Below are 72,089 nucleotides of genomic sequence, written 5' to 3' on the forward strand. Positions count from 1 at the left end.
GCGGAGCCTCACACCGCCACCACTATCAGTTCGCCTGAATCAGGACAAACCGGTAGACTTCGTGACACTTCTGTTGGAGATGTTGGTAGGGGTGCTTTCTTTGGAAAAATAGGTGGACCATAATTGGCTACTTGTCAGTAAGTAGCTTCAATAACAGGTCTTTAAGGATGATACCAGAGGTGGGTTCCTACCAGTTCAGATGAGTAAGTAGTAACTCAGCCTGCCATGCCCCCGAATCAGTTCTATTGGCGGGGCTGCCATCTTGATTTTCAGTTAGGCGCATTACTACCAGTTCAGGGCACAAAAAATGTATGCGTGCACGCCGAACTGGCAGTAATGCCGGCAGCAACTCACCCCTGGACTGTATATATGTATAAAGTAAAGCATATAGAATAGAATTATGTCTGTTCACACCAATTACCTCCATGTATGGCATAACTGTCAACACATATTGGGGTGAAATCAAGGAGTATGATGCATTTCTCTGAATACTAAACCTACAATGAGAGCTAATAATTGCTACCTGTAGTTAGTTTAAACTAAAGAAATGCCTCAAAGAAGTATTCTCAACCCCTTCTCATGCTTATTGTTCGTAACATATCTATTTGCTTCTAGTATTCTGTTTTGTCTATAGACAATATGTTAACAAAGCAAACCCTTTCAACCAAAAGAAATCCTTCACTGACTATGGAACTTCTCACCAATTTGGCAAGTAAAAGAGAATGCAACTCTTTTCAAACTTTGTGCGGCTGACGTGATGGGAAGAAGAACCATCCCATGGAACTTGGCTTCTAAATCCTTTTAGAGCTATCTAAGAAGAGCTTCAATCTTTACTATACTAGTTCCTTGAAAGAGTTGAATTTAATACAGTATAGGTTCATTTTCTGGTTGCATTCATGCATATGTTTGTGAACTCAATGCATTCTGATACATGCATGCATGACACACTGATCTATGTTTGCATTGTATATAATTTATCAAACTCTGGGATGTAATCTGAAGAAATGCACAATAGTTTTCTTTTTTTTAAATTCTGAAATCAAAGCTGTTTTTTTGCGGTATTGCTTAGGAATAATAGTGCAAGCTCTGAAATAAAGACTATAATAAAGAGCAGCTGGCAACTTTAATAGGAGAAGCTGGAGAACCCTGGCATTCACAAAAAGAAAAGCATAAAAAGAGTTGTTTTCAGCGTGGAAGTAGAAAGGGGCAAAACAGCCAAATACTCTTCTGTTACTCTGTAAACCAAAAGTCCTGAAACAGGCGCTTGACAAGGTGCTGAGGGTGTTCATATAAAGGATTAAATTGTCATAGCAGCAGAAATAATATGGATTACACTTGGGTTTTGAAGCTGCCAAGATCACAGAGCGATGGGAACAGGTTTCTGCCAATCATTCTGAGGTCAGATTTTTCAGAGTGCAATTCAGCATGCAGACTCCCTGTCTGTCTTCTTGCCTCCCCAATCTTTAACTGAAAGGTAGCACAGAACTTCAGATCTGTTATTTGTTAAGTCAGCATGGAATGTCTGGCTTGCTATGATTATTTAATTGGTGACAGTGCTTTTCTCTTTGACATCCTCACACTGGCATTGACACTTGCTCACATCTTCTCAGAGATATCCGGGTTTCCCATTCTGTACTGGGATGGGCCACACAACTTTAGTTCTACAAAAGCTGTGAATTCTTCCCCGAGTCCCTATCAATTCAGTATTGGCAATATTCAATATCAATTCAGTCTTCCCGTGCTAATATTTATCACTGTAATTTGAAATTTCTAACTCTCTACCTGAGGTTCTGCCTTAGACCTAGTACTCTTCAATATCTTCATAAACTATTCAGATGAGGGAAAAGAAGGGGAGCTCATCAAATTTGTAGATGACTCCAAGCTGGTAAAAATAGTAATCACTCAGAAGATTCACTCAAGATTCAGAAGGATCTTAACAGACTTGAACACCGGGCCCTATCTAACAAAATGAAATTGAAGAGAATTCAAGAGAAAAACCAAATGTACTGGTACAGAACAGGTGAAACATGGCTCAATAGAAATAACTGAGAGAGAGAGAGAGAGAACTTTGTGTCCATGTAGACAATCACTTAAATATGAGCAAGCAGGATGCTGCAGCCACCAAAAAAGCCAATGCAATCCTAGGCTGCATTATGAGATAGACTCAAGATCATGTGAAGTGTTAGCGTCACTTTATAATGCCTTGGTAAAACACACTTGGAATATTGCATCCAGTTTTGGTGGCCACAATATAAAAAAGATGTTGACACTCTGTAAAGAGTGCAGCGAGGAGCAACAAAGATGATTAGTGGGCTGAAGGCTAAAATATATGCAGAATGGTCACAGGAATTGGGTATGTCTAATCTAGTGTGTGTGGGGGGGAAAGAACTGGGGTGAAATGATAGTAGTATTCCAATATGTGAAGGACTGCCACAAAGAAGAGGGGGTCAACCTATTTACCAAACTACCAGAAGGTAGGACAAGAAGAAAAGGATGGAAATTAAACAAGGAGAGAAGAAGCAGCCTAGAAATAAGGGGAAATTTCCTGACAATGAGAACAATTAATCTGTAGAACAGCTTCCCTTCAGAAGTTGTGGTACTCCATCACTGGAAGTTTTTAAGAAGATATTAGACAGCCATTTGTCCAGAATGGTATAGGGTCTCCAGCTTGTGCAGGAGATTGGACTAGAAGATCTTCAAGGTCTCTTCCAATTCTGTTAAGACATTATTCTACTGCTTTTGACTGCCTTCAAAGTTATTTATTCAATATCTAGAAATGTACAGAGAAAAAGAATCCTAGAATCATCCAGGTTATATCCACTTGAATTTTAAAATAAATAATATGAAGGGGTCAGACAACCAGTTCTTACCACCCAGAAATCTTACAATGTAGACTGAGATTACACTATCAAAATAAACCAATAAATATAATTAAATATTCTCAGATGTTCATAATAAAGAGATGTAAAAATGTGGCAGGCCATAGGAATCGATTTAGACCAGCGTTTTTAAAAGTGTGGTCCTAGGAACCCTGGAGATCCCCCATGACACCCTCAGGGGTCCAGGAAATAAAAACCATTTGCCATTTTATGATAAAACATGATACAATATTAAAATCCCATCAAGTAATTGTGAGAAGCGGTAGCGACAGAAAACACATCAATTTTAATTTTTAATATAATATATATATTGATAAGTGTTATCCCTCTGAACAAAAGCTTTTTTGGAATCCACTATAAGTTTTAAAAATTGGAAAGGAACCCTGAGAATTAAAATGTTAAGAAATTCAGATCTAGACAATTAAAACCATTTTGATATTTACTTATTTAAAATTAATATCCTTTTTTTACAACTCAAGGTACTTGTACTCGTTTTGACTAATTTTTTTGTATTCTGCTATTTGTAAACTGATTTCTTCTTGTGAGCTGCCCACAGTCGGTTTTTGATTTCCTGTATTTTAACCAGTAGTGGGTTTCAAAAATTATTCGAACCTACTCTGTGGGTGTGGCCTCCTTTGTGGGAGTGGCTTACCGCCCATGTGACCGGATATGAAGATGCTGATGACACTTGTCAGAACCACCTTAAATTACCTCACACACAACACTGGCATGCATAAGAATATGATGTAAACTTGTTTTTTAAAAGGCATCTTTGGCTTGCGTTAAAACAACTTCAACACACGCAATGTTCTGATTGCACCACAAACACAGTAGTCATCCTTACCTTTCACAGAGGCACTGAGTTTTATAAATATGAGCATGACAGTGTAGAATAATCATATCCAAGGACCAGTGGTGGGTTTCAAATATTTTTGGAACCTCTTCTGTAGGTGTGGCCTCCTTTCCGGGTCCACTGGTGGAACCTCTTCTAACCGGTTTGGTAGATTTGACGAACTGGTTCTACTGAATAGGTGCGAACTGGTAGGAACCCACCTCTGATTTTAACCTACAATCCTCAAAGTTCACAGTGACTTCCCATCCAAGTTCCAGTCTGGTCTGCCCCTGTTACTTTCCACTGAGAAAAATGCCAACCTGATTGCGTATTCTTTGAAAACTGAATGGAAATTGTCTTTCAGATTTTGCATGAGCACATGTTTACAAAGGCTTTTCCATTCATTAAAAGAACCTAATTTGAAAAAGGAAATACACCAGCTCTAAGAATGACTTTACTTTTAATATAGGAATTCTTTTAAGTAGTGGCAGCATCTCTTCCCCCACCCCCCACCCCCAGATCATAGATGGAAATCTAAAAAATGTCTGAGAGTGAGTTTGGTGCAGTGGTTAAACCATTTAGCTAGAAATCAGGGGACAGTGAGTTCTAGTCCCGCCTTAGCCACAAAGCTAGCTAGGTGACCTTGGGCCAGTCACTCTCTCAAACCAAGAAAGCAGGTAAGGGCAAATCATTGCTGAAAAGCTTTGCCAGGAAAATTGCAGGATTAGTTCAGACAATTGCCAGAAGTCAACAATGACTTAAAGTTTCTCTCTCTCCCCTCTCCCTCCCTACCCCCCGTCTCTCTCACACACGCCCAAGATGGCAGTTTCAAAAATGTTGGTTTACTTTAATGATCAGCAAAGGGGTGCTGAGCTTATTACATTCACCTAAGATCTGAAGAAAATCTGAAATGTGCATAGCAGTGGTGGTATTGAGCTGGTTCGAACCGGTAGTGGTGACCTATAGGTGGGCCTGGGGGGGGAGGCGCCTTGCCCACCTGCTCCCACCCGCCCCATCACTATGCTGTCCTATTTAGCCATGTTTTCGAAACCGTGCACATTTGTGCAAGCTGCATACGTGAGCAAAATGTATGCGTGGAAGGCGCCTAGTCACAAAGCGAGCGCGTGGTGAACCAGTGGTAAACTTTTGTGGAACCCACCTCTGCAGTATAGCTCCCGTAAACTACATTAAAAAAAACAGTTGAATATAATATAAAGATGTATTACTATTGGGTGGATTTAGGATGATGTAATAAAATACCATAATATAAATTAACCCAGAATTTAGAATATCTCGCATAAAATGGTGTAATAATAGTTATGGTCTAATGAATGATTAACAATGATAATAATGTATACATATATACTAAAATGATAGTATGAGATTTGATATAAATTGTAAGTGAGGACTATGGAGAGGATGCACAAAAGTTTTGTAACCAACCAAAACACTGTACGTAACTAGAAGATGGTTTTATGTTTTATGTTTTTTTTGTGCTTATTTGTTTAAAAATAAAAATTTTCTTTAAAAAAAAAACAGTTGACTGCTCCGATATCATAATGAAAAATTTCCATCAAATTGATACAAAAGTGCTGACTCTGTTATGGGAGTGGTAATTATGACTAACAATTATGACCAACAACAATTATGATAGCACTTATGATAGCACTTTGCATACGTTTCTAGTTATCAAATAATCAGAGTCTGAATCACACAATGATTGCATAAATTAATCTTATACCAAAGAATAAAAGAATACAAGAGAGAAGTTGTAATTCTCAGTTGATCCTGTAGTCTTCTTGATTAGACCTAATATGACAGGCCGTTTAATGTAATGTTAAGTGAACACTGTCTCAGGCTAAAGCTCCTTTCTAGGACAGTCTGAGCAGTTTGAAAGGATTCTGGTAGATTTACAGTATGCACAGTGGCGGATTAAGGCTCACTGGTGCCCTAAACACTGACAAATCTTGGTGCCCCTTTCCTTTGCACATACTGTACAAATCTTCATTGGGTTTTTTTTTCTTTCTCAACTTTGTGGTTCTCCCTTGGGCCTGGTGCTCTAAGAACATGCTTAGTCTTCTTAATGGTTAATGCAGCACTGAGTATGTAGGTGGATCATCCCAGTTTCAACCATCTTGAACTTCATTCACTACTGCCTACATAAACACGAAAGCTTTAACCCCATGAAAGCAACAGGTGAACAAGTGAATCACTGCAGTTGTTCAGTTAGTAACATGGTTGTTAAGTGAATTTGGCTTCCTCATTGACTTTGCTTGTTATAAGGTCACAAAAGGTGATCACATGACCCCAGGACACTGCAACCGTCATAAATATGAGTTACTTGCCAAGTATCTGAAATCTGATCAGGTGTCCACTGGGTCATAAGTGTTAAAAATAGTCATAAAATCCCTTTTTTCAGTGTCGTCGTAATTTTGAACTAAATAAACTCATGCAAGTCAAAGACTACCTATATATGTCAATACAGGTAGTCCTCAACTTACAACCACAATTGAGCCCACAATTTATATTGTTAAGTGAGAAATTTGTTAAGTGAGTTTTCTTTCCACATTTGTCAAGTGAATCCCCACAGTTGTTAAATTAGTAACGGTTGTTAAGTGAATCTGGTTTCCCCATTGACTTTGTTTGTCAGAAGGTCACAAAAGGCTCTGGGACACGGCAACTGTCATAAATGTGAGTCAGTGGTTGAGCATCTGAATGTAAACCACATGACCACGGGGATGCTACAACAGGGTGAAAAACAGTCATAACTCACTTTTTTCAGTGGTATTGTAACTTTGAAAAGTCACTAAATGAACTGTTGTAAGTCGAGGACTACCTGCATGACCTTTGGTTGATTTTAAGGTGGTGTAAAGACTCCTGTATAAGGAGTTGAATTTTTCTAATTTATTTCTCCCTGCTCTATTGAGTATTAGTCCTTACTGAAGCATGATGACTGTAACCTGTTTAGACTGCAGATGTGAGGTTTAAATAATTGAATGTTCTTCCCTACACCATTATCATCAACCATATACCTGCACAGAGATAATCAGATTTTGGGGAGGAAGGAGAGGCTGAGTGAGGAGGGAGATGCAAGAGAATTATTCAGGCAGATCAGCAGCAGTCTGGAGTGAAAACAACAACAGGTTCCAACCTCAGTGATTGATAATAAATTAGGGAGTCATCCATATTCAATTCTCCCATCTAAATGAATGATTATGATATTTTAGATAAGCTAATTGTTAGCAGAATATAAAGTCAGAGGCCTCCAAATATTTCATTGCAAAGCTAAATCCAAGTTATTCCAGGGTTTTAAGAACTGGTATTTTCTTAATTCAGAGATTATGAAGGTGGGGCAGGCTAGGAAACTGGATTATTTCTCTGGCCATGTTCAGGCTTACCATACATATTGTCCACACTTTTCATGTAAAATGTATCTGTATAAATTATACAATTATTTCTTTTCACATTTGTTTTCTCCTTGGAATTGAACAATAGAATACATAAAGGTGCAAAACCAATTAATAGAACTGGAAGGTCCAAGGTGCCATTTGTAAGATTATATATCTGAAAATGAATATTCTTCCAAATTAAAAATATTATGTGAATCACTGTATCTTGCAATTGTATTCTTTCAATTAGATGCTTTGTGAAGTGATTTCGGCACCGTTTCAAACCCACTGCCTTCAGATGTCGAAGTGTTCTCTACTTTTGAAGATTAGGTGTGGTGACTTCAAAGACCTTCCTCATTGTCTGAACATTCATGTACATGCACAATACTCAAAAGACAGATTTTTGCCTTAACTGTTGCTGATGACACAATGGTTCTCAATGTTCCTCCCCCCTTTACAATTTTTGCTTGTGTATGTGCACATTCGCAGCAATATAGAAGTTGAATTCTGAGCAAAAGTCCTTCCTACATCATCATGAGGCCACTGAATTTCTAGTAACCACTTGACTTTCTCTTTATGCAAATTTCACTGCTCATTTCCCATCCAATCAGTCATTTGTATCTGACTTAATTTATATTGCAAGCAGTAGCATGCCTAGGCTACTCTTTAAACTTAAACTATTCTTTAAACTCTGGACCAGAGTAATCAAGAAACCTGTACCCCTTCAATTGAGGACAATAAAGGCAACTGTATTGTCTATTACCAACTAGTTGCATTGCTGTTGCCTAAAATTCTGTTCAGAGCTTTGTCGGGATAAAGTGATTCCGTTGCTTTTAAGGTGGAGTTGTGATGTAGAAAATGAATTGGAGGCAGCATTGGATGAGGGCAAATGGCCAAGGTGGCAATTGCTACTTACCAAAGATTTTATCCCCTGTATACATGCAACATTTCATGCAAAGTCAAAGCGGTAAGTAGTTGATCATGGGGTCACCACTGCCATCTTGGCCTTCCCCATGAACATATCTGATAGGACAGGCCATTATTTCTAAGAAGGCAACAAAAATTATATATGTAATGTCTCCTTGATATTACAACAAGATCCCATTTCCTTTTAAAACTTCGCTTTGGTTTTGCTCATTCCAGAGTTCTTCAAATATTTCTAACCATTGAGAACTTTAGCAGAGAAACGCACCTGGTTAAAAGCCACCTTTAATATGAAATGCTTGATAAGAAAAGTCAACAAACAGACACGGTTTGACATATTGTTCCCTGACACCTCCATATGTGTTGCGCCTATGTGTCAAGAACAGTGAGAGAGAATAGCTGAAAGGTAAGGAGAAGAGAGTCTTTTGGGTCAATTTAGTTTTCCACTTGTCGCAGTTCTAATGGACAAAATACCAAGCCAGTTCTCCTAGCCAGTTTATTTAATTAAGGGGATTCGTGAGTTTTCTGAACATTCCACACAGGGATGGTGAGTTGGTGGTGTTTTTTTCTTTCTTTCTATGAGCCTGCCAGCTGGAGGATGGGAAGCAAGAAACGGGATGGGAGATGAATGCTTTAGCAAACCATAGCAAAGTGCGACTATTCAAAGCTGCCGCGTCACAGGCCAAATACGAGGGACCAACTGTGAGAACTTTGCACTGCCATCTGCAGTGAATACCTCTAGAAGAATGGGTCTGAGGCGTTAGTACAGCAGACAGAAGCAGAGGGAAGCAAAATCATACAGCAGAGGCTGGAATATGCAAGATAGAGCTACATATTTTTTTATGACTGTAAGTGGGAAGGAAAAAAAGAATGTGGAGAGACGTGTGTCCTACTTTTCACATATGTGAAATGTGAAAACTAGAAAGGAGAGGGGAGGGGTAGAGAGGAAGAAGTAGAGAGGAAAAAAAGAGGAGAGACTACTAAAGAAGTGAATCTCTCCCCCCCCCCCCCAGACTGCCTGACGCCAGATGGCTTCTTCTAATAAATATTCAACCTTAACTCAGTTCCCATGTAACTTTATTGTAAAGCTGCCAGCACACCCACACAGATCTGGGCCAGCAAAACGATTACAGTAGTACAAACAAAATAGTGCAATAGAGGAAACAGGCAGACAGGATCCTGCATATAGAGCTACAAAAAAAAAAAGAAAGAAAGAAAGAAAGAAAAGGGAAAAGGAAAAAAAAAGATGCAAGTTGACAAACCTCTGAGATACATGCAAACTTCAAAAACTAAACAATGCAGCTCATACAAAAGGCGAAAGCTCATCAGCCGAAGTCACAGATGGAGGCAGGCACCAAAAGGACAACTTTTTAAACATGCCCTTGCATTTTAAGTTTGATCGCTGGGACTCCTTTCTGAGAAAAGCACACTAGGAATTGACTATTCAAATTGTCTGTTTATGGAAATTATTAAGATTCACTGAAGAAGATCAGAAAACTGTTTATTGTGTTTCTTTTGTGACCACCTGGAGCTGCTTTGCAGTAAACAATCACCCCTTATGACATCGACTATGTTAATTGCGGGAAGGAGACAACGTATTTTGCGTACAGTGCTGGCTTTCAAACCTTCTAATTTTCACTTCTTGGTCTCCCTCCCTCCCACCCCCACCCCCCACTTTCTAGAGCTGAAGTATTGAACTTTGGACACACTGGACTGGAAACATCAGGGATGATAATAGGATCTTGACTAAATTCAACAGAACGTATTCATGTTCACCTGGAGAGAAATGGACATAAATTCCTAGCACACGTATTTGTGGAGAGTCTGGAGCAAGAAAATGAAGCTATCTTGGCCTCACGGGGATGGGGGGGAGGAGGAAAGAGAGTAATAGAAGTACATCATGTTCATGCCTTGGTCTTATTTCCAGAGACCATTGCTGAATTGCTCTTAATCAGATGTTGGAAAATGTGAGCAATCTACTGCAAACTTCTACCTACAGCTAAGGCAGATTTATTTTTAAAGAAAAAAACAAGGATACCTGTGCCATTGCTGTATCAGGTAGCTGCAATCATTCAGTAAAATGACTTGGGGAGAACTGTAAGCAGCATTGGCTGATTTCTCCAAATCTAATCTGGGAAGCCAGTCAGCTACACAACTCTCCTGGCAGGAAACCGGCTGATGTGAAAAAAAGATAAAGGCGCAACAACTGAAATGCAGAACTGCAAATCAGGAAGTATTTCCTGATGAAGAAATTAATTCCCAAGAACTCAGACCGGAGAAGGTAACTTATATGGGGCATCCAGCAGTTCTTTGGGGAAAAGAGAATTCTTTCCTGGGACAAGTTGCATACAATGGAAACATGATGACAGGATCTTCTCTTGTGCAAGCGCAATTGGAAATTGGAAAGCATGAGAACTGAGCAAGAGGTTAAATTATATTACAATCTCTTCAGCTTTTTTTTTTTTTTTTTGCAAGGAGCTGGAAGAAAGCCTGGAGCCGCTCTGAGACTCTCTGTTTTGCCACATTCACTGTACGCTCAATGCTGCAATCCCCGGTTTATCGCTTTTCCTTTCAATCTGCTCAGAAGCTGCTGCCTTCTAGTTTCTAGCAGAATTTCATTGCTCAGACATTCATAACTCATGTCTAGCAATGTATATTCTTCTCATGAGATATTCTTCACCATACTTTGGTGCTGGACTTGGAGAAGACTCTGTAATAAATGTGGAATAGTGTTAGGAATATAGTTGGCAAGGCAGAAAACTGCAGTTTGGGAGAAATCTTCGCTTCCTATATCTCAGGAGCTTTGAGGAGACCAACAAAGCAAATTGGCTTGACTTAAAACTCTGCACCACAGACCAAATTGAGTCCAACATTTCAGTTGCTAAGTGAGACATTTATTAAGTGAGTTTTGCCCCATTTTATGACCTTTCTTGCCACCCAGTTGATAAGTGAATCACTGCAGTTGTAAAGTTAGTAACATGGTTGTTAAGTGAATCTGGCTTCCCCATTGATTTTGCTTGTCAGAAGATCACAAAAGGGGATCACATGACCCCAGGATACTGCAACCGTCATAAATATGAGCCAGTTTCCTAGTGTCTGAATTTTAATCACTTGACCATGGGGATGCTGTAAGTATATAAAAAAAGTCACGAGTCACTTTTTTCAGCGATTCACTAAATGAACCGTTGTAAGTCAAGGACTACCTGTAGTGTACACACAACTACTGTACCCAACAAAAAGTCAGGTCATTATGTTCACAGCATAGTAATTCCTAGGAAAGTCTGTCTCTAGTAAATAGCAAGTAGGGCCTTATATGGCAATTATCTGAGATCCAAAAGTCAATAGGGCTTCAGAAGATGTAAACATTCACAATTCTGTCCTGATGTGCTGATCACATACAAGGATCCTACAACGTGGGTCACAGAATTGCAACATAGGCATTTTTTTTCTCAAATACGTTTTTGGCACAGCCCAATAAACCTGAGGTGGAGACTGTAAATTACACAGTGCACAGAAATAATGTCTTGGAGTTCACATTGGATTCAATGGGTATACCATTTTCTCTTGCTTATTTCTTCAGTTTTTGACTGAGTTCACATGCATGATGCTAAGCTGTACTGTGGCTCATTTAGTTTTAGGAGAGCAGATGCATTGAGCCCAGCCATTGTTTTATGATTTAGAGAGCTATTTGCATGTAGCCAACTGTGAACGTTTCAACTAATGTGGGTTAATACAAACCACGATGCAGAGATATTCTGCAAGACCATCTTTGTGTTAAGTAAGACTACGTAGCATCTTTACCAGCCCAGTTTGAAAGTATAGATGTTGTAATGTCACATAGGACATATTTCATGGAGGATGTACCAGAATAATTCCTTACTTCAAATTCATTTGCCTGGAACTGATGTAAGATAGTTCTTATTTTCTTTCCTTTTTCACCCTGTGCTTGGAAACAGAAAACAGATACCGTATATACTCGAGTATAGGCTGACCCGAATATAAGCCGAGGCACCTAATTTTACCACAAAAAACTGGAAAAGTTATTGACTCAAGTATAAGCCTAGGGTGGGAAATGCAGCAGCTACCGATAAATTTCAAAAATAAAAATAGATACCAATAATGCCATTGCCCATTGAATAACATATACAGCCTGCCTGTGCCCATTAAATATACAGTAGCCATTGTAAAAATTTGCTCTGCATAACAAATTATTATCACACAATACCGGTGTATTCAATGAAATACTTCACTCACCTCATGATGCTGATGTCCCGCTGTGATGATGATGTCCCGCCTCCTATGACACACGGCACAGTGATTCCTATCATTGGATCACTGTACCAGAGAAGGTGGGACATCGCTATGTGGCTGCTTGCCATAACAAGGAGGAGGTGGGACATCGTTGCAGAGCGGCAGGAGGGGGAGGAAGGGGAATCGTAAGATAGCCCTGCATTACATTAGAACGTGAGGAGGGGGGATGGTGCGGTGCACGCTGCGCGGCAAACTGACACAGAGGGAGGGGAAACTCAGGGGCGCTGGGCCATTCACGAGCGTCACCCAGCGGCATGGCCCCGCCCCTTTTTCTCCTCCATTTCGGGCAAATTTTTCACTGACTCGAGTATAAGCCGAGGCGGCTTTTTTCAGCTCAAAAAGTGGGCTGAAAAACTAGGCTTATACTTGAGTATATACAGTACTGCAATTATTAAGGAGAATGCCCCAATTCAATGCCTTAGATCAAAAGTTGCCATACTGAACATGTTTTTTTCCCTCTCTCATGGGGTTCAGTGATGATCCCAGAGATTTTTCATACTTCTCTGTATCTTGAGACACAGCTCAGCTGCATTGACCAGCCACTTGGGATTTGATCATGGTGGATAACATACTGTATCCCACTACTTCTACTTCTTTTCCTTACAGCCTCTTGTTATTATTTTTGAACAGTTTTCTAGAAGGTGATGTCTTCAAATTATGGAACTAAAACTGGACTAGAAGCCTTTATGAAATCTATAATCCCTCTCTCTGTAAGCCAAAGGCCTTTCTAACTATCCCTTAAATTGAACAGTGGAGATAGAAATTCTGGGGTGGAGTATATTCAACTCAGAGACAGAAGAATAAGACATTTTATTACATATGGGTTTGTATATTTGTCCATATAAGGATGATGTCCATATGAGAAAATCAGACAGTTCCAACCTGAATTAGACACCGTGCATCCTCTCATAGTTCTGTTTAGTAAGAATTATAATAAAGGAGATGAAGAAGAATTAATGACAAACTTCCAGCAAGTTCTCTACTTCTTGCCACCTTTCCCACTGACTTTGCTTGGCAGAAATCAGCAAGAAAGATGGCAAATAGCAGCCACATGACACATCAAGACACTGCATCAGCCCAAATTCCAAGGACCATTTGTAAACTTACTCAACATTGTCACAAGTGTGAACAGTTCCCAAATAAGAATACAAATGAGAAACCTGAATGCAGGCAAATTACAGAGATAAAATACTGGTTCTTTGTCTCATCCTCTTCTGAGGTAAAGGAGAAAAGGCTTGTTTCTTTTATGATGAGAAGCAGAGTACACATGTTTATTACTTTAGAAATGGCTACTAGACTGATCAGCCCAAGAACCAGCTATCAAAAAGAACATAAAGAGAAGGTTGTGAATAAGGCAATGCACAAGGCATGATGATGATGATGATGATGATGATGATGATGATGATGATGATAATCTTTGGTGAGATTCACAGTCTTTGGGGCTGGTTGGTAGCTCAGCAGCTCAAGTCCTAACCATTTCTTTTTCCACAGTCGCTCAACTTCAATTTGCAAGTCCCGGTACTTTGTAATTTTTTCTTGCTGTTTATCTTCAATTTGTGCATCACCAGGTAGTGCAATGTCAACGAACCATACTTTTTTCTTTTCAACTATTATTAGGCCAGGTGTGTTGTAGGCCAAGTGCCTGTCAGTCTGAATTCTGAAGTCCCACAAGATCTTGACTTTCTCATTTTCTAAAACCTTCTCAAGCTGATGGTCCCAGTGGTTTTTGCTGTACTCAAATCCAGACTTTTGGCACAATTTCCAGTTAATAATCTTAGCAATGTGGTCATGGCGTTGTAGGTAGTCAGTTTGTGAAAAATTGTTGCACCCACTGCTGTTGGTAGTAACATATTGAATTTTTGCCTTCATGCAGTTTATGGCTAAGGCTTGTCTTGAGCTGCCAAAATAAAGCCTTCTGCTCCTGATCTTAACCAGTTCCAAGTTAGTTTTTGGTCAGCTTTGCCTTCAATACCTTTCAAATATTGGCCATGCATAGCTTTGCTTTTCCAATTTTCAGCTCGCTTCTCAATTACTTATTTCTTATATTCAGCTTTTGACTTAGTTGTCTTTGAAAGGCCTCCTTTATTTACTTCCTTAATCATTGGTTCTTCACTTTCCTGGATGTAATCATTCAAGCTGTGTCTTTCTTCTTCCACAGTCTGCTTTACTTGTAGGAGTCCTCGACCACCCTCTGTTCTTGGTAGATATAATCGGTCAACATCCCTTTTAGGGTGCAAAGCATGATTCATTGTCATAAGCTTCCTTGTTTTTCTGTCCAAATTGTCCAACTCCATCTGGGTCCAGTCAATTATTCCTGCAGAGCATTGAATCACAGGTATAGCGCAGGTATTTGTGGCTTTTATGATGTTTCCTCCACTCAGTTTGGACTTTAATATCTTGCGAATTTGTTGAATGTACTTGGCTGAAGTTGATTCCTTGACTTTTTTATGCATTAAGTCATAGGCCTCTAAATCCCCAAGTACTTGTAGCCTTCTTCTGGTTTTACTGCCTTTATCATTTCTTCATTCTCAAGTTCTATTCCATCATCTTCTATGACCTTGCCTGCTTTGGTTGCCATTGTTGCACATTTGTCAATTCCAAACTGCATACCAATGTCTTGGCTAAATTATTTTGTGCTTTCAATTGATAAATTCAGTTAGCTTTTGTTTTACCAAACAGCTTCAAATCATCATCATCATCATCATCATCATCATCATCATCATCATCATCATCATCATCATCATCATCATCATCTGTCACGTCAGCCAGATCTTGATTATTTCAGTTTTCCCTAGTTTTCCATTATTGATGTGGGGAATAGCCCCTTTGTCCAGTCCAAACTCTTGACTGCCTATATGGACAATGTTGAGCAACATTTCTATGGTATTTTTCCATATCAGATTGTCCATGTATAGGAGGTAGGATAGCCTAGCAGATGTTTGATACCCATGGCCTGAGTATTGTTCACAGAAGAATTCATGCAATGACAAACAATAGTGGAGAGTCTCCTTGACAGCTCCTTTCTTGATATTAACCTCTCCCAGTTGATCACCATTGACTAGCAACCATGTTTTCCATTGTATCATTTATCTTTACAGAAACCTTCTGATGTTTCTACTGATTCCTGTTGTTTCTCTGCACTTGATTATTCAATTGTGTGACAGGGAGTGGAAAGCCTTCTGGTAATCAATCCAAGCTACATTCAGTTGGTTTTCCTTCTCTTGCAATTTTCCAAAATAAGTTGATATTTTGTTCCTCTGCCATTTAGGCAGCTTCCTTTCTGCTTAGGATGGAAAGAACTTGTTTTCAACTAGATGCTGTTGGACTGGAAACCTATAAGCAATTTGAAAATTGTTGGTAAGCAGGTAATTTAGGTCTTTAGTTGTTTGGTGTCATCACTTTTGCTGGATTTTTCATTATCAGATAGGTTTTGCAAGATATTAACCAAAATTTCAATTTCCTCTCTTTGCAATATGTTGTTAAACTGCTTGGCAACAAGTGGGTGCCAGATGCTTCAACCTAAAACCATGCAGCTCATTTTCACCTGGTGATGACCAGTCCTTTATCTTCCTTGCTCTTTTCTCCACTATTTCTGCTGTTTTTAGAAGTTCTTTCATTTCAGCCTCTTTTTTTTATTCTTATCTACCTCTTTATCTACACTGCTTTCTTGTTTTGGCTTTTTTAGGTGGGGTGGGTTGTCCTATAGCAGCATCCAGAATTGTACTGTCAGATGTTCCATGTATTAAAAAAATGGGGGGGGGGAGCCAGGAAAATAGCCATCTTTACTATGTTCAAGATTACTCAGCAAGCAAAAAAAAATCTACTTTTTCTGAAACTTGAAGATGAAAAAAGGGAAGAGACTATCCTTGGGAACATTTAATATAAATTTACTGGACAGAAACAATGTACAACTTTTAGCCAATTAATTAATCGCTAAATAAAATAATCATTAAAAGATGATACTGTAAAACTTCTTTAACAGATTGACAGGCCAAGTCCCAATTATGAGAGTTATTGCCACAGATTTTGATAAAGATCAAATCTTAATGTAAGATTAACTTAGCTGTTAATGCAAGATGTTACATATTCTGAGCAACAAGAAATTGAGGCGGGGTGGAGAGCATTAAAATAGAATATAACTGAGGAGTACATTTTTCTTCATTTTTGAAGGCTAGTCCATTATAACAGCTCTTTTTGTGGGTTTTGTTAGAAAGACTTTCTGTAGAGCAAAAGAGAGAAAAAACACACACAGTGTAGAAGCCAGGCTGCTAGATGTGATGAGAGCCTTTAATGATTTATTAATAACCACTTTCTGCAACATTTCTAACTACTGAAGAGATATCAGAACACTAAATATATTAAGATCTTCCCTTTAGAGAGAAAGAAATCTGTGGCAAATGTGTTGGAATATCATCAAATGTACAAGAAAAATGTATGTTTCCTTTTATCTAAGGTTTATTTGGTGAGTTATGTCTCCTTCCTTCTTAGGAATGAAAATTAAGGCCTAGCTCTTCTGTTTCTATAAATATGCTGTACAGAATTCCTGTTTAATGAATAAACTTAGAAGTCTTTTGAAATATGATTTCTCTATTTCAGTCACAAAAAAAAATGTTTGCTCCACTGCCAGCTGATGAAATCAAAAAGACAACTAAATCTACAAGGATTCTGTTACACAAAATGGGACAAATGGAACCTGCAAATGTAACGAGAACAGAGGTCCTGCTGTTCTAGGCAATCACTTGAACGTCTCTAATGCTCAGTTCTATAGCTCCATTTTTTTCCCATTGTCCCAGCTCACTCCGCCAGATCTAGTAGAGAGGGCGTGGTCCAGATGCCCTTAGTAAAACACACATGTTCTGATTGCATTCAGGAGATGTGCCTTCTCTGTGGCAGCCTTGGCATTCCTTGTGGAACACATATCTTCAGAGATCCAGATAGCCTCATCCTTATAGGGTTCTAAAGATCCGTCTATTTTTATTGGACATTCAGACCAGGACATACAATGGAATGTGTGGATGGCCTTGGGGATAAGAGAAAAAGATGATACCTAAGAAACAATCATAGAAGTCAGGTAGGAAACCCCAGTGTCTACGGAGATTCTTAGTTATCTAGATCATGGTTGTCCCAAAGGTGCTTTTTTTCAAAAGGCAACTGGACTTTCTTTGTTTTGCTTGAAGAAGTTTCACTTCTCATCCAAGAAGCCTCTTCAGTTTATTTCTCATCCAAGAAGCTTCTTCAGTTCTGAAGGTTCTTGGATGAGAAGTGAAACATCTTCCTGCAAAATAAAGTCCAGTTGTCTTTTCAGGGGGGAAAGTTCTCACCTTTGGGAGAACCCTCAGTGGCTTAAGAAAGAAATTTAAAAGTGGCAGTGGGGAGTTTGTACTTTTAGACTTGCAGGATTGACGTTAGCCCTCTTAGGTAAATCAGACAGAAAACACAACTAGATAAACCAATTCCACTTTAGCATAAAAGCCAGGTAGGTGATTTTGGCCCAGTCACTCTGTCTCAACACAATTCATCCCATAGGGTTGCTGTTGTGGGGGAAATAGAAAGAAGAAGCAGTATTGTGTATGTTTGCCACCTTGAGTTATTTACTGTATTTTTCGGCATATAAGACACACCTTTTTCCTCCAAAAAGGAGGATAAAAATCTGCATATATCTTATACACTGAATACAGCAGTTTTAGCCTACCGAAACTTCACCCCCTTTGCAAAAATGGACATGCAGAGGGTTTGGGGGGCTTGCAAAGTGCTCCTGAAAGCTGGGGATGGCTGTTTTGCTCATTTTTAGGCCCCCCAGCCCCCAGGAGGACTCTAAGATCCTCCCAAAGCTCTGCATGCCCCCCCTTTTTTTTTTGCAAAAAAACGGCCTGTTTTTTGTGAAAAATGGCCCTTTGTTTTCTCGTTTCCCTGCTCCCAGTCCCCAGGGCACACTACAAGCCTCCCAAAGCTCTGCATGCCTTTTTTTTTTTTTTTTACAAAAAATGAGGCATGCAGAGGGTTTGCGAGGCCAAAAACGGTTTTTTTTTTTTTAATTACCTCTTCAAAATCATGGTGCCTCTTATACTCAGTTGCGTCTTATAGTCCAAAAAAAAAACAAAAAAAACCCCGGTATTTAAAAAAATAAAGGTGGAGTGTTAATACAATAAAATAAAATTATTAGATTACATTAACAGAATCTCAGGGACAGAGACTCTTAGTATTTCAATCAGACAGGCAGAGTCATGTTTGGTAAGGTGATCCCTAATATATCCTAGTGCTATGTTATGCATGGCTGATCTTAAGGAGGATCTTAATTCCTCAGCCAACATAGCTGCTGAGGAATTCTGGGTGTTGAAGTCCACAAGTGTTAAAGTTGCCAAGTTTGGAGAGCCCTGCTCTAGGAGCAATCACTAGTACTGATGTTATAGGATGTTAGTGACCATATAGGTAACTAATTGATAGGGTTTAATAAAGTATTTATTTTGTGCCATCCAGACATTAACTTCCATCAGGCTGATTCAAGATCTCTGCATCACCTGCCATTTGTCCTTAGGATAGTAAAATACACTTGAATTTCATGCAACATATGAGTTCTTTGAAGGATTAAACCATTGCTTGTTTAAAGGCAAGTGGCATCACATCATCCCAGAAGGAAACAATTACCATCCCTCTGTTTAGAGCCTACTCAACTGGTCAAGGAGCCAGCAGGAACCTGGACCTAGCTTACATGTGGCCAGTCTCCTACTGCATAAAATTTAGACAGTTCTTCAGGGTCCATAAGTGCAATCCCTTCCTTGGAAGCATTCCATATTTGGTTTCTACTTAAATTAAATATTTATTACAATTTATATCAAGTGGGGCAAAGAATCCAGGAGGTCCCAAGTGCTGCTGGGACCTTATTGCTGCCCGGATCTGAGATACTTCTCTGAGGATTTGAGACAGAAGATTTCACTGCATAAAGGCCGCTCGTCAATTCTATTTCATTGCATTATTTGTATAACAGAACATTGTAATTTTCTAGTGATCTCTCCTTTCCAGCCCAAGTAAGCACTGTCCCTGGATTTTTTCACGGCTTCAGAAGGTTGGAGACACAGAATATATGGAGACTTAAGCTAATTAGTAAGGGGCAGTGCAAAAATAGTTTAATTAACCACTATCACATGCTTTAATCACCCTTTTCAGAGTAACACTGACCTTAAAATCAGGCACATAGAGCCTTTTTACAGTCTTCCAATATGGTGTGCCAGGACTTAGCAGTCTTCTTGCTTCTGTAACCCCAATCATGGAGTGAAAGGGAAGATGTATCAAGTTCCTGGCGAGGTCTAGTAGGTCCTGAATGATTATGAACATTCTACTAGAAGAACGCTAGATATTAGCAATAGCAATAGAAGTTAGACTTATATACCGCTTCAAAGGGCTTTCAGCCCTCTCTAAGCGGTTTACAGAGTCAGCATATCGTCCCCACAGTCTGGGTCCTCATTTCACCCACCTCGGAAGGATGGAAGGCTGAGTCAACCTTGAGCCGGTGAGATTAGAACCGCTGAACTGCAGATAACAGTCAGCTGAAGTGGCCTGCACTCTACCCACTGTGCCACCTCGGCTCTTATTAAGACTTTGCTCCACAGTATGTATCAGATTCTTTTTTTTTCTTTCATATTTACATGCATGCTTTGCAACACATTTGTAATTTCCTAAGATCATTTCACTACATTAAGATCAGGACATGGGAACCAAACATATTGTTGTTTTATGTGTGTATTTGTGTCTGTATATATTTAATAGGCCTAATCAACTGTAATGATTGCCTTCCCTGTGCAATATTCCAGAATCCCAACCTTTTGGAAAATTGATCTGTTTGTAACATAAATTCTGGCAGCTGTGAACCCTACAAACTCCATGCTTATAAAAGTAGCATTTGTGGAAAACCAACACTTGAGATTTATACCTAAATTTAAGTAAATTAAAAGACATTCATATGGTTCTTCTCTAATCATATGTTTAATGATTTTCCCTTTTTATGTTATAAAAATTACCCTTTACCAGAGACTTTTGAAGGTCTCTGAGATAGCACCCAAGGCTTTCAGAGCTGCGTGTGGTCCTAGGGTAATGTTTCACCACTGTTTCCCTTAATGTATATTAACTATACGGAGGACAACAATGAACTTCAGAATTTTCATCTGTGCTTTTCAGGCTTCATATAATAACAAATGAAGTAATCATTTAAAATATTTTTCTTCTACCTTTATATCTGTCTTAAGAGCACAAGTTAAGCTATTCAACCATCCCAGTACAGAGAAGTTAAAAGAACAAATAAATGTTTTAAAGGAGAGGAGGGAAAAGAAGGGCATAAGCCAGTTAAAGCCTCAAAAAAAGTTCAGAAAGTATCTCAGCCAAGAAGTTAAAAGCCAGCAATTCAGAAGGCTGATTGCTTGCCGGAAGAGAAAGATTTGTACATGATAGTGGAACACAATCAAAGAGGGGAAAAGTGAATTTCTCCACCAAGGGAATTCTGAAGCCCGAGGACAGTGACTGAGAAAGCCTTTTCTCAACTCCCAAACCAAACACAATTCAGATGTTTCTAGGATACAAAGCAGAAAAGATTAGGCAGGGCCTTAGACTACAGAATAACATAATAAATCATAAGCTGCCTTTTTTGAATTAGAATAATGACTGCTATCCAGTATTAATAATTACGGGTGGGGGGAGCACTCTAGTATTTTATAAGACAGCATATTGTGCAGGAAACTGTTTTGCCTTCAATATGATGTTATGTTATAATATTTCCATTAATATCTATACAAATAGCTATCATGCAGTAAAAACAGAGAAAAAAGAGATGTCATGGCTGAGAAGAAGATATTATATACAAAGGAGGGGTATACAAAGAAGAAAGTGCAACAAAACAGAAGAATGAAATGCAGAAGGGAGAAATAGTGATGGACATCTTAGAATCCTAATGATTAATTTCAATTGTTTTCATTATGGATATTATTACAGGGCTGATTCTAGGCCTGGCCAATAGTTGCGAAGGCAGCAAAATTTAAAATTGAAAAGGCTTCCAAATATTACTTCCATAAAGTATATGAAAATACTTCCAATAGGAGTATAAAATCTTTCCTTGTTGCTTTAGACCTTTTTTTTTCTTGACTGGAAGCCTCTTAGGGAGTTTTTGTGACAAATTAAAGAAAATGAACTTATGGTGTTGATGATTAGATAGGATAGGTTATAGAAAGAAAAGTAATACAATGTAACATTAGAGAGAAACATTAAAATATATTTGTATTTATAACTGCTGAAAAGAATATTGGAAGCCACTTTATACCTTTTTCTTTCTTTTCTATATTTCTTAACTGTTTCTCTTTGATTTCTTTCTTTTTCTTTTTCCCTGCTTACTACCTATTAGTTTGTGTTAGTTTTTTATCTACTTGTTTGCAAGTTTTACTAAAAAAAAATTTTTTTAAAAGATTTTACGCTTTGTACGTTTTTTGAAAGCATTTACTCACAAAGTTGGTTAAATGGTAGTGGACAGCAACTTGTACTAAGCAAATATTGCAACTCACAAGAAAAATATATATTTTTTTAATTATAGCTATAGACCTCAGGAAGCTGTTGATATTACTGAAGCAAGACAAAAGTCTGATAGGAAAGTATTAAGCGGGCCAGTCATGTGATTATCAGCTTATCAAAATTACACCTGGAAAAGCAGTAATGACAAATCAAGAGTTAAATATAATTTCACAGAATTGTTGCCATGTGATAACAAGGGGTGCTAATGTAATTAACTTTATTTACTATGAATTGCACAATAAATGTGCAATAAAAGAAAAAATATTGAAGCTGAAAACTGTAAGAGTGAAGTTCTAAACCTTGAAGAAAATAGAATCAAGAGAGCCAAACCATCAGGGGTGCCAGAATGTGATTTTGCCTAAAGCCAGTCCTGAGTTTTCTGTTTCAACATTCCCAATGTTCTTGTTCCATAAAATGAGCTGTGCCTCACTAGTCTCAATTCAACAAAATAGAAAACATGTACAAATTCAAACTACTGATCTTTTTGATCAACAAGCTCAGCGTCTTAGCCACTGAGCCACCTCGTTCCATTCTGAAAGTTAGTCCACATAAAATACAATGCTTTCCTAAGAAGGACCTTGAAAGGACTCTCAGTAGTCCACAATTGGTGCAATCCTATGTATGCCTTTCTGCATAGATTAGCGAGTCTTATCAATATTTGGGATTAAGCACAATTGAACTCACTGAGGATTGCTTTCTATTTAACAATTAAAGTTTACAAGATCAGCAGGTAGAAAAAATTTGGATTGATTTACCTGGGAGGGCTAACATCAAACTTGCAAGTATGAAAGTACAAACTCCCCACTGCCACTTTTGTCTGCTTAATGTATTAGGGCAGGTCCTTACTAAGTTTCTTTCTCTGACTATTAAGCCACTGGGGTTCTCCCAGTGCTTTTTTTCCCAAAAGGTAACTGGATGTTTTTTATTAGATTTTGCTTGAAGACTTTTCATATATAAATATGTCCTTCATCATAAAATATATCAAGATTTAAAACATAACCACATACTGGCATTTCATTTGCTATTTTTCATATCCTCCAATAACATTGAATCCTCATGGCCTATTCTGGCTAAACATCCATAATATTTAGTAACAAAAATTTCTAATCCTCCTTTCCAAATCACTGTTTACAATTTACATCCACTTTCCTTATGTTGTACCCATGCATATATATACATTGTTATCATTATATTATCCTTCTTTTATTTGACTGTGTCCTTTATCATAACATTTCTCCCTTAATAAACAACACTTAACTAAATTTAACTTAGTTCTTTTTTATTAACCTTTATATATAACCAAAAAAATTCTAATCTTCCTTTCATAGGTACCATTCAATATTCATATCCAATTATTACTTATCATAGCAATACATATGTATACATTCTTATCATTATCAATTATTTATTTAACTATATCTATTGTCACTAAATTTCACTAAGTTTAACTAGTTTTAGATTATACCCTTTCATCTATCAACTTGTATCTTTCCAGTAGCAAAACAATCTCATGTCTTCTGCCATTTGTGGTATCAGTCCTCTAATCATCTCTTAAATCAAATTTGTATGGAGTCCTCATTGCTTATTAAGTCTTTCATGTAATTTCTATGCCCTTCTTCTGTTTCCTTAATCAGCTTATCTTTAATTGTCAGTGGTGTTTTCAACGATGTTGCTAACAAAATTTCTCTCTTTAAATCCATTTATTTATTTTTTTCTTCTTCTGTATCTTGCCATCTGGGGTAGAATTCCCCTCCATTTAATTCCTCTTTCCATATTCCACTCTTTCCATTTCCAGACACAAACCAATCACCATAGGTATCAGCAGATTTAATTTCTTTGTAGTCATTTTTCTCTTTGGTTTTTAGGATTCTAACCTCCACTTTTTCCACTTGATAAACATCTCCAACTTCTTCATCATATTTTACTGTTAGATGCTCTAGATTTTCCAACTTCTTCTCCGTCCTTTTAAATGTGTTTGAAAATTTCTGAATTTCTAACAATATCTTTTGAAAACTTAAAGTTTTTTCTGCTGTTGAGATTGTGCCATTATCTCTAGCTGACAAACACTACTGCTCTGGCTTGGAAGGCTTTTACAAGATTAAGCATGAATTCACCATAAGGTCTTATTTTTACTTTTCTCTGGTTAAAGGTATACTTCAAAGGAACATCTGTATGCTTTTCTTATCACTCTCTATAGACAAAACAGTGAGTCCTTGAAGTGCCAAGCCAGAATAATCAGTGAGGAAAGTAAAAGTGTTTTGTTTCCAATACACAAACCTCCAGCCTCCAACAGAGTCTTCCCCTCTGTTGTTATAATTTTCTTTGCTGCTTTTTGTATCTTTTCTTATTCCAGGTTAAAAAAAGTCAAATTCTTGAATGAAATAGATAATAAAAAGGGAAAAACACATGCAGTAATAAAGAAGGAGAATTTTAGTCCATAGGTTACAAAAAATAATAATAATAAAGAAGAAGAAAACAATCCATTCGGTTTAAAAGGCTTGCATAAATTCCATCCATGAAAATAACATTTAAAAAATAAGATAACCCACTGTCCAAAAACATTCAAAGCTTAATTTCACCGCTTATTTCTTCTGTTCTCAAATTTAAATTAACTTTAAGTTTTTTATAGGCAGTCTCTTTTAAAACGGTAAAAATTCCTGGAAACACTTTCTCATTCTGTATCTTTCCATTTTGGAGCCACCCCGACTTCATCAGCCTGGTGGCTGGACTTTTTGTCGTCAGCTTGAAGAACTTCTCTTGGATCGATCAGGGACTTTGCGATGTCCCTAAGATCAGCAAGAAGAATTCTTCCTGTTCACCGTCTCTGCGGGACGGTTTAGGTCCAATTGGACCACCCAGCGGAAAAAGTATCAGCTGTGGTCTCAGAACATCGAGACCGCACATCCATATCATCGCAATGTTGGCTTCTTCTGACTTGAAGACTTTTCACGTCTCAATCCAAAAGGCTTCTTCAGTTCTGAAGCTTCTTGGATGAAAAGTGAAACATCATCAAGCAAAACAAAGGAGGTCTAGTTGCCTTTTGAAAATGCATCTTTGTGACAATATCAAGATTCAGGTGCATCTCAAAAGGTGGGAACAATGAAAAAAACATGATGAATTTCAATAGTGATAATTCAAGTACCAACACTTTTGTAGGAAAAACATGAGTACAAGATGGAAAGGACCATACAAGACAACAGCATATGTGAAAAGGATCTGGGTGTCATTGTGGATCATCACTGAAATATAAGTCAAGATTCTGTTATAGCTACCCCTCCACATCAAAAATGTAGATCTAGGTTGTATCAACAAAAATATAACAATAAGTTCAAAAGAAGTCATGGTTCTTCTCTCTTCTGTGTTGGTCAGACTCCACCTAGAATACTGAGTCCAGCACTCTATTTTAAGAAGGACATTGACAAATGAAGCATGTCCAGAGGAGAACAAAGGAGATGATTAAAGACTTAGACTAGAAAACATATGTAGAACAGTTGGAGGCACTGGCTATGTTTAGCTTGGCAAAAATTGAGGGGAAGATACAATAGTTGTCTTAAAGCACCTTAAAGGATTTCATATAGAAAAAAACAAAAGAATTGTTTAGAGTAGTTCCAGAAGACAGGAGATGAAACAATGGGTTTACATTATAAGGAGGTATAATTGAGTGGATATCAGGAAAACTTAAAAGTATCCTGAAAGAACCAAGTTGCCTCTGAATATGATAGGCTCTCCTATGATGGAGATGTTAAAACAGAGGCTAAATGACCATTTGTGATGAATAGTGTAATGCACTGGGCAATGGATAATGATAGACTAATTCCTACATTCTAACATTGTTTTGTTGTTGTTTTTTTAAATTAAGTTAAATACATAGTTCTGGACAGCAAATAATACATATAAAAACAACATTAAAAAGCCACAATCAAAATATTCCAATGCAGAAGTGGGCCAAGGAGGGAGCCATTACATAATGAGGAAAATACTTGCCATGTTTCCCCAAAAATAAGGCAGGGTTTTATTTTCTTTTGACCCCCAAAATGAGCACTTGGCCTTATTTTCAGAGAGAGTTTATTTTTGGGGGAGGGCTTATTTTAGCACACGCACTCAAAAGCCCAATTGGGCTTATTATCAGGGGATAATTTTTGAGGAAAATTGGGTATTTCATTAGAAAGTAGGTTGCAAAGTTTGCTACATTAGCATTAGAATTGTTGGAAGAAATATCCTTCTGGGTTCAGTTCCAAGTGGTGAGAAAGGCACTGGAAACATGGAGACTGCTTGGAAAATGTTTTTTTAATGGTGGATAGGATGACATGGTTTGAGGTCCTGAGGGGGAGAGGGAAGAGATGCTGAGAGTGCCTTGGTTTTATGCCCTCTCTGGGCTTTTGACTTAGAGCTTGTATTCTGATTGGTTGTCAGACTCCCATGGGGCCATGCAGAGGAAACTCTGTAGGCTGTCCTAGGCTGTCCTAGGCTGTAGGTAGTCCCAGGCTTGGTTGAGTCTTGCTGAAGGATGTAATCTTCCCAGGTGCCATGTGGTGAGATGAGTAGAGGGCTTTGGGCAATTCCTACTATGGCTCTGCCTGAAGGAAGTAGATCTTTGTTATGTAGAATAGACTGGCTTAGGCCTAAATGGCCCATTGACAAAAGTGGGGGGGGGCTGAGTCTCTGCCTCCCTTTTAGGAAAGATTTAATATTTCCTAAAATATCTCATTTTCCTAGGAGAGGGATGGGTGCTAACTTCATACAAACTGTTTGCAATCAAAATTCAGAAATACTGAAAATTTGGGGAATGATGGACCCATTTATAATTCTGAAACCCTCTTTACCAAAGCAAGCAAGAGGAAATGTTACCAGATAAACCATACTTGTCCCTTTATATGTTTGTCTTTGTTCTTACACCGAGAAAGGGTAATATTGTTAAGCAAAGTGTTAATATTTTTAAGCAAAGTAATGTTTTACAGCTGCTGGTCATTGTTATCTTCCAAGAAAGCTCAGGAGCCACATGCTTGGAAATAAAGTGGATGTTAGAGGCTAGTGACTTGCTTTACAATGTTCCAGATTCCTATGTTTTAATTAAAAGTATGTTTGTGGGTCATAAAAAGTCAGGTGGAGCCAGGAACTTCAGAGGCGTTAACGGCAATGTATATTGGTGCCTGGGGGCCATACTGGGAATTACAGTACTAATTTAATGGCATCCTACCTCATTGATAAATGAAAGCAGGCTATAGTATTTGCTATCATGTTCAGAGTATATTGTATCATGCCATGTAGTAGAAATATCTGATAATGTACATTTTTTTTAAAAAAACCTGAACAGCAAGATAATAGTTTTAAATTGTCCAAATGATTATATGATTACCCAGAAATAATCTTGCATGAAATCATTACTTCCGCTGTTTAAAATTCTGATGGAGTACCATTAGGGTTCAACCCGATGACGGTTGGCATGTAAGGGCTGCAAAAATCTTTGTCAGCAAAGAGACACAAGAAGATGGCAATTGCTGCCATCTAATGGTCATCCCCATTTTTGCTGCCAAGACATGGCAGCCATGTTAATCAACAATCTCAACAACTAACTTTATTTGAGAATTTATTTGAGAATTTCTAAAATTGGAAAGCGGAAAGAGGTGACAGTTCCTAGCTGGGCTGAACTGAGCAGGACTAGTTTCTGGTTAGGTTTTGGATGTGGTACCACTTGGTATTCATATGGCTAAGACTGGAAATCAAGAAAGCATCCAGGGAAAGGGGTCTGGCAAACCACTTCTTAAATGCTGCTGAGAAGCCTGCCTAGAATCATTCATCAGAAACAGAAGTGGTATTCAGCCAGTTCTGGCGGGTTCTGTAGAACTAGTAGCAGAAATTTTGAGCAGTTCGGAGAACCGGCAAATAGGCTGTCCCCGCTGCCTCCCAGCCGATCTTCTTTTGTTGTTCTGAACAGGAGAACTGAGTTGGAAAGCAGGTTAGTGCGGTGGGGGTGGGAATGGGGATTTTGCATTATCCTTCCCTGCCATGTCTACAAAGCCACAACCACAAAGCGACACCACGCCCACAGAGCCACGGTCACAGAACTGGTAGTAATTTTTTTTTAATCCCACCAGAAGTCAACTGAATTAAAAGTGTCAAAAGACTAAAAAAAGAAAAAAATTCTGTGAGAATGAGAGAGAGAGGGAGAGGGAGAGAAAATGGGAGAGAATGGGAAAGAGAGATGGAAAAGTGATGCAGAAATGAAAGTCTTGTTTTGTATGAAAAGCTACATTTTTGGACTTTATTCATAGCAAACAATATTCTTAGAGAAGGCAGCCCGACCCTGTTTAGGGCTATTTGTAATGAATGGCAACCCAGTGACTTTCTCGTAAATAAAAGGCTGAAAATGCAAAGGATGGGAAAAAGATGTATTATCAAATAATTAAATGAAATTTTCCCAATGATCCAGGCCTTTTAACTTTCTTTTTCTTTTTAGTCCCAATATAAATTCATACACCCTCACACACCCCCTCCACACACACATATACAACACACACACTCCATGCATAGGGATACATCTATGCAGTAAGCCATGTTCCACTTTAAGAAGAAAATACACTCCTACAAAGGCAGGCTCACTACTTATTTATCACTTCTTTACAAACTGAAGTGTTTTAAAGACCATCAAATTACACTTGGGACACCTGCCTTTTTTCTGGATGCATTTGAAATGTGGGTTGCTGTTATTACAAACTTATTCCTGGGAGAACCACAGCCTTCAGGAACAGGTTTTATCTCAGAGGTGGGATTCACTTACCTTCCCTACCAGTTCACAAATGTGAACACGATTGCGATCACTTCCCTCGCACATGTCATATCTGTGCATATGCACTGCCTTCTGTGCAAGTGCGTTGCTCACACATTACGTTGGAGTGGGTGGGTGACAGAGGTGGGTTGTTCCTGGTTTGACCCGGATCAGACGAACCAGTAGTAGCAGCAGTGGGAGGCTCCGCCCACCCAACTGGATGTTTCTGCACATGCACTCAAACCAGTAGTAAGAAAATTGGCAACCCACCACTGGTTGGCAGAGCCTCTTGCAGCTGCCGCTTCCAGTTCACCTGAACTGGAGAGAACCAGCTGAATACCATCTCTGGTTTATCTTCAATAAAGGAGGCCACCACCTTTCAATGAGGAGGATTTTTTTTTCTCCATGGTATCCATAGCATTAAATTCCCGGCCATGCTGCCAAATTAATTTTTCTTGCCTGCCTGCTTTTCATATCCAGGTGAACTACAGACAGCTGAGCCGATATTTTCTATACAGCTTCTATTGACCAATCTGCCTCCTTCCTTGGTCTCTCTTTGGCTTTCTCTGTCTGTGGGTTGCTTTTCTTGTCTGTTCCCCCTCCCCTGTTTTTGCCTCAGGAAACCCAGGGATATTCATGGGGCTGAGGCCAATAACATGGAATTAAAAACTAAATTCTTTAGGCCTTATCCTAGCAACAGGCCCATCACCATCTGTTCTGAAGACCGGGAAGCCATTATCTAGTAAATTCTTTGTACATACCCCATCACCTGTGAGGAGCAAAACAGTGCCCCTTTCCCAGGTCCCTTTGTCCGGAAACAAAAGTTCTTTTCCTGCACCACAGATTTAGAAAGATGATCTATAATGCCTATAAAGAAATTACAAGCTCGGCAATAAAGTTCTAAATCAGGAGAGATCTGTGCTTAAAGAGACCGACACCTGCCTGTTAAAAGAGCCAACTCAAAAAACACATTTTCCTCAAAGAGAAAGGAAGCATTTTATTAAAGAAAAAAGTACCTTATATTTCTAAATTTTAAAAACTCCCGCCTGATCAAAAGTCATTTTACAGATACATTACAGGTTTTATACATACATGTGCACCCACACGGACACACACAAACACACTAGTACATATTTTTGATATTAGCCAGCTCTCTTTTAGATCCTATGATGATTAATTGTTGCATAAAACATTTACCAAACACATCAAGGCATAATAATGATACAAATGCTAAGTCCAATTTGAACACCTGGCTGCCTGTGAGCGAACATAATAAATGTGAAGAAGAAGAAGAAGAAGAAGAAGAAGAAGAAGAAGAAGAAGAAGAAGAAGAAGAAGAAGAAGAAGAAGAAGAAGAATTGTTTTTTTTTAATTTGTTGTCACAACTAAGAGAGCTATAATCTCTCTTTAAAATGTTAACCCTGAAAATGTCTACTGTTTCTTCCATTTCAAAAGACAATGAAGCTTTGAATGAAGGGGCAGACATATTGTCTCTCTTACATTTGCTCACAGGTGGTGGGTGCCAGGGATGCTGAAGTTGTAGGAGGGTGTTGAGCTATGGAAATGTGAATTTCAGATGATATTTACATTTTAAAAAATGCGGAAGAAAGGACTCCTTCATATCTGATCTAGACTTTTACAAATAATTCCCTGTGTCCAGACTCTCAATCAAAAGTATTAAAACTCCAAGTCAGCAGGATTATATTTTTTGCTTTTGTTTTCTAATAAAATATGAGGGGCTCTACCGCATCAATCCAAGGATTCCTTCAGTGTGATAACATCTCATTGTACTGTATATATGTGAAGCTATCCTTGAAGGCAACTTGGAAACTTCACTTGATATAAAATATAGCAGCTAGATTACAAGCTAAGACCTAGCTCACCAGTTCCAAGGCCAGTTCAAAACATTTTGCTGCTGAAGTTAAACCAGCAAATTACACAAATACACACATTCACATAGTACTTTAAGCCTGCTAATGGCTGTAACCAGTCAAGATATTTTGGCATGTGAGATTGAAAATCCCACAAGTCTTTCCATTATCCCTAATATAAAAAAATACTATATTGACATCCCTAACAAGTAGGTTCCAAGCTAGCATTTTTGTCTATAGTCCATTTCTGGCACCATTCAAAGCCCAAAAAGGGTAAGGATGAGGGGTGCAAATATCCAGGCAACAAAGAAATACAGATTAGAAAAGTCTGCTCACATCAAGTGGTCTTCTGGATTTTTGCAGCCCAAATTAGGAGTCAATGATTTGCAAGATGCTCTTTTCTGACATAAACCAGGTGTTCAGAGTCTCTTTTCTCCTTTCCTTGCTATTCCAAAATGACCTTAGTCAATGAAACAGAAAAGAATGTCTACTGATACATTGTCCCAATGGTTAAAAAAAAAGTCCCTCTGAAGAGGCAAATATAAACTTGTGCCATTTTATTTCTTTGCAGTACTGGTGAATCTTTAATCTAGGTCCAGATCTTTAAGTATAGACTATTTTCTTATTCTTCTTGTTGTTTTAAATACAGGGGTTCTGTTTTATTGAGGTGATTTCATTTTGTTTTATTGAGTGTCTAATGCTGCTCTTTTTAAATTATGAATGATGGTATTTATGCTTTTATCATTTTTGTAAATTGTAAAGCACTCTGGAAGTCTCCAGGATATAAATAATTTCAATCAAACAAACAGTGTCCATCATTCTGTTTACAAAAGTGGCCAGCCAGAAGCTTCTGAAAGGCCTTCATGAAAGCAAGAAATTCTCTTGGCAACAGAGGTATATTTCTTCTTCTTCTTCTTCTTCTTCTTCTTCTCTCTCTCTCTCTCTCTCTCTCTCTCTCTCTCTCTCTCTCTCTCTCCTTTTGTATTCTCAGCATGAAAAGTGTGGAGGAAGTTAAAAATTTAACTTCAAAAGTTAGCTATACAATTTGGGATGAACACCCTTTGAATGGTGTGGGAGTAGGAATGGATTTCCAGAGGAAAAATTGCAGACTACAGGAACTAGGAGCACTATTCAGGTGACCCTGAAGACACAGATTAACTTCCAAGTGCTTCAACAACCCTCTAAAACTGTGGTGTCAAACTCACGTCATCACAGCAGCATCATGTGATGTATCATGACTCCCCCCCTTCACTAAACTGGGTGTGGGCGTGGCCAGCATGGGACACATTTGGCGCATGGGCTGGGAATTTGACACTCATGCTCTAAAAGGTGCAGATTACCAGCTGTCTGCAAGGAACATAAATCCTTCCATTCCCTGTTATCCTGTCAAATCTGAAGAAGCTTCTTGGATGAGAAGCAAAAAGTCTTTGAAGGAAAAAACAAAAAAGTCCAGTTGCTTCCTGAAAAAGCAACTTTGGGACAGCCAACTTTGGATGACTGAGAATTTGTACAGACTTCAAAATTTAAACTTTCTTTACAGTTATTCTACACATTCAAGGTTATAACACGAAACATCTTTATTTAAAATATTTGGCAATTCAATCTTATGAGAAAAGTAGCAACCCTATTACATTTTTTTGGAGTTTGAAGCATTCTCTCTGCCTCTGTGCTTGTGTGTTTTCATCAGTGGGAATCCAATCTGACCAATAATTAATCCTGCTGGGTTTTAAAAAATAACAGTAATATTTATTTACAGGAAATGCATTATGGGAGTGACATAGCTTAGCACTTACCTGTTTCCCTACAACATGGAATTTTTTAAAAAAGTGCCATGCATATATGCTTGGGAAGAAAGTTAGAAAAAGTGACCTCAGATAAACAAACACTTAGGTACGTAGAATGGTCAAGTTGATAGACAAAGAGGGAAAACAAAGTAAATCCTTAATTCTACATTTATACTCCATTTCCTTCTTGTGCCCAGATGATCACAAGATGTGGAAGAGTCAGTGCCATTGAATCTGAACCTCCACCATATTTTGGGATGGTAAATGAACTTATCCTTATCTTATGTATTGTCTTCATGTGTGTAACTTGTTTTGTCCTTCCCTCCCCCTGAATTGTGAGCCGCCCTGAGTCCCCTCAGGGAAAAGGGCGGCATACAAATAAAGTAAAATCCAAAATCCAAATCCTAGACTCATTTAAATACCTCCTAATTTACAAATTACACATACATACATACATGCATACATACATACATATATTCCTCCTCTTCCTTATTTCACCCCTTGTGTTAGGAAAAGCCTTAGAACCACCTTTTGCATGGAGCTCTACTAGGGAACTACAAAAAGAACTCAGTCAATAATACGACATATATTTATATCTATATTTATCTTTATAAAATATATAAAGAACAATTGCAGGAATTGTATATGTCTAGTTTAATGAAAAGAAGATATGATAGTAGTGGTCCAATATTTGAGGGCTGCCAGAAAGAAGAGCAGGAGGGTCAACCTATTCACCAAAGCACCTGAAGGCAGGACAAGAAGCAATGGATGGAAACCAATCTAGAAAACCAGTTTAGAACTAAGGATAAATTTCCTGACAAATAGAACTGAATCTGTGGAATGGCTTGCCTCAAGAAGTTGTAGGTGCTCCAACAATGGAGGTTTTTAGGAAGAGATTGGATAGTCGTTGGTCTGAAATGGTATAGGGTCTCCTGCTTGAGTAGTGGGTTGAATCAGGAGATCTCCAAGGTCCCTTCCAACTCTATTATTCTGTTATGAGCACATGTACATAGTCTGCATTTGCCAATCAATGTTGATTAGAAATGTTTACAGAAGAGTTGTGCTGATATCCTGTTGGGGAACACTTAGGACAAAATATGAAAAATGCATTTAATTGGATGAAATGACTATAAGATTACCCCTGGACTGCTAGCCTTCCTTCAACCAAAGAATATAAGGGAACAGGATTCAATTTTCAGGAGAAGTAACTTGCGTCAGAGTGAGTTTTCTTTCCACTTCACTACATGTGAATGAATTTCTGCTTCTCTTGCTGGATTTCTCTTTGGCTCTGCCTTTTCTGATCTCCATCTCTGGACCATCCGTTAACCAGAATAGATCTGATGATCTATTCTCCCCTGGCTAGCATTTCATTGCTGGACAATCAGCAGTACATTCAACCCCACACACTCACCACATGTGTCAAGGAGAAGGAAGTTCCTCCACCACAGTTCCATACCTCACTTCATGTGAAGTATGTGCACATTGAAGATTTATGAGTAAAGCTGCCCAAATGAGCATAATTTCTGAAATACATTATGTGCCTTCTACAACGTGAATGGTGCATCTCTTGCCACCAGTAGTCAAGCACATGTTACGTTAGATTAGAAACTGAAATGGAATAATCCAATAGTGGCCAGGAAGGCTACTTCTGTTGCTACTTCTAATGATGAATACCATATGCTTGGCTCTCATTATAACAAGCTGAAGCTGTCCTGCTACTGGATGGGTAAGCCTGGTGTTTTCTTTCTTGGAGAGAAAAAGAGAGATTTGTGTCCAAGTACCATTCCTTGCAAGCGAGACATCATCAGTAAGTTACTTTTTTAAATTAAATCATTCCCGGTGTGATTTGTTTTTGTTGTTGTTGAGCCTTTATAATCTTCTTATCAGACTTTGTTCAGGCATTGTTGGGTGGTTTTTTTCTTCCCAGTGTTTTCTCTGCTACATGAATTAGACATTGCTTTGGTTAGTTGTTTTGGAAATTTTGCCAGGAGAGTTGCCTTAGTAAAGAGGCGAGGAAACTCTGCCAGCTTATAAAGATGCTGCCCTCTCCAGCTATTATTCCTTTCACTTGTACAATGACTCATAAGAATAGCAATGTTGGACTCATGCAGTAGCCAATTTGGCAAGTGAAATAATGATTCCTCCCTCCCTTCTACACTCACAGAACTTTCACTGGTAGCTTGGCATACTTTTTTCTTTCCTTTTCAACCAGCCATACATGAAGTTTGATCCCTGTTCTAGGAAAGTAGAGTGAGTGGCAAGAGATACCCTGCTCCCCCACCACACACACACACACACACACACACACACACACACACACACACGGGTTGTTTGTTTTTTATTTATTTTTTTGGTGGAGAGGCAAGATGAAAGTACATTTCCACACCTTCCTCCCTCCCTGATTTCCATTGGCCATCTAGTTTCATTCTTCTTCTGCGCCATTTTTTTGGCTGCCATACAGAGAATGTTATTGCTCTTTTTCCAGGCACATAACTACAGTATACTCATTAATTCAAAATAGGTAAGCTGGGCAGGAGGAAAAAAAGGAGGAAAAAAACTACAGGACTAGTGGCTTAAGAAGTTGCCTGAAATGTGATAACTCAATGGTAGATGGCATTCATATTAATAACATTTAGGATACATATAGCTTAGTCCTTGACTCACAACCATTTGTTCACTGACCATTCAAAATTACAGCACTGAAAAAAGTGACTTATGAGTGCTTTTCACAGTTATGACCAGGGGTGGGTTGCTGCGTGCGTTACTGCTGGTTCGCTTCGGGCACACTTTACACACGTGTATGCCGTGCGTTGCGTGCACATGCATAGTTGCCTATAAGTTGTTCTGTGCATGTGCAGAACATTAAAAAAGGCAAAAAAAAACATGCCAGCAATGGCATGGGTGACGGAGAACCAGTTCAGGGGCGTGGTGAGCCTGCCGTCCCTACCAGTCGCAATTTCAACTACCGATTCGCCAGAACTGGTGCAAACCAGTAGCAACCCACCTCTGGTTATGACCATTGCAGCATCTCCATGGGCATATGATCAAAATTTGGATGCTTGACAACTGGCCTGTATTTTTGACTATTGCAGTGTCTTGGGGTCACGTGATCACCTTTTGCACACTTTGGAAAAGTAAAGTCAATGGGGGAAGCCAGATTCACTTAACCATGTTACCAACTTAACAACTGTGTTGATTCACTTAACAACTATGGCAAGAAGTATTGCAAAATGGAGCCAAACTCACTTAACAACTCTCTTGATTAGCAACCGAAATTTTGGGCTCATAGGTCAATGACTTCCTGTACCGAGTAGCATTCACCCTAGTAACATTTAGGAAATATATTTTAAGGGAACCACAGTGTTTCATGTATTTATTGTTTATATGGGATTGTTTATTTGCTTACTTATTTATACATTTCACACCTGTTTTTTTCATCTCACGGTGACCAATGTCAAAGTAGTAACTTTCCCAAAGCTAATATATCATCACAATAGACATTGCAGTCTTATAAGATAAATCAGCATTTCCAACTGTTCTTTGTTAAAAATGCTGAATCACATGATAGTTTTCTGGTCTCAAATTAAAAATAGGATACCTTTTGATCCTATTCCATTTAGTATATTGAAATCTCATCATTTGTAGTATAAACATTCATGAACTTGGCAGCCCTCCTCAAAATAGAAAGGGGGAATAGAAACTACTGCAGTATTTAATTACCGTCTACTGAAAAATGGAGTACTGCGAAACAAATGGAGATTTGAAGAGAAGTTGTTTTGCAGCAGACAAAGCTTTTTGTAGTGCCTTGAGATTTGCAAAATAGTTCAAGTTCACAGCTTTCCAAACACCCTCTTCCAATGTCCCTGCATGTCTGTGGCATCAGATTAACCACTTCTACCATTGACATAAATATTCTTACATGGAAATGGGCAATTTTTAACTGCAAAATGGAAGCATGAGTTGCCTGCTTTGAAATTGGAACACTTTGGGGGAAATTGGGACAAATATTTCAGGATCAGAACATTTTAGCCTTTAGATAATTTGAAATTTTCTACTAGAAATATGCTTCTGTAAGTAGAGATTTTGAGGGATGCGGTGGCTTAGTGGGTAAGATGCTGAGCTTGTTGATCAGAAACGTTGGCAGTTCGGTGGTTCGAATCCCTAGTGCTGCGTATTGGAGTGAGTTCCCTTTACTTGTCCAGCTTTTGCCAACCTAGCAGTTCAAAAGCATGTAAAAATGCAAGTAGAAAAATAGGAACCACCTTTGGTGGAAAGGTAACAGCATTCCGTGCACCTTTGGCATTTAATCATGCTGGCCACGTGGCCACGGAGACTTCTTCGGACAGCGCTGGCTCTTCAGCTTCAAAATGGAGATGAGCCCCACCCCCTAGCATTAGAAATGACTAGCACATATGTGCAAGGGGAACATTTACCTTTACCTTAAGTAGAGATTTGATTTGATTTGATTATTTATTTATTTATTTATTTGCCATCCATCCAACGTCTCTGGCCAGCTTACAGCATAAAACATTAAAAAGAAGAAAATATATTAAAATCACAGCAGCAGATAAAATAATTCATAATTACAAACCATTAAAACCAGATGGGAAAGGTGGGAGCCAGACACACAAGGGATGGGAAGGTGGGATTAGGGTTTTAATTAGTTAACCACTTCCAGTATGAAGATCTCCAATTGGATTCTCAAGCCAACTGGCAGACCCAGGTTTTGAGGTTCTTTCGAAATGACAGGAGGGTGTCTGTCTCTGTCTCCTAATTCTAAGAAGGTGGCAAGGGTAAACCATCTCTGAACCTTGCCAAGTAAACTACAAAGATATGTTCAGGCAGTCATCAAGAATAAAAATTAACTCAAAGACACCAAAAATTAAATAAGCAAGAAATAGATCTACTCATAAGAACACAAATAACTAAGACTAAAATTATAAAGTCCTCAGATCTCATTGCACGTTGGCTATTGAACTGCAGCACACAGACCATAGATGAGTAAATAAAATATTAGAATGATTCCTTGCATTAAATTGAAACAAAGCATCTTCGCTATGTAAAATAAAAAATCCTGTCAGTTATATGTGCAGTAAATACCGGTAGTTTTAATACAGGGGAGCAATTTGCACATGTAATTCCTTAGTTATTTTGAAATGGTATAGTTCAGTATCACATGGCATATGTCACAATGCTATTTTGGTTTGACAGGCTTAATGGAGTTTCAATAATCCCCCCTCCCCCACTATAAAAACAATAATGAATTTAAGAGACAGGCTATAGGATTCAATTCTGCAATAGGGATGACTATCATATCTCTTAAATATAACTGGAAATTTTGAAACAAAGAAGTAATCAAGCAAGAATGTGCTTCTTGTGTGAGATGGAAGGCATGGAATAAGAAGAAACCCAAAGAGCTACATATATGAAGCCAGCCAATGGTATTTTAATTAACAAATCCTGGCATTTTTTGTGAACAGAAGTGAAATCAGAACTCAATTAGAGGAGCACAAAGTTTCAATGTGCACTCAATAAAGAGATTATAAGGGTCTTAAGATATTGATCTGTAGATCCTAATTAATCACTGTTATGGATAATTAAAGATAGAGGCAGTATGTTAGGCCTGGCTTGGTCAAAAACATAAGCCACTATTACTTTTGTTTTTAACAAATGAAAGCTACTTATCATGATGTCCAACTATTTCCCAAATAGTTGTGTTTATAGAAGATGACTCCAATCCATATTATTTATTAAGTGCACTTAGGACTGTAGCCAATATGTTTTAAGAACTCTTCATCAACAAGTGAGAGGGAAATAGCCAAGCCAAAACATGCAGAGACTTTATTCAAATAAATATTTATGTTTAGAAGCCAAATAAAAACTGCACACAAAGTTCAAAGGAGAAGCTCTCCTATTTTCTATGTACAATTTCATTTGCCTTTTTTCATATGTGTGTGTGTACAGTGTGTACAGTGTGTATGTATGTATGTATGTGTATGTCTATGTGTGTATGTGTATGTATATATACACACACACATATGTTCAGAAAGTTTTAATGCAGATTATTTGCAGTCATCTCAATTTTTAAGCAAAACAATATCATTTACTACACAAGAAAAGATCAAGAATATAAAAGAGAAACAGGAAAAAAACACCCAAAACATAAACATAACTTGCTATAATACTTATAAGAAACATCTGCTCAGTTTTTAAACACAGCGTTAGACCTTGACCACAATGTCACTATCAGACATAACCGAAAATTGCAGCATATATTTCGTGAGAATATGATTAAGAAATAGTAGAGGGCAGCTGGGTAAATGCCTTTGTTTGTTTATTTGTTTGCAAAGCAAACATTTTATATAAGGACCTTTGTGGTAGGGATGGTGTTTTGTTCCAACATGAAGCTAGAATTTGCTTTGTTTACCTCTTATTTGCAAGAAGGCTGAGTTTAAGTTGGAAGACCTTGCCCAGTGAAAGATATAAGTGTTCTCTATTGGACAAAAGTGAGCAAATTCAGCAGCAGTTATTCAGCAAAAGTTAATTGTGCATGAGACCCACCAACATAAGTAGAACAAGATGAAATGGAATTGGTTGCTGAACTTCTTCAATCATAAAGCAAAGACAAAACAAAGGAGCAACCACAGTCAATGGACTTGTTTGTTTCCCCTGCACTCTTATTTTACTTACAAATTTAAAAATTGGGTACTTTCTTTTGCACCTCTTAAATAATTATTACAACATTATTACGATGCCACCTTTATTAACACTCTCCACGTGGCAGTTTATAACTCAGGATGCTATCATAATTGTGGTTTCAACCCTCCTTGTATGCCGTCTTGAGTCATTTTGTGACTGAGCTGTCTTGCAAATCAAATAAATAAACATGTGCTTGTATAAAAAAACAAAATAACAACTGAAAAAAAAAGGTTTATGTTTGTTAGTCTCTCCTGGTCTCAGGCACGTTTGTCCTGGTGCTTCAGTAGTGTGTCATTTCAATGAAAATCCCCTGGCCTTACTCTTTAATATTTTACACCAAATGTCGTGCACACATTATTGTGTAGCCAACGATAGTTAAGAATAAGGATTCTGTTTGATGTAGGCTTCTTTGTATAAGAATTTCTTCATTTTACCACTTGAAAAATAATGCTGAGTCATCTTTTGTATCATAGCAATTATAAAATATGCATTGTTACTATAATTATTGATCTGGGAGAATTGTATAATGTTTTCAAGGAAATGATTAAGTCTGGTTTTTTTTAAAAAAAATATCTTTGCTCTGAATCAGTTTGCCACCTTAGGTGAAGAAGTACCACACAGGTGATAATGAGGAGGAGGAGGATGTTCTTGTATAAAATTGAGTTTCCTGTTTCATCACTTTGCTAATAGGAGTGCACCATAATAACTATAATTAGATAGCTGCCTGCCTTACATCACTCTCCACCAGATCTATCTGATTGCAGTTCATATAGCAGAATCACTCACTGGAAATAAGGATCAGGAGAAAGGAACCATTCCCCATCAGGAGGCAGGGAGAAAAAATCCACAATTTGTCAGGGTTCCAAATAGCATTGAAAATTAAATCAGAGTCTGAGGCAAATGATTCTTCAAAGTTCCAATTTATTAAGAGAGCCATGTTGGCACATGTGGGAAAACCCGAATCTGAAGACTTCCCAGTTTTCCCACCCAGTTGAAAGTTCAAGATCTTGCCTCCACACCCACAAGTCATGGTCCAATCTTCCACTGCCATGCTGGCAGCTTCCACCCATCCAGTTCCGGTCAGGTGCAGAGGTGCTTTCTAGAAAGAATTTTGTTATGGCTACATATCATCTAACTCCGTATAATCCCCTCTCCCATTTTCCCACAATAGAAAATGTATAGTAGAATAATATAAAGTGTGGCATGCCTGAGGTCCAAAAGAAGATGGCTTGCAGGCTTGATACAATTACTTCTACATCTTCCTGTCAATTGTAGACATTGAAATGGGGCATTCCAAGATTATGCACAAATAACTCATGCTGGTGGGCTCTACTAGGTCTACAGCTTCTTCTTACCTTCAGGCAGTCTCAAGATTGAATCTGATGCTTATAGTAGGTCAACATCTGGCTAGCATAAACATTTTCCTTCTTTTGAAAATTGTAGGAACAAAGGAAATTGGTGGGAAGGAAATAGTAGTTCTCTCTCTCTCTCTACTCAAAGTACCTTTGCATATGCTCATTGGCATAAGCAGCATGTGGCAAAAGATATCTCAATTCACTTCTTCCATGTCATTCTATTGTATTTAGGATTGTTCTGCTTTTGGAGAGATTTCTACGTATAATACTCTGTACAGCTTTATTAAAACATTTCATTTGGGAGCTGTATATATGTAATTGCTTGTGGACATATGACATAAATACTGTTACGATTCTTTATAATAAAGTGGGGGGGGGGAGAGAGAAAGAGACAGACAGAGAGGGAGAGGGAGAGAGGGAGGGAGAGGGAGGGAGATGGAGAGGGGGGGAGAGAGGGGCTGAGCCCAAAACAGGAAGTGTTATCTCTTCTGAAGTAATACTTTAGTTCACTAATCAAATAGGCCACTGGATTTTGTTTTGTTTTTCCAATGGGAAATGTCACCAAGCAACATTGCAAAGTTAGCTTTCCATCTTTAAAATGCTGAAACAATAGTAATGATGGTATAAAAACCATCAAATGTGTTTTTAATTTAATAATGAACAAAGTATCTTTAAAAAGAACCAATGAGAGGAGGGATAACATATGAAATTAAGTAAAGATGGTCTCTTGGCTTAATAAATAATGACTATTTTTTCCCCATTTCAGATTCTCATTCACTTTAAGTTCCCTCTATGGATAATATTCTAGAGAACAATGAACTTTTTCATTGCTTTAAAAATGTGCTCTTAATGTACTCACTGGGGTTTTCCCAGCCCACAGAGCTTTGGTACAAAGAGTAATTATGATCCAATATGAAATGAGCTATCAATAGAAGACATTTTTAGATACCACTTAATCATGCAGCATTTACCAACTCTGTCTGTCAAGGCTGATAAAGGGAACAAAATGTTATAGCAAAGCATGTTAACTCAAGGCAGGAACAACATGTCACATCTTGGAGAGGCATATTTACTAGAGGTTTAAGATGTATGTTGGTTGCTCAGCTATCTCTACTGCAACTTCCATTGTCAAAGAACTGAGTTAACTAACTCTGTTCCATAGATGCTGTTTTATAGTACAACCGTATGTGTATCTATTCAGATATAGGCTTCACTGCATTTACTTAGCCCCAGAAAATTGGGTTTAAGGCAGCCTTGTTGATGTGGAGCCATTAAGGGCCAGGGGCTTCAGGAAAACCATATAATCTTGCGGCCAAAAATCAAATCAGAGAAGATTCAACAACAATGGTGGATTTGTAAACTTTTCTTCTGCATCATCCATCTGACTTAAATTTCATTGCGAGACCTACACCCCAAGAGAAAATGAGCAGTTATACTTCAAATACTTTGAGTAAACATGTTTTGTGTACATGCTTTTAGAAGGAAGCTCAGAGGTTGCCTAGTTAAAATATAGCAGAGGCACTAATCTCCCCATAGCTCTGCTCCATTATTCAGCTGTGGACAAGCATTTGCAAAGAAATTAGAATGCTGGAAGTGCCAGGTATCCCTTGGAGAAGTTTTATATTGTGTTGGTATGTAAAAGAAGTTTCCCCTGATGAAGGAGGGGAGCCCAATTATTGCTGCTTTTGATACTAAGTGAACTCAGGGACTAACACCTTTTGGATAGTGTCATAATGCTGGCACTAATTAATTCACCTCTCACTTCCCCTTAAAAGTGAGGAAATTAATTTTGAAAACTAAAATTAATTTGGCACTGATAAATATAGAAGTTCTGTGAGTTACCTGGCAATCATTTAGAGGTCCCTTCTTAGGTGCAGCCATGCTTCACTAACAGTGCAGTCTTCACTGACTCTCAAAACATGATCATTTACCAAATAATTTGTTTTCTTTCTAAGGCAGCAAAAAGGCTTTCAGGCCCTTGGTTTGCATTGCCTAATGTATCTTGATGGAGTAAAATGAAGATTATATTTAAAAAACACACCATAGGACTCTTTCATCCTAAAAATTAAATACCGGCAGGAGAAAAAACTCATGAATGGGTAATTTAGACCTCAATTTTTCAAGTAGTCAAAGTACAAATAGTTATGGTAAAATTGGAACTGCTTATACTGGTATCACAGACATCCAGTGAAATTGGAACTGGGTGCATGGAAACCAATAAAGGTGAAGCCTCTTTTATGAAACAAGTAAAATTTGTCTCATGGAACATTTTTGGAATGCAGGGTTATGACCACAATTGAGCCCAAAATTTCTGTTGCTAAGTAAAACAGTGGTTAAGTGAATTTTGCCCCATTTTAGGATCTAACTTGGCACAATTGTTAAATGAATCAATGCAGTAACACAGTTGTTAAGCTTCCCCATTGACTTTGCTTGCCAGAAGATTGCAAGAGGTGATCACATGACCCTGGGACACCGCAACCGGCATAAATGCATGCCAGTTGCCAAGTGTTTGAATTTTGATCAGGTTCCCATAGAAATGCTCACAGTCATAAGTGTGAAAAACAGGCATAAGTCACTTTTTTCAACGAGTACTTTTAGCTACTTTTGCCATAAATGCAGTCAGTATATGTTATTGTGTGGAACAATCCAATATGAGCAGACGTTATGAACAAGGTGATGTGTTTATATAATCAGGACAAGTTTGTAATTCAGTTCCAAAGCATGGGTTTGTATGTTTTATAAAGATGTTGCAAAAATGGAATAGATTGGCATGTAGACCCTATTGCAAAACTGGGGTGATATATTTATGTCCTCCTTTCTGCACTGGGTATGGCTGAGAGTGTAACAAGGGTAACAAGTAAAGATTGTACAGGAATCAGCTGAAAAATGGTTTTATAGCATGTCTTAGTTAATTTTCTGCTTTAAGTTTACTTCCTGCCTTAGTCAGTAGCACAGTTGATATGAACTAGGATGATTGTTTTAAAGATATTTTAAACACTTTCCAGGAAAAATCCACACATTAAATATATACTCTTTTTCTCAGTAAGACATAACTCCTGTGAGTAGTTTCTGTCTTTATGCCTATGCTTTAACCTTCTATACCACATAGAACACTGGTGTGCTAAAATATACTTTTGACCTTCTGTTCGTCAGCCAGCATTTTATCAAAAATAAAACTGTCCTATAAGCAGTTGAGCTGACATTTTAAAACCAGAATCTTTAGATGGAAGATACAGCTTTGCTACTATCATGGCTTCCTCGGTGAAAGAGAACCATGTGACCATGATACTTGATGGTCGCTCCAAAAGCTGATTTTACTTGAAATCTAATTAAAGAGATTAGCAGCTGTATTCAGACAGAATTAAGATCAGTGTAAGAAACGCCTTCAGTTTGTTTACAATATCTTAATTGAAAGACAATCTGAACAACTGTGGGAAAGGGTATATAAAAAAACAACACAGGAAAACCCAAATCCCCAAATTTTGAAAGAGGGGGGGAAAAGTCTTCAGAACAAGTTATAGTGATAGGAAGAGAAAAATGGAGAAGAGGGTGAAAGAAAGAAAGAATGTTTGATGTTAATGCAGATTTCCACACAAGCTCAGACCACAAAGGATGGGAAAGATATTTCCATCAAAAATATCAGCAAATAGAGGAAAATATCAAGAATATGAAAATGAGGTATGTATTTTAAGGTCAGAGAAATCACAAAATGCTTAAAGATAGTATAGGAATAGTCACAAATAAACATGAGAGATCTAATAGCAATAGCACTTGGACTTACATACTACTTCACAGTGCTTTACAGCCTCTCTAAGTGGTTTATGGAGTCAGCCTATTGCCCCCAACAATCTGTGTCCTCATTTTACTGACTTCAGAAAGATGGAAAGCTGAGTCAACCTTGAGCCCGTCAGGATCGAACTGCTGGCAGTCAGCAGAATTAGCCTGCAATGGTGTATTCTAACCATAGCACCATCACCACTTATTTGCCTAATAAAGGCAAATAAGCTTTAGAGAAGATGGAGAAGCATATTTACCTGTGGGATGGAAAGGGGTTGTGGATATATGAGGAAATGTGCATTGTAATGTCATGCCACAAACCCAATGACTTGAATACTTGCATCCATGGTCAGGAAAAAGGACAAAAATCCAGAGTGAGCATTGCTACATTGTGATGCACTTCATCATATTTTCATCATTGCAGTAACATATTCCTAAATTCTGAAGCTTTTTATGGACAAAATTACAAAACATTTGCAGAGGGGAAACATATCCAGGAACTAACTCCATTAGAAAGGGATGGGGGTGGGTTGTTACAACAAGCATTAGGCCAATTTTAAAACATAAAAGCAGCAGACACAGAGGAAATACCCAATGAACTGTTTAAGCTTCAGGAAAAGAAGCAGTTAAAATGCTAATCGTGCTATGACAACAAACATGGAACAAGTCCTTGTGGCCTAAAGGCTGAAAAGGATCAGTAGACATACCTATGCTGAGGAAGGAAAATGTAAGGGAATATGCAGATTTAAAAGCATGACACTAGTTCCTTGTGCAAGCAAATTTTACTTAAAACCTTACAAAGGAAAACAGAACCATGTACGGAAGCAGAAATGCCAAATGAACAAGGAACTAATGCAAAGAAGTATAAGACTGATGGACCTGGGTGGGTTTCAAAGGGAGGTGGAGCTGCTCCCACTGGTCTGCTGCACAGTCCATTTGAACCCTTGGTCACCATTTGGAATAAGGAAGGGAGTGGCTAAAACTTTGGATCAGATCATGCGCCATGTGACGCCTCACTTTCAGTGATTCCATCACTCCACATGATTCTTTATATATATAAAGTCACAACCCCTGGTATGCCCAAATATGGGAGGAAGTTCACTGCTTCCATTCTCTGTCCATCGGCTCGTCATAAGAGACCATCCAGACAGAAACCCAATATTTTTACTGTTGCCTTTGTTACATTTGTGTTGTATTTGTGCTAATAAATAAATAAAGGGATAGCTAAATAGCTAAATAGCTTGAAATAGATCTATACTAGTCTCCCTTTATATGGGATTATTATTTTATTATTATATCTCCCTTTATATTATATATATATAATAAATAAAAATGTCAGCCAATATTTTTCCAATGATAATGCTCATCAATAAAGGCTGGACATTGAGAAGGAATGAAAAAAATAAGACCGATGCCTTTAAATTATATATCTGTGAATATTATAATTATTAAGAGTCACTAACAGTATCACCAAATGCAAAAGAATAAATCAGTCAGTTTTGGGCTAAATTAAAAAAAAACTGGACTGCTCCCTTGAGGCAATGATCAGTAAGCAGAAAAATCACATACTATGAACATCTAATGTGAATGGATGATGGACTACAGAAATGAACATGACAGACAAGGTTGACGGAGAATTAATAAAGTTGGTGCTATGGACAAGATCAGAGATTTCAGGCCTCTTCTTGGAAGAATTATGAGTTATTACCGGAGGCAGGCCAAGATGGTGATCATTTGCTTGTGGAGTCACCACAAGTTACATCCAACTCTATGGCATTAAAGTAATTCAGAACAGGAGCTTGCCACAAACTAGTTAAAGGACAGTGATATTATTTACTTTGCTTATTTATTTAAAACATTTATGTTGCCCCCCATCTTGTAACAAATTCTGAGCCACTCCAAAAATTAAAACAACATAAAAGACATATTACAACTATAAAAACAAAACATAATAACTTGGCATGAAATCCAGCTGCCAGAATGTGGTCAACTCATATTATTTCAGCACTTGGGTGAGAACTTGGGTCTTCAGTACTTTAAGAAAGTTAGGAGGGTAATGGCCTCCCAAACTTCATAGGGCAGAGGTTGCCACTGAGAAGGCATACTTCCTAGATGTTCATAAGATGGCAACATTTAAGGTGGGCACTAGCACTTAGACTTATATACCATTTCAAAGTGCTTTACAACCCTCTCTAAGCAATTTACAGAGTCGGAATATTGCCCCCAAACAATCTGGGCCCTCATTTTACTGACCTCAGAAGGATAAAATACTGGGTCAACCTTGAGTATCGAATTCCTGGAGTGAGCAGTGACTTAGCCTGCAGTACTGCATGACTCCTTAATGGGATGGATAGTTGTTCTCAGGAAAAAACACTTCTACAAATAATCTGCCCTGTGCACTATAGGGTTTTAAAAGTGATGACCAGTACTTTAAATTGCACCTGGAAAGAGACTGGAAGCCATTGCAGCTTGTACAATAGAGGTGGGAAAACCTATGGACACCCATCACTGTATGTGCTGCTGCATTCTGGACCAATTGAAGTTTCTGGATGGTCTTCAAGGGGAACCCCAGGCAGAGCACATTTCAGTAATCTAAATTGGGATGGAGTGTCACCAAGGCATGACTGACCACAAGCAAGACCTCCCAGTCCAGGAAGGGATGGAATTAATGTACTAGATGAATCTGAGCTCTAGCCAAGGCTACTACCATCTCCTTGAGCAGGGTCTATGAGTCCAGTAGAACTCCCAAATTGTGCCCAGCTCAGTCCAGAAGAAGTGCTACTCCACACAGAGTCAAAGATGAAATATCATCTGGACCTGGAAGACCAAAAGCCAGAACCACTTTGTCCCGCCAGGTTTGAGTTGAAGGGGATTTCTCCCTGTCCAGATCCTTGCTGCCTCTAGGCACTTATGACATACCCCCTCCCTTTTCCCTTCGACTTGGCCTCTTCCTTTGGCGCAAATTCTCCCGCACTCTGCTGCTGCCGCTATGGGGCCTTTCATTAACTGACACCTGGCTCTTTTCAAACGCAGCTTTTGAACTGCATTTTTATTTTCATCTATTAAGCCCACCGCCACCCGAAGCTGTCCCAAGCCTGGCGCCTTAGATAGTGCCACGACTTAGTCCATCTTATTTCTGGTGCTTCAAATCCCGGATAGGCGGGGCACTCAGAGACTGGCTGAACATCTTTCCCAGTGACCACCATCCCTGGTCCCAGTTGGAGCCTCCTCGACTTCTCCTTCTCTATGTTCTTTCTCACTTCGTCTTTTCAAGAAATACCATCGCTGCAGTGAACATGAAAAAGCTTTGTTATACTGGCAACAACTGCAGCTTGTTCCCTATATACGGACTTAGGACCTTTGGCCTTGGGTGCCTTTTTGGGGACTTGGAGGAAGGGAGAGGGACGGAGCAGCTCGCCCTTTCCTCCCCGCACCATTGACTATTTTAAATCACACTTGCACAGTGCTCCACAAATTTTAGGAATGCAGTGTGAATGGTATGCCTGGCTGATGTCTGTACCCACTTTTTAACTTCATTATTGCTCTATTTTTTGTGTTTTAATTGACTTACATGGAGAATGCATGGATGAGTGGCTGTGTATGTATGAGAGGATTGCGAGTACAGCCTGGTGCCTCCTCCACTGAGTGCTATTGCAGAAGTGGTAGGGGGCCCAGGCCTACCTCCCGTCCCAGAATGAGTGACATAAATCACCTGCTGGATGGAGCGGAGGCTGCGGGAGGGAATATGGGGTCTACGGGTGCAGGGATGGGCCGGAGCATTTCGGTCACTATGGGGAGAGGCAGGTACGACGGGAACTTCAGGGTTAGCCATTACCGGGGAAGGAGGGTTCGCTACATCACAGAGATCCCTCCTTCCAGCCCTGCTAGTTCCACTCCAGGGCCAGATGGCGAGAACTGTCAGGGCCCTGGTCTCAGGCTGTTGTTGCTAAATGCCAGGTCTGTGGTCCACAAAGCTCCCTCGTCCGGGACCTAATTTTAGACGAGGGGGCAGACCTGGCATGTATTACTGAAACCTGGCTGGGCCCGGAGGGAGGAGTCCCCCTCACTGAAATGTGCCCAGAAGGATTTCAGGTGCTTCATCAGCCTCGACCTCAGTGAAGGGGTGGGGGAGTGGCAGTTATCGTCCGAAGGTCTTTAGTTCCTCGTAGGATCCCTGCTCCGGAGCTTGTCAGGTGTGAGTCCCTGCTGATGAAGTTGGACCTTGGAGGTCAAGTGGGTTTGTTGCTAACGTACCTACCTCCCAACAGCATTGCAACAGCCCTCCCCTCGCTCCTCGAGTCAGTAGCCGAGTTGGCGGTAGAGTTCCCCAGGCTTATGGTTCTGGGGGATTTCAACCTGCCTACACTTGGTGAACACTCTGACGGGGCGCAGGAGTTCATGGCTTCCATGACAGCCATGGACTTGACCCAAGTAATTCGGGGTTCAACTCATTCAGCGGGTCACATGCTTGACCTCGTATTCCTCTCGGAGCAGTGGAGACGTGATCTAGAGTTGAAGGGCATTAAGACCTTGCCCTTGTCATGGTCTGATCACTTCCTACTGAGGCTTGACTTTCGGAAACCAATCCCCCACTATAGGGAGGGGGAACCGATTAGGTGGTTCCGCCCCAGGCGCCTGATGGACCCTACGGGATTTCAGACGGCACTTGGAGAAATATCTGACACTCTCGTCCACAATCCGGTGGAGTCCTTAGTCACTGCCTGGAATATAGCAGCGGCGGGGGCTCTAAACCGGATTGCGCCTTTGCGACCTCTCTGAGGCAGCGGATCCAGGAGGTCCCCTTGGTTCACCGAGGAACTCTGGGAGATGAAGTGCCAAAAGAGACGCCTAGAGCGCCGCTGGAGGGCCAGTAAATCTCAGTCAGACCAAGCACTGATGAGAGCCTTTATAAGAGCCTATCTCGTGGCAATACGGGCGGCAAAATGTTCTCATTTTGCCACCCTTATTGCATCCGCTGAATCGCGCCCAGCCACCTTGTTCAGAATAACCCGCTCCCTCTTGAAAGGGAGGGATGCGGATGATCATTTACAAGGTAGAGCTGAGGAATTTGTTCAGTATTTAATGGATAAAGTCGCTCAGATTCGGACAGAGCTGGACTCCAATTGCATGGTACCAGCCGAGGTACTGGGGGAAGGTCTTGAGCATATTTCATGGATTGAGTTTCAACTTGTCTCTCCTGAGGAAGTGGACAAGGCCATGGGAGCGGTGAGTGCCTCCACCTGTATACTGGACCCGTGCCCCTCTTGGCTGGTCTCGACCAGCAGGGAGGTGACACGTGGCTGGATCCGGACGATAGTTAACACCTCTCTTCAGGAGGGAATTTTCCCACTCCTCCTAAAGGATGCGGTGGTGAGACCCCTCCTGAAGAAACCATCTCTGGACCCAGCCATTTTGAGCAACTATCGTCCAGTCTCCAACCTGCCCTTTGTTGGGAAGGTTGTTGAGAAAGTGGTGGCCTCTCAACTCCGATGGTCCTTGGATGAAACCGATTATCTAGATCCCTTTCAGTTGGGTTTCAGGCCTGGTTACAGCACGGAAACTGCTTTGGTCGCACTGATCGATGATCTCTGGCGAGCCAGGGATAGGGGTCACCCCTCTATCCTTGTGCTCCTTGACCTCTTAGTGGCCTTCGATACCATTGACCATGGTATCCTTCTGCGACGGTTGCGAGAGGTGGGAGTGGGAGGCACCGTCCTTTGGTGGTTCTCCTCCTACCTCTCGGACAGGTCGCAGTCGGTGTTGGTTGGAGGGCAGAGGTCGACCCCTAGGCCCCTCAATTATAGGGTGCCGCAGGGTTCGGTCCTGTCCCCCTTCCTATTTAACATCTACATGAAGCCGCTGGGTGAGATCATACGCCGGCATGGGATTAAGTATCACCAATATGCGGACGATACGCAGTTGTATCTGTCCGCCACGTGCCAACTCAGCGAAGCAGTAGAAGTGATGTGCCAGTGCCTGGAGGCTGTTAGGGTCTGGATGGGAGTAAACAAGTTGGCACTCAACCCAGACAAGACCGAGTGGCTACTGATGTTCCCTCCCAAAGAGTGGCCAAGTATTCCATCTCTCAGGCTGGGGGGTGAAATTATACGCCCCTCAGAGAGGGTTCGCAATTTGGGAGTCCTCCTGGATCCCCAGCTGACTTTAGAACACCATTTGTCGGCTGTGACCAGGGGGACCTTTGCCCAGGTTCACCTGGTGCACCAATTGCGACCCTACCTGGATCGGGAGGCCCTTCAGACAGTCACTCACGCCCTTGTGACCTCAAGACTGGATTACTGTAACACGCTCTACATGGGGCTGCCCTTGAAGAGTGTTCAAAGACTTCAGCTAGTCCAGAATGCAGCCGCGCGAGCGATCGTGGGTGCACCCAGGTACACCCACATTACACCTATCCTCGGCGAGCTGCACTGGCTACCCATTAGTCTCCGGACTCACTTCAAGGTGCTAGTCGTTACTTATAAAGCCCTACATGGCATCGGACCTGGGTACCTGAGAGACCGCCTCCTGCCAATTACCTCCCATAGACCGATCAGATCGCACAGACTAGGCCTCCTCCGGATCCCATCTGCCAGCAAATGTCGGCTGGCAACTCCCCGGGGGAGAGCCTTCTCTGTTGCAGCTCCAGCCCTCTGGAACGAGCTCCACGTGGAGATCCGGACCCTTACTACTCTCCCGGCCTTCCGCAAAGCCACTAAGATCTGGCTACTCCGGCAGGCTGAGGGGCTGTTGAAATAGCCAGCCTCACTGTAACTATGAATGTTGTGTATTTTAAATTGTTGTTTGTCTATTTGTCTATTTATCCCCTTCCTTTGTTTATTGTAAGCCGCCCGGAGTCCTTCGGGAGTGGGCGGCATACAAGACCAATAAAATACAAATACAAATACTTATAACCTGAATACATGACAATCATATTTGATAAACACTATAGCACACTATTTACTATAGGTTCAGCACACGTTTCTTATTTTCTGAAATAACATAGCTTTTCATCATGCATTTGGTGCTATACGAAATTATCTCTCAGTTATGGTATAAGACATACCCATTCTTGAATAATATAAGTTGTCTCACATTGCTTGCAGCTGATAAAATTAGCTATCTATAATTTGTTAACTAATCCCAACTATTATGATGGAAGGAAAAGCAATCTTGTTACCAATTAAAATTTTGATTATTGGTCATTCCATTTCATAAAAGTCGCAGTACTTTGAATTAATTTTAATTTAGCCAGTTTGAAACTGAGAAAAGCAGCCTATATCTTCAAGCTATTATGATGTCATTTACCATTGGAATTAATAGGAAATGGTCCTTACCATAGCAAGAGGAAGAACACAACATCCAACGAAATAAAGTTCAAAAAAAAAAGTCAGACAATGGACTAATTTCCTAGATTGGTTTTAACAAAGCTATTTGTCAGCTTGAAATTGAGAAAATATGCCAGGTTTTTATTGTGTTTGTGTTGTGAGTAAAGTGCATATGTGAAAGCGATGGTGTCAGTTCCAATTAAAAAATGAAACCAGATGCTGAAGGTGAAATCACACTAAATATAATGTCTATAAATCCCAAATAAATTTCTGCATTTGAATTCATTAGTTAAAGAATCTACGGTACAAGTTGAATTACATAAGTGTCAGTAATTCCACAGAAAGTTAAATTAAAAACAACCAAATCAGTTAATTAACACTGTGATTCATATTTATTTGCTTCCTTTAGTTATTCTATATGAAGATATCCGTGAAGTCACATCCTCTAATCCCTCCGAGGCAAAATTACTACATATTAACTCTTCTAAAAGATAACTCAAGAACTTCATTTATTTTTAGAAGATTTATCCAAAAAATAAATGTTTATCAGATATAGGTGGAAAAAATCCACACAACTGATAAATGGTAAAAGAGAGAGAGTTAGTTTTATGTACTTCGTTGCCAACACTTACGATAGTAGCCTAATTCAGAAAAACAGCTTTTTGATTTCACACAAGGTATTTTTCTTAGTAGATTTTATTTTTTATTTATACCTTGTCTTTTTGTCCATGGAGTATTTGTGCTGATTATAGAGCCATCTTTGCTGACTTTTTCTAATCCTTTACAGTAAGGGTTCGGAGGATTATATTTGTTTTCCCAACCCCCAGGTAAGATAATAGAAATCACTGTCAAATTTGGAATTCTCAGTACAAATAAAGTAATAAAGGCATTTTATAGTAGCATATAAAATGGAGAAGGCATCCTGTTTCAAGCTGCTAATGTGAACCCAATCTTGCAAAGAAGCCAGTTGCCAATTGGTTAAAAACCCTATTTAGGAGACTGATATACATATTATATTACACACACACACACACACACACACACACACACACACACACACATGTGTTTGTGTGTGTGTATCCATAATGCTCTTTTCTGTCAGATAAATTCTGCCACACAATGCACAGAAAAGGAATTATAAATTGTAAACCAAAGGAAGTAAGACAGCTTTTTGTGTGACTATTATCCTTCTCCTTCTTTAGAACCTTCTGTCAAGAGTTTATAGGGATATAAATTTGATGAATAAAATAAAAGGAAAGAGAAGGAGGGAATCTAAAAATCTAAAAATAAAACTAACCCTCTAGATCTTTGCATCTTTTTTTATTTTTTGCAAAAATGTTCAGGTCTAATTTTAAACAGAAGGGTAAAGAGTACCTTTGGAGGTCTTCTATGTTTTGAGGCCATTCCCAGCAACATGATATACATCACTGAGGTATCTCTAGGCAAGTAACCTATTTTCATAAAGAGGGAGGGGTTGCAGGAGTTAAGGAGGTCATGATAAACCCAAAATAGCCTGAGATTTTATGTTCTGGTCAGTTGGCATCTTTTATTTGTGCCTCTGTGCCACTGTATTAGAAATGAAAAGGAGAGTCCAGATAAACCATTCCAATAGTTTGGATGCTATGGCTGTTATTCACAAAATGTGCCTCCCCCTCTCATTTTCCTTGAGAGACTTTGCTTTTCATAGATATGAATTGCAAACACTTTTAACTAACTGTCAATTTCCTCCTAACTGAAGTAACTTGACCTACCACCAAGCAAACAAAAGGGGGGGCTAAGAGTAAATGCAGTTGGTATATACATAAGAGCTGATATTATTTTGGCATTTCTGTGAGGTGAAAAGTAAGAATGATAATTCTGTTTGGATTTTCTTAGATTTTTACTTCAAAGAAACCTCAGCTAGTTCCTCAATTCTCTGTCCCATCTCTAAATATCTGCAGAGAAATGAAGGGATTGTCATAAGACCATTTCCACAAGCACCAGAGAAGCAAAATGGAAAGATCTTCAGCCACAGCTCAGAGCTGTATTTTAGCAAGCCTTGCTTTTACAAAGTTTTTTTAAAAAAAATTCTGCAAGAAATCACTCAGCTGTCTTGTGTGTTAAGGAGAAGTACAACTTTCCTTCTTATGGTTTAACATTAAAAAAAACACTTGAAAAAATATCTTGAAAAAGTGCTGGACCTGAAAACTGCCTGCCAAAGTGGGCAGTGAAATGAAGAAGGCATTTTAGGATTCACACCTCCCTAAGGCAGCATTTCCTAGGTTGTTAATACTCTGTTTCCTGTCAGTAGATTCTATAGCAATCATTTTTGCCCATATGTGAGAGATGAAAAATTCAGGGTTGATATAAACGGTATGTGATGTTCGTTCACCATAACGAGTCAGCCACCATACTGAATTCTGGATATTGGCTGAATGAGATACATGTTTATCCTTTCTTCTTGATCTTTTGAGCACTGCAGTAGGCTAAATGTTTCAGATTTCAGCACATTTCAGATTCACATATTGCTCCCTGAAGTATCGTACAATTACTCCCCAAGTGCAAGCGTATGTGCTTGTATGCACACACATACCCGCTCTCCTTCTCTCCCTTTTGCTGACAAAACAGCATGACTGACACTTTTTGCAAAGAACTGGAACTCCATTAAAACCGAACTGCTTTTCCTTCTCCTGAACAGAAAAATCATTTGGCTGTTCAGTGTGGGATATTTTCTCCTTTCAACCTTAAAACAAAGGTATCAGTGTGGCAATGTGTTGCTCGGAGGAGAATTTTTATACAGTTCAAATTGCAGTTTTATTCGGGGATCAGAATACCATAAGTCTGGATACACTAAGTTGGCTTTGTTATCATAGGACCTAAACCCAGTAGCAATGCTCTTTTAATTTCCTGCTAATTGGAAAAATGGAGGGAACATGTGATACGGATGTGACTAGTGGGTTTGTGTATCTTCCTTGGGAGAAATTAGCTATTGTGGTTGAATAATAGCAGTCATAAAAATAAATCAAAGCATCTGAGAAAAGATTGTGGGATTCACAGCAACTGTGTTTATATTATCTAGTTGCAGAATATCCAGTAAGGCATAGTGGAATTATCTCTAAATCACTGAGCATGGACAAGACATAAGGTTGGTATTGTAATTGGGCATTGAGATTTTGTATATTTAAGACTTCTATTCCTGCTAGAACTTAAAAGATTGTTGGAAAACTCCAAAGAATTATAAAATCACCAAGAAAATAATTTGAAAATGGAAGAAAGTGCTTTAGTTAGAGGTAAGGATCAACTTCTTAAGTGAGATTACTACACACTAGTGGTGTATCCCAGACTCAGGTTCATGCTGTAAGAGTAACTTAGAAACCAACAAACTAGGGAATACAAGTAGAAGAAAATCTATGCTTATGAAAAATATAACCCTGATATATAAATAATTGGAACAATGGCCCAAAAAATGGATAGATGGATCAGTTTAGCTAATAGTCCTGTAGAATTAGTCCCTTAAGTGGATCTTAGCTTAGTAATTCAGACCAAGACATTAGTGAAATCATTTGTCTGGGGATTAGCTAAAATCCAGCAATGGGAAGAAAGATGAAGCTATTTCACAAGTGCCCCAATAGTTGACATGAAGGATTATTATTATTAATTTATTTTTTGCAAGCTTCACACAAATAGCTGAATATTCCTTTGATATGTGTTTATATGCTCTGGCACAAATATTGGAGCAAGGGAATGAAATATGTGTCATAAAGTCACAATGCAACTGTATATAGGTAGGAATTGGGTTACATGGGGAGACATGATAGCAGCATTCCAATACTAACTTGAGGAACTGCCAAAGATAGGAGGGAGTCAAGCTATTTTAGGGGGGGGAAATTGACAGTGAGAATAATCAACCAATGGAACAGCTTGCCTTTGGAAATTGTGGGAGCTTCATCCCTGCAGGCTTTCAAGAAGATATTGGACTGCCGTTTATCAGAAATAGTGTAGGGCCTCCAGCTTGGGGGGGGTTGGACTAGATGACCTACAAGGTCCCTTCCAACTCTGTTAATCTGTTAATCTGAATTGAATCATGAGGTCTCAATGAATGCAATCCCTGAGGCCAACTATGGACATCTACAGAATACCTTGGAGGCATTCTTTGCTGGAGAAGGAAAAAGAGGAGAGAAGGAACATGATGGCAAAACCAGTTAATACATGGCTTGGTTTTGTTGCTTTTACAATTTTATGAGGGTTTTCCCCCCTCCTTGTATTATTTTTTCCTTGTTGATTGAATTTAATAAAAAGTTTTGTTTTAATTGACATGGTTTTTATTTTATTTTATTTTAAAAAAATTCAAGGTAATTTAAAAATAACCCAGATAAATAACTAAAAGGTGAAGAGAAAAATGACAAGAGAAACAAATCGACAAAGAACAGAAACTAGCTGTCAGGTAAACCTAATTATAATCTGATCCAGAATAAATATCCCCATATATCTGGAAAAATCAAACTAATGGTGGCTATCATGGTTTTATTTCTCTGTTTAGCTTCCTTTTCTTAGAATACAATCTGAATTTGTTGATTGTATAATTAATTACTTTTTTGAAGCCACTCTCAGACTATGTATAAAAATGCTTTGCTGGCAGAAAATTGCAGGAGGCCATCCCAGCCGAAAATGAAGTTCATGAGAGCCAAACACAGCCTTCCTGAGCTAATACCAGCACAAATAGCAGTAGTCCTATTCATTCAGAACAAAGTTTAGTTTATCCAACGTTTTATGACCTATTGTTTTTATATTAATTTCTTAATGAACAGAGTATTATTTTTCTCAGTTTGATTTTCTCTGTTTTAGTAGATATTCATTTATTTCTATTTGTTTATTCATTAGTCCGTCTAATCATGTATTCTGAGGTTTGCAAGTTCCTGAAAGTATTATTTGGGATGATATAAAAAAATCAATATTTAGGGAAACTCTACAAATGCTAGCGATCAATAAGAGATGTTGGCTAGACAGAGAACTCTGCTCTATACTGCTATCTCATGGCCTAAATAACAGAATAGCAGAGTTGGAACTAGTATTTGGGAGAAACTATTGTATAAACCATGTATTTAGCTGTGCCTACAAGCAAGCATGAAACCACTACACCAGATTTATTTTGGTTTACTCACATTGATACAGTCTGAATATCCAAACAGATCCCTTCATTTTTGCAATCATTTGACACATCTTGTAAACACTGGCAAAAATATCATAGGTACAAAGTTGACTGCCCTTACGATTAATGTTTCCATAACATAAGCGGATGTGTCCTGCTGTTATTAATTTAGTTTAGATGCACAAGAAATCAGGAAAGAGCTAGTGTACCAATTACATGGATATAGTTAGAGAATGCAGCCTTATCTTCTTCCTTGTCTCATCAGTCCCCACTTTCACAATGTGGAAAAAGATTTAATTCCGTTTGGGGTAGAGACTGTCTGCATGTGTTTCTTCATTACTTAACACACAGAATCCAGATTCCAAATGGTGTCTCTAAGGATTCACAACACAAAAAATAATAGGAGAACAAGATCCTATATAGTCCAGTGATTCAGACAAACAAAAAAGAGCTTTAGGGTGCCTCTGCCCTTCATTTACTTTTTCTATCAGCTTTTCAGCTCAAAGAGGGACACGAAAAATAGTGTCTGTTTAGTTTGCTTAGTATGGTTACAAGTCATATTTTTATGTTATTATTTCCTCTTTCTACTCCAACTTAGGACCAAGCAAAAATCTATTTGATAAAAAGGGTAATGAAAGAGAAAGTGTTTTAACATCTCCCTTTTCCCCCTAGATGTGAATATTCCTAACATGACCACACAAATCATTAGGACTTCAGATAGTATTGCCTCTAAGCAGCTGCCATACAACCTTTGTTATATTTCAAGATTTTTTCTTTTTTCACATATTTTGGAAGAATGAAAAAAGCATGTAGGACTGAAATAAAAATAATGCACATACAGATAATACATAAAAGCGAAGCAGATCCCAGCTGAAAAAGACTGTGAAGCTATTTTTAAAAAAATTAATCATTCTTCTTTTAATATAGTTTCAGCATGGTGACCTATTTCTCAGTCCCTAACTCCTCCAACTTTCTTGGCTCCACCTAAAAAAAACAACTTGAAAGCTTCCAGATACATTGAACTACACAATTTATCTGCAACCAGCATGAATATCCTAAATGGCAATGATGGATGTTACAGTCCAGTACATCACGAAGGCACTCATTGAGTAAATGCTGGGCTAGAGGATATTTTAAAAATTAAATATGTGGACGCTTGTATCTACCAAAATACCCAGATATTACAAAGTGTCTTGGTGTGAAGAAATAGCCTCATCTTGTTTTTGGAGATCATACTACGGGCTTCTTAGCCTCATCTTGTTTTTGGAGATCATACTACGGGCTTCTTAGCTGAGTTGAATTGCCTGTTGAATTAACTATTCTACACATCAACATTCCTATCTTTGCTTTAAAATCCAAAGTAATCATTAATGTTCTGAAATGGACAGCCTTGGCCCCAAAGAGAGGAAAAATGCATGCCATCACCAACAACATTCTAATAACCCATCTCCTTTAATTATGCACTTTAAACAGTGCAATACAGCAATAGCTCCAATCCAAATTATTTCATGTGCGCATAAGAAGAGGTGAACTTCTTATAAGCTTAAGTTATCCCTGTTAGAAATAAAAGAGTTCACATTTTTAGATCCACAGACTCTGATATAATAACTGTTTTTGTCATTTGCACAGCAATTTTACTCCTGAATGACTTGTTCTAGGCAAAATTAATAATAATAATAAAAAAAATGCATGTGCTTAAGGTGCCGTTGTGCAGCTTCACCCTTTTCCACTTCGCTCAGCCTGGAGCGGTGAGTGCTCCTTTTCTTATTATCAGTTAATAATTCTCTCTCATTGAGGCAAATTAGGAACTTGACTGTGTTAGAGAGTCCAGAAAGCTGCTAGAGGCAAAAAGAGAAGACGGGGGATAAATGGCAGAAATTCCACTCTGAGCATGAAGCACAACATTGTGTCTACCACAAAAGCTGCTCTGTATTTTTGATCCTTTCTAATTTAATTAGCCCAAGAGGTGGCACATTAATTTGCCAAGAATTCTTCTGATGCGAAAGCTGCTTTCCCCTAAAGAAGAGATTGAGGGGGGGGGGGGGATAACCTGTGTGCTACATTGTCCCAGCCCTAATGAAAGGAGGTTATTTGATGTTACAAATAGCATTGTCTGGTCATCACAGACTTTTCAACCTTTTATCTCTGGTTAGGTCAGCTATAACCCAATGCAACAGAAAGCATGAATTAACCACTTTTATTCCAGCAATCTCTAAAAATCTAAATCATTACTACCTGAAGATGGGTCAAAGTTACCAAGGAAGTTGCCACAATGGCAAATTCTGCATCTCACATCCCAAATAAACTCATGGCATCTTATGTGTTTGAGCATTTAATAATTTTGTTTACCTAGCAAATTTGGAGCCTTGGATTTCCTTAGTAGGTCTTTGGCCTCTGAACAACATATTTTCCCCATTTAAATTGTCTTCACGTGACACTTCTTCATCGAGAACAAAGGATCAGATTGAAAGTTCTGTGATCAGATCCAGCATCCTCGAGCTTTATTTCATGTGATTCTGATGTTCTCAGGCATTGTAATGTATCATTTTTGTTTACTCGGGATATATTTTGAACTTTTCTGGAAATAAAATCTTTGGTATTACTGTCACAAGGGATTTTTTTAAAAAAAACAACACATTGGCAGGACTCAGGTCAGCAGTATCTAAGATACCAGAAATAAGGGGAGACTTTGATTTGTTTAACTGAGTTAAAGGAGGAATTTTCCTTGGGGAAACATGTTGAAGTTTCATTTAGGTGGAAATCAAATCTAAATTTAGATTTCTACTGCTTCTTCATTTTTCTGAGGAGTAGCGCTTCAGTATACACACTTCCAATCGTCCTTCTCTAAAATAGCTACAGGTTGATTATGATTTCAGTATTTGCAGTTTCTTACAATATTTGTATCTGATTCCAGATTTGATGCTTGGGAACCTCCAAGAATTTGTATGTGGGCCTTTCCCACCAGGGAACAAAAGTGCTATCCACCCAACCTTGAGAATATTGCCTACAGAACTGTCTTCATCCTATTACATCAGCCCATCCCACTCAGTCAGGCAGAGAAGATATGTTCTGGTCCAGCAGTGGTATTCAGCAGGTTCTGTCCAATTCTGGAGAACCAAGAGCAAAAATTTTGAGTAGTTCAGAGTAAATACCACCTCTGACTTTGCCCCGCCCCCATCTATTCTCTGCCTCCTGAGTCTCAGCTGATTGGGAGGAAATGGGGATTTTGCAGTAACCTTCCCCTGCCCACCAAGCCATACCCACAGAACCAGTAGTAAAAAAATTTGAATCCCACCACTGTTCTGGACTCCATCAACTAAAGAGATTTGACTGGAGGGATTCAGGAAAAGAGACTTCTTGACCATTGTCCACCTCCCCCACCATTAGAACACTCTTGCCCCAGAGGGAAGAAAGGACCCCATTCTCCTGATTTTCCAAAAAAGTATAAAAAATATAGCTCTGCACAAGGGAAGCACAGAGGAGGACCCATGGGGCTGATTGGTGCCCCATCTTTTAATTAATTTCTAACATTCCTTGCCTCTTTTAAATTTTACGTACTGCTTTTGATATTTTATTGCACAATGGGCAGAGTCCCTCTATGATGGAGATAGGCAGTTATTAAATATGGCAAATGATAAATAAACAAACAAAAAAAACAAAGTGTTGTCCCGAACTTTGCTGTCTCTGCAGCTGATCTTTATCCTATCTGTGTTGCATGTCTTCTGATGCATGACCAAGTGATGTTATCCCGATTATACATGTGCAGTGAGTGACAGGTAAAACAATTAGTTTACTTGTCTAGCTTTGTTACCCTGCCTCTTCACACCACCAACTAGTACAGAAAACATCTGCCAGGCATGGCACTGCAGCAATAATTTGGTATGCATGATTCCAGGTTTCACTCTTCTATCTGTAGGTTCTTTTCTATACCCTTACCTAACCTGATCTCTTTTTTGATCAGATTGAAATTATGAATCCTTTCCTTTGCATTGGCGATAAACACCAATTATCAAATTCCTCCATGTCCTGTTTAGAGGTCAACGGGGATGCCGATTCCAACTTTATTCTTCCTTTAGTGTAATCCAGTCAAAGCTACAGAGTTAAAACTTTTATAACATAGGCCAGGCAGTCTAGTAGTATTTTATAGTTCTGATAGATCCCTGGCACTTAACGATTTTATTTAGATCTGTAGGGAGACACAAGCAACATAGTGACAAATTTAGGCTGGCCAAGAATTAGACAGGAATGACAGCATCTGCCTGTAATGTCCAACAAGCATTATCTCATCCCACCCTCTAATAGTGAAAAAAAACTGAAATTATTTTAGACATAATGAATATCTAAGTCCAGCAAATTTTACACAGTTTGCAGTACTTGATGGATGCTGTCCACCTAACTGGACAAATCACTATTCTGCATTCATGTTTAAAGGAATGGAGCTTTTAACTTATGACTGGCACTTTGACTTTTTTTGACTCCCTTCTCTCCTTCTCCCTCTACACTTAGGAAGATGCCGTTGAGTTAGGGGTTTTTTTCCCCAGACATGGAACTCACTACTGATACGGTACCAGTTATTTTTTTTCAGCTCAGATGTTGTTGTATGGTTACAATAAGGGGCATCACTGCATCAGTGGTAACACAATACATTGCTCACATCAGTGGTAGCACACATACATTGCTCAATCCCCAATATCACTAGGTGTAACTTAGAAATAACTTTGTCTGAAATAATGAGGATTGACAACTGATCTAGACATCCTTGTACTAAGTGAACCAATGGTCTGAACTGGTGTAAAACAGTTTTCCAATTACTAGGTTCAAGATACGGATGTAAACTACAATATAGTTTATTTTGTTTTCATTTAACATGATATGGGATCTCAGCCATTGCCATTTATCAAAAATGGATTATAATTTGGTGCTACTACAAAAGTAGCCAATTATGGTTTATTAAACAAAGCATGATTAACAAGCATGATTATACTTAGAATATTCATAACTGATAGCCTTCATTTGGCTTTTTCTAGTCTTTCAAAATACTAAAACAAGAGAGCGGGGAGAGAGGGAGGGAGAGAGGGAGAGAGGGAGAGAAGGAGAAAGGGAGAGAGATTGTTATAGCACTTTATGGCTTTTTAATGATGAAGCATTATAATTATAAACAAACTGTTAAATAAAGTGTACAAAGAAAGCCACTTTTTGTCTTTATGAAACTTATAGATTTTCACATTGTCTCCTGCCCTCTAACACAAAACTAAGATTATGGTTGATGAAAAAATACCTAAGAATCACAATATTGTGCACATTGTTACATTGAAAGATAGAAATCCAGTCCATCAGAACTGGCTTCCCTCATCATGTGGGGGAACCTACAATTTCCTGTGATGTATATAATTTAATATCTTTAATATTCATAGCTTCAAGAGAAAGGATTTAACATATGCAATTATTTCCATCACAAAACCTCATACTATTTCAGAATATAAATTTGCTATTTGTTGCTAATAATGCTGAGGTTCAATCCTGAGCAAGATATTTTCTCTTCTAGATAGCATCTACCTGATACTTGTCAATCATTTGAAATATATTAGAATATCTTATCACAGATTGTTCAGACCTTCCTGAAGTAGCTGTCAGTAATATGAAAGAATAATGGAATAATTCTTGACACGATGATACTTGCGCTTTTAAAAAAGAAGTGGTTTTTATCAACTTAGATCACTGGACCAGCTTAAAACACTTCCATGTGGCAAGATTTCCACTCACCAATACCCTCACAAGTATTTTGGTATCAGTCCTTCAATTGCTTTCTATTAACCTTGGAATCTTGAGAATAGGCAAAGAACTTCATGAGCCAATCAATTGATAAAAATGATGTTCAGTTAGTGTCTACCCTATGAACTTGAGTAGGTCTGAAGTAACACTCCATAACAGAAGAGGAAAAAAAGAAAGTAAATTGAGCCTTTTCCTCTATGCCAATCTTTTCAATACAAATTATAGATATTTGTTTTGCAGAGAGAGAGAATATATATATATATATATATATATATATATATATATATATATATATATATATATATATATATATATATATATATATATATATATATATATATGACATTGCACTATATTGATGATGTTTAACAGTAAAATAATCATAACCTTTTTCAATACGAAAAAGAATAAAATACTCATTACAAGTGCTCTGGAGGTTTTCTTTTTAACAAAAGAGAGGGGGAGAAAGCTATAAAAATTACACTAAACTGCTGAGAAAAGGGCAGAAGGTTTGTATGCTTTAAGAAAAGTTAGTGCTCTCCCAAGAATACCGCAAGGAGCTTTTTTTAGAAAGGAATCCATAAAACAGGAAATTTACCGTAAAATTGTAACTGTGTCTCACATGGGATCTAGTGGATGTTTCAGAACGATGGTACGTGCCTGATTCAGGGAAGGAATAACAGAGAATGTTAGTTGTGGGTGAACAACTTCAAAATGCATATTTCCTAGTATGGTTAATATTTGCATTGCTTCAAAATCCTCCTGAAGTCAATAGGAGGGTTAAGACAGACTTTTGGGAGGACTTTAAAAAATGTGCATATGTAGTCTCATAGTGACATATAGGCATACTGGCCTTACATCAAGGCTAAATTCTACTTTGGGAGAATAAAGAGGAATATAAAGTAACATCCATATCGTTTGTCTCAAATTTACCGTTACTGTATTTGTTTTGGAAATTGCTGAACATCTCCCTGGAATCAAAACAAAAGTAATAATAGAAAGTTTTCATAATGAAATCACAGTAATCTCAAAATGCCTGACAAGCATTTTTTGTTGTTGTTTCTCTGAAACTTTTCAATATAGTTTCACTTCTCACTACTTTATTTTTTTTTACTGCATTCTTATTATAATGCCTTTACTGTGGATCAGTAGCCTGCTGTGGATGAACAGTAGGAAAGGTTGGTGGAACAAGAACAGGCAAGCAAAGAACACACTGGCTTGATAACATGAAATTTGATACAAAGATGACTATCCAACGATTGAAAGAAAGTGTGCTTGACAAGGTAGCATGGAGGGCTTACCTTACCTAGGAAGTTGGTTAAAACAACAACAGTCTGCTGTTGGTAAAAAAAAAATCTGCCATTATCTCTTGCCCTTACAATGCAATGCATAATGCCTGATAAGCTTAATATTGAATGAGATTTCATTGATTGATCTGATTTTTCTCTGGATGATTCCTGATGACATTTTGATTGTGGATCCAAATTTCCTCATATTATCAAATTTCCTCAAATATCCTGATATGCTATAGGGTCCCCCTGGGAGGGAGAGGTGGCTAGGTGTATGATTTTAACCCCCGTATTACTCTCATTACAGGACACACTTTTCTGCTGGTAGGGGAAGGGGCGGTCTGTCAGACCTGGAAGCCATCTTTTACATTTGGGCCTTCTGGTATGCCACACTTTCTATGGTGGGAAAATGGGAGGGGGGTTATATGGAGTGTGGGTGATGTGTAGTCAAAATAACATTCCTTCCTCAGAGAGTCAAGGACACCTTGCCCTGCAGCTGCAATGAGGTGACTGGGAGGCATCTCCAGTTTTGGATGATGCCTGATTGGACCATGTGATAGACATGTGGGTGCTGGGCAGGGACTTCAACTTTCTTTTGGGTGGAGAAAACCTGGAAATTTTCAGATTCGAGGTTTCCCAGATGTGCCAATATGACATCTTTAATAAAATGGAACTTTGAGGAAACTCAAGCCTTGGAGTCTTCTTTCGTTGAGGGTGTTACTTGGAACCCTGACACTCAGGGCATTTCATGGTGGTTCTAGACACAGTCCTACTTTTCTTGCTTGCTTCTTTCATTTCTCCCCTTTTACTGCAGGGGGAAAAGATACACTGTGTCTTTTGAGCTGCACTGCCATCTTGAAGCAGCTTTAATAAAGTAAAATCTCAACCTCAGTTTCCCCATATGCAAAGAGTTTATGGAGTGAGGTCCTTGCTATCCTGTCACACAAGAAACCATGTGTTGATGAGGAGATCTACAGCAAGCAGCTAGGAGTGGATTTAAGGGTAGATGAGAAAACCTCTGACATTACAGAGCCACATCACAATTTCCTTAACAACATCTTCATATGTACAGCTGTGCACTGACTTCACTTATAGCAGTGATGGCAAATGTTTTTCTGCCTGGGTGCCAAAAGGGCACACGTGTGTGTGATAGCACACACATGGGTGTCCACACCCATAATGCAATGCCCTCCCCCCCTTGCATGCATGCACAATCTCCCCCCCCCCCGCATGTGTTCAGGCCACACTGAAGCCTCTGGACTTCCAATAGGCCCATTGGACCATTTTTTGCCCTCCCCAGATTTTAGGAAAGCCTCCGGAAGCTTGGGGAGGGCAAAAAAAAACGGCCCAAAGGGCCTACCGGAAGTTTGTTTCTGTACTTCTTGTTTTTTGCCATCCACAGGCTCCGGAGGCCTTCCTGAAGTGGGTGAGTGAAAAACAGGCTCCCCCAACCTCCGGAAAGGCAAGAATCAGCAGGCCAGCACACACATGCGTGTTGAAGCTGACATAGGGCACTGCCTCAAATGCCCTATGGCTCCATGTGTCACCTGTGGCATGCATGCCGTAGGTTCACCATCAGGGACATATAGCATCGTTGTAAAGATCCAATTAATACATGTGAAGAATTTAAAATGTAGACAAAATGCAACCTAGTGGTTAAAATGTACTAAGACTGGCTTTCAAGGCCATCCTCAAGCTTGGAAATCTGCTGGGTGACTTTAGGTCATTCACTCTCCCTCAGCCAAACCTACCTCACTGGGCTTTTATGGGGATAAATTAGAGGGCTAATATAATTTTCCTGATGAAAATGCAAGATATAAATCTAAGAAATAAAATAAATAAAAGCATTCAGCTCTTCAGTCATTTTACTATTGTTATTACTCTCTTTAGAAGCTGCAATACTTGTGAAATATGAAAGATGAATGATAAAACATTATAAAAGTAAGAAATTATGCTAAATAGTAACCATAGATCATGGCAATATAGTAATAGAAAATATGGTATCTTCTTGTTTGTGTTGCTTTGAACATACAAATAAAGCATAAGTCAGTCAAAATTAAACAGTTTTAAGTATTGGCATTTTCAATACCATGAGAGAAATTTAGGCTGGAATCAACCAGCCCCATACAAGGGAGTTAGACCCATTGAATTTAACTTTCTGATTTGATGTATATAGGATTACCCTATTCAGAGACATACATAGGGACTGCATCCTTAAATACCACCTACTACTTCTCTAAATAGAATTTAAAAGATTTTAAGATGATCTCCTCTAAAGTCTGCATATCTGTGTATATTTACTTGGGTTTAATCCTTTTGACATTTGTTTAACTTATTTCTGAGAAAGAAAGCAATGTGCTCAGTTGTTAAGCTTAAAACCTGAAGAATGAAATCATAATTTAACTAATTTCCTGTAACTATTGAAGAGAAAACTTCTATGTTTTGTTTCATTTTATTTCTCCTTTTATTTTTTGGGCATATCTTGTGCTATCAATAAAACTGATTCATGATATCTGGAACCTTTCATGAAAGGAGGTGAAAAGATCTGTTGGGCCTTCAAAAATTATGTATTCCCTTCATGTTGTCATGGAAATTGGGTAAGCAGACTTCTTTGAAGAGTACTTTTCTGACACTTCTCCCATTTCTCCAGCCAAATAAAATGGCATTAACCAGGTTTTGCCAGAAGAAATTATTGCTCATGCATTTCACACACAGCAAAAAAAGGCTGCTTACAAGTTTGTCAGTAGACTCTACCTCAAAAGTACAACAATGTGGAGTCTGTTCCTGTTATGCTATAGTCCAATATTACCATAGCTTTGAGGGCCATTTTAGCAACCAAGAGCAGATGCTTCTGCTTTCTCCACTTGGACATCAGGCATGCAGTAAAAAGGATAATAAATTGTGGACCCCAAACATATGAGAATATTACTGTGCTTTCAGGAAGTTTCAATCCATTGTTAGCCTATTTCTTGTCCTCTGCACTCCTGAGGGAAAGTTGACCTTATCTTCATTTTCCCAGTGACCGTCTTTTTTGGTGCACTGTGGAATTCCAGGAAGAACATCCTGCAAGAGAACAATATTTGGCATTTGTTGAGCTGACTAAGTAAATGAGCTCAACTTTAAGCAATACACTTATGTGAAAAGGAGAGGCCAGACCAGACAAATCCTTGAAGATTAAAAACCAAACAAAACAACAGGCAGGAAACAGGCACAGGGGTGAAAGCTCTCCCAAAGGTATACTGTCTTCATGACAAATGGAGAGAAAATCTTGAGTATAAATTGCCAAATGCTGCAACTGCTAGCAGTTGTAGATGTATCGTACTCTTTTTATTTATTTAATAGCCGTGGAGCAGCAACTCAGCTGTATTCTTTGTGGTAATATTAAAATAGGTTTATGTGTGTGTGTATGTTTAGATGTATATTTCCAAGATAGCTTTCCCCAACTTTGGTGTCCTCCTGATAAGCTGTGAGCCAGCTGAAAAGGCCATTTTAACAACGAATTACCCTGTGTTGCTTAAATCTAGTTTCCATTCAATTTGTTAAATGAAACATTTTTTAGGAAATCCTTCAAAGGAGTGTTTCTGAGAAACATTCATGGCTGGATTCTTACTTGTCCCCCATTGTACAATTCAGTGGTCTGCAGCTTCCATGGGTCCCAAAGGAAAATATTAATAGGGCATGTCTTTCCTGAATTTTTTCAGTAACAGTAATCCACAACTGCTGAGAATTTTCTTTTTCCCTTAGAGAAATTCAGAAAAAAACTACACACCTGATTTTTCAAACTACAAATTGAGCGGAGAATTTAAAAAGAAAAATATGTTCTATTGATATGAGAAGGCTACTTTAAAAGTTGTCAAAATTCTTGTTAAGGACTGTAGCATATATACAGCAAAAAGATTTTATATTTCTAAAGTTTGCTTTGCAGAATGTGGTACTGATTTATATAATCATTTCAAAGCCAAAAGTCCAGATATATTATATTAATGTCATATACAGTAGTTAGTTACAGCTAGTATTACTTGGACTGGGAATGTGAGGTTCAAAACAATGTATTAGCAGTGGTTGAAATGTGTAACATAGGTAACACTTTGCTAAGTTAGCCAAGTTTGCTGTTTGAATACAGAAAACAGATCTCAGCAGGAGGTATGAGCCATAATGCTGAAGAAGCAACATCTAATGTCAGAATGACCAGAATTAATTAAAATGATAATGTGGTTCTGATGACTCATGCTAGGAAGATTTGTGTGTGCCTGTGTCTCTGGGTGTGTAGTATTTACAAGAGTTCTGAATGAGAGAAACAAATAAGCTGTCTTTCATACAACTATGTGACTTTTCTACCAAACATAATAGGAAGGAAAACCAAGAAAGGTGGAGCAAAACAGGTAGCAGGTAGTCCGGCTTTTTCAAACATTGTAGCATCACTGTGAGATGAACTACAGCAGTGGAAAATCTGAAGGTGGCTGCTAGATTGAAGGCAAACTTCCCCTCCCTCCTCCCACTTGCTCTCTGTTTTCTACCTGTCCATCGTTTTGGTGATCATATTGATGTATTTATTCTACTTGTGTTCCTTTGCCATTGTTTATTTTTTTCTTCTATTATTTTACTTCTGTTCTGTTTGCTTTGCTTTCCCCCCCTTCCTTTTTTATTATTGTAAGCCACGTAGAATAGGCCCATGATGATATAGGGAACAAGTAAATTTAACTAATAAATGAAATCATATTCATGCACAGAATGGGCTTCCCAGAGCATCATCATCCTCGTTTGGATTTCCTTTTGTTTACAGTGGATTTAGACTAGGTCCCTTTGCATTTTCTCCATCAGAATTTTAGGACAGTTGTAAAGGAGCATGATGCATCATCCATTTGTTACTTCTGAGTATGGGTAGCAAAATCACTCCTTCTTTATAGCATTAGCACTTGGATTTATATACCACTTCACAGTGTTTTACAGCCCCCTCTAAGTGGTTTACAGAGTCAGCCTATTGCCCCCGACAATCTGGCTCCTCATTTTACCCACCTTAGAAAGTTCGAAGGTGAGTCAATTGTGAGCTAGTGAGAATTGAGGTGCCAAATTGCAGGCAGCCAGCAGAAATAGCCTGCAGTACTGCACTCTAACCACTGTGCCACTGCACTGTGCCACTGCAGTACTGCACTCTAACCACTGTGCCACATCGGGAGGCATTGTAGTTTGAAAATAACTTATCTAGACTTCAGTAAGCGTGTTTTTCACAACCCTGAAGTTTATATTGACTCAAGGTACAGAGGACTGCGTGTCAACTCAGCCAGGGGAAAGAGCCCCACATGTGAATCAGTTTTTCAAAGTCCCAAATATAAGTACTGCAAGGCACTCATTTAAAGTGTGAAGTCCTACACTTACAAACCCAGTACTGCACCACAACATTTTCCCCATCTGAGGGCCTGACTTAGCAGGGTTGCTGGATTGTTTGATTAAAGGCAGTGATGCCAACCCACCCATACAGAACAGCCAACAAACTAAAAGCAGAAGAAGAAGAGGACCTGTCTATGTCCTTGCTTATGCCCTGGGACCAGGAGCAGGACACAATTTACAATCTGTTCTCTCTGGTGCTACTGCAGATAAGGATGATTGCCTCCTTGCCTAGGGAAATCTTTTGTTCCCAAGTAAAACCTGATCCAGGAGGAGGTTTGTTTTTATCACAGACAGAAGCGGGGGAATTTGCTGACTATGTAAGGAAGCAGATGACGGTGAGTCAACAGCAATGAAATTGTCAGGGACAGACTGGTTGTGGGCATTTTGGATGAGGCTTTATCCCGAAAAGTTACAAATGAAAACTGATTTCACTTTAGAAGGGGCTCTAGAGATGAAATGTGCTAGATGTAGCCACTGTAGGAAAGGTCTTGGGTGCCTAACTCTGCTGAAACAGTGAATGTAAGAAATTGCTTACAATGCAGCTCTGTCCCAAAGATGTTTTTTTCAAGAGACAACTGGACTTTCTGGTTTTTCTTTGAAGATGTTTTGCCTCATGATCATCCAAGAAGATTCTTCAGCTCTGTGTTCTACTCCAGAAATGAAGTTGCATAACTAATGATGCCAATAAAGGGGAGAATTTACTTTATCAGTCACCATGCAATATGCTTTAAAAGTGCTACAAGCACTGTGCAACACTGATTTTATATTTACTTTACAAAAGCTTACAGAATTTCACTCATATATAAAAGATTACCAAACTCCTTGTAGCCTTCAAGTCACTGTTGACTCCTGGTTACTGGGATAGAAGAATTGTCCACTGAATCTAACATGGAAAAAGACACCTTCATGCAGACAAAGAACTGTGCAGTCTATATCAGAATAATTCAGTTCTATGCTACCAAATTCTTCCTTATTTTTTGCTACCACAAACTCACTTCTCCTCTACAACGTATGTCCTTTCTATGAGCATGCCTGGCTGTGGAATTCTGGGAGTTGAAGTCCACAAGTCTAAAAAAATTGCTGCCTCACCAGCCATAAAGCTCACCGCATGTCACTGATCTTTAGGTATAGGAATCTTTCAAGATATTTAAAGGCCACAAGCCATCCCTGTGATAAAATGCAAAGGAACCAATAAGATGGCAGAGAATTCTCCTCCAGATTATAAAATGCTACCGTAAATCTCATCTAAGCAAAACACTTGAAGAAAGAGATTCATTATCCTGACCTCTACCAAGAACCTGGAAGCATTCAATTTAGATTTAAAGAGAAACAAAAACTCTTTATACAAAGTAGTATTCTCTGCCTCAACTTCTATTTGTGATCAGTTTCTTCATTATGTACTCCAAGTTATTGCTTGTGATTCAGAGCTAAAGGGATAAATTAACCTTATTCAATAGTTGTCTATCAAACATGCATTATTGAATGGCTTGCCATTAAATCCAAACCACACATCTAGTCCTTTTAAACATGGTAATTAATGCTGTTCCAGAACTAAGGTGAGGTAGGAAGAAACTCTCTCACCATATTGACCATTTTTCACACTTAGAATAACAGAGTGGGCAGGCACCCTGGAGGTCTTCTAGTCCAACCCCCTGCTTAGGCAGGAAACCCTACACCACCTCAGACAAATGGTTGTCCAATCTCTTCTTTAAAACTTCCAGTTTGGAACATTCACAACTTCTGGAGGCAAGTTGTTCCATTGATTAATTGTTCTGACTGTCAGGAAATTTCTCCTTAGTTCTAGGTACTTCTCTCCTTGATTAGTTTCCACCCATGCTTCTGCCCACAGTGCTTTGGAGAATAGCTTGACTCCCTCTTCTTTGTGGCAACCCCTGAGATAGTGGAACACTGCTATCATGTTTCCCCTAGTCCTTCTTTTCATTAAACTAGACATACACAATATACCTAGTATTGAACTAGACATACCCATATTATGCAGACCTTAGTTGATTTTATATGTGTCATCCATAAGGTAGATATAGACTGCTAAATAAAGAAAGAGATCAGGGTCTTTCCTAATTTATTAGGAAGCTTCCACTCACTCTGTGATTTGGGGGCCACAGAAAGTATTGAACTCATGCAAGCCTACATCCACCTTGCTTACATCCATTGTTTCCCCCTAATGATCTCTGACCACCCAAGTATGCTTGGGCTAGCCAAAAACAGAACTGCTCCAGTGCCCCCAAAATTTATTCCCAGCCAGAGATATGAATGGAAAAGAGACAGCAAGACACAGCAGTTTTCTTTGTGGTGCAGAGATAAGAACTGAAGCCAATTTTTATTTTATTTTTACTGAGCAGGTAATATGTATTCTTCCAAAGTATTTCCTTCCTTTTGTGGGTAAGAGGAAACAGATTGTTTAGTTTAGAAGAGAAATAATTGCTGCTTTTTTGTTTATTTGTTTTTTTTCAGATTGGAGATAATTAAAAGGTAAAATAAACATAGCATTTGATCTAGTAGTTAAGACTCTGGACCCGTCATAGTGAATCTATGCCATGTGTGCCATAGGTGGCACACAGTGCCCTCTTTGCGGGCACGCGAGCCATTGCCCCTGCTCAGCTCTGCCATGCATGTGCATGTGCCTCCCTCTGTCCAGCTGGCTTTGGGGTCTCTGCCACAAATGCACAGGGGGCAGGGGGCATGTGGGTGATGTGCATGCATATGTAAGGAGCACGGCACATGCAGGAGATGTGCACAAATGCATGAGGGTCAGGTGCATGCGCAGGAGATGTGCACACATGCATGGTTTTGTGCACACATGCTCAGGGTGGGGCACACACTAGGGGTTGTGTGAACATGCATGTGGGGGTGGGGGCAGAGGGTATTGCACATGTATTGCATTATGGGTGGGTGGCGCATACTTTTGGCAGTCGGCGCTGAAAAGGTTAGACATCACTGCCCTAGACTAAAAAGTGGGAGATAGTGAGTTCTAGTCCTGCCTTAGACGTGAAAGCCAACTAGGTGACCTGGACCAAACACTCTCTTTCAAAC

The 72,089-nt window shown here is 38.9% G+C and overlaps 1 long non-coding RNA gene across 2 annotated transcripts; it reads left to right on the top strand.

Moving 5' to 3' along the window:
• The first annotated feature begins 8,399 nt into the window (after positions 1-8,399).
• On the top strand, positions 8,400-55,911 carry LOC148049377 (uncharacterized). 2 transcript variants are annotated; one of them, XR_015696165.1, is made up of 3 exons: positions 8,400-8,430; positions 54,520-54,585; positions 55,793-55,911. It is a non-coding gene; the product is annotated as an uncharacterized LOC148049377 (long non-coding RNA). The 2 variants fall into 2 exon arrangements; XR_015696162.1 differs by having other exon boundaries at positions 8,413-10,305.
• Positions 55,912-72,089: the final 16,178 nt, after the last annotated feature.

Source organism: Thamnophis sirtalis, unplaced genomic scaffold (genome assembly GCF_051295495.1).
Source record: "Thamnophis sirtalis isolate CommonGarterSnake01/CBP01778 unplaced genomic scaffold, rThaSir2_p1.2 scaffold_1, whole genome shotgun sequence".
In the NCBI taxonomy this organism is placed as follows: Eukaryota; Metazoa; Chordata; class Lepidosauria; order Squamata; family Natricidae; genus Thamnophis; species Thamnophis sirtalis.